The sequence below is a fragment of the Scyliorhinus canicula genome, chromosome 18 (assembly GCF_902713615.1).
Source record: "Scyliorhinus canicula chromosome 18, sScyCan1.1, whole genome shotgun sequence".
Classification (NCBI taxonomy): Eukaryota; Metazoa; Chordata; class Chondrichthyes; order Carcharhiniformes; family Scyliorhinidae; genus Scyliorhinus; species Scyliorhinus canicula.
This window is the reverse complement of record NC_052163.1, coordinates 112,122,738-112,193,324: the sequence shown is the minus strand read 5'-3', so window position 1 is coordinate 112,193,324 and position 70,587 is coordinate 112,122,738. Positions and strand designations below refer to the sequence as shown.

Genomic DNA, 70,587 nt, shown 5'->3' with positions numbered 1-70,587 from the left:
CTGTCGACAGACCCTCGAGGCTTTGTGTGGCTCCTCAGTACAGAAAATGGCGGAGGCATCTGCAGGCGTTCCGATCACATCGGACATGATGACCGGTATCTTAGCGACAGAGTTCGATAAGCAATTTGAGAAACAGTGAAAGGTGATGTTCGAAAGTCGATCGAGGAGGCTCTGGGTCCCATCCGAGCGAAGCTGGAAAAGATTGCCAAGACGGTGAAGGAGCATGGCGAGGGGTTAGAGGGCCTGGTGACGGCTGTGTCGAGACACGGTGAGCAAACTGCCTTGCTGGAGGCTGAGATCTCCCTGGCGGCTGGAGAAAACAAGAGTCTGAAGGCTAGACCTTGAGAATCGGTCAAGGAGGCAGAACCTCAGAGTCGTGGGGTTGCGGGAGGGTGTGGGGGGCCCAACTCCCACTGTGTATTTCTCGCGGATGTGGGAAGATAACGGGGGAGGGCGGACAAACACGCCACCTCCAGAGATAGGCAGGGACCATCGGAAGCCCTGACTGAACGAACCACCACGGGCATTGACACAGCTTTCAGGAGAAGGAGCGGGTCCTGAAGTGAGTCGAGGAACACCAAGATTGGAAGTGAGAAGGTAACCGTTGTCAGGATTAGCAAGATGTCGGAGCGGAGCGGGCGGCCTTCAATCAGGCAAAGGTTGCTTTACACAAGGAAGGAGGTTGGTTTGAGGTGGTATACCTGGCGAGGTGGAGGGTTACCTACGAGTCGAAGGACTATTTTGAAATGCCGGAGGAGGGTTTGTTCAGAAACATGGACTTGGCTCGAGTTAATTGAGCTCTGTGGGAGCTTTTATTGTTATGGATGAGGAAGGGTGGGGTATCTTGTACACATCTGTTGGTTTTTTTTGTTCTTGGGTGGGATGGTTTCACATGTATGTTTGTTATTGTGCTTGTTCTGAGGAGTTTGGCTTTATGTAATATTGTTGGAAATATATAGCTTCTGTTGAGGATTTGGCCTTGGTAGGGGTGCTGGTTTATTTTTACTTTTTATACCCGGTTTGGGCAGTAATATTTTCTTTTTCTTTTTTCTACCCTGGGTGGGGGCTAGCAGTAAATTTAGCTAGCGAACCAGAGCAAGGTGGGGGGAGGGGCTGCAGCTTGCTGGACCAGTTTTGCTTGGTTTAATGAGACGTGCATTTCTGTTTGTTGGGGTTAGTTAAGAGGGGGTATTGTTCATTTATGTGTGATCATTATGCACATTTGGGAGGGACGTTGTTCAGGGGTGGAGAGAGGAGAGGGGTGGGGGTGGGGGGGAGGGTTAGTTCACTGACGGTGACTATCGAATTTTCTTTGTTTCACGTTTGTGAGTGGAGTTGGCAGCCATCCTGAGTGTGCCTTGGGCCTGCACTGTCTGGCCAGGTGTCTGACAATCCCTTTCGGTGGAAATGACTGACTCGGAGCTGGGGCGGGCGATTTGGTTGGTCACCTGGAACATAAGGGGGTTGGGGAGCCGGGTGAAAAGGCCGAGAGTATTTGCTCACCTTAAAGTGTGGGCTGCTGCGGTGCTTTTGCAGGAGACTCATTTGTGAGCAAGGAATCCGATTGCTGGAGGGGTGGGTGAGCCAGGTATTTCATTTGGGCTTTGACAGTAGGCTACGGGGAGGGGCAATTTTGATTTAAAAGAAAAAAGGGTTCTTTTACTGGCTGCCAAGACTGACCCAGATCCTTATGGCAGGCAGGTCACCGGGTCGTTAGTGGGCACATTGGTCAATGTCCCTGCACCTAATTGGGATGATACCGCATTTATTCGGAAGCACTTGGTTTCCATTCCTGATCTGGACAAACATCAGGTGATTTTTGGAGGGGGGGGGATTTAAATTGTGGTCTTGATCCTAGCCTGGATCGCTCAGGCCAAAGCCACTGGCTCCATCGGGGTAGTAAGGTGCTGTTAGGGTTTATCCAACAGATGCGGGGGGGGGGGGGGTTCCTCCCCTTTACCTCGTTGATAGCCTGGAGGCCAGTTCTGCTGGGGTGGTGATCTCCTCCGCCACCTCCCACCTCGGTCTGGTTGAACGACCTCATGGAGTTTCTGCATCTGGAAAAGGTCAAGTACACCAGCGGGGGGGGCAGCAGGGTGTTGCAGTGATTCGCATTGGGGCTAAGCTGCCGAGGTCCCAGGTTCGATCCCGGCTCTGGGTCACTGTCCGTGTGGAGTTTGCACATTCTCCCCGTGTCTGCGTGGGTCTCACCCCCACAACCCAAAGATGTGCAGGGTAGGTGGATTGGCCACGCTAAATTGCCCCTTAATTGGAAAAAAATAATTGGGTACTCTAAATTTTTTTTTTTTTAAAAGGACACCAGCTGGGGGTCGATTGAAGGATTTTGCCGGAGGTGCCAGTCATTCATTTCTTTCTTTAAGGAGGTTGTTGGTGGGGAGGGGGAGGGGGGGTGGGGTTGTTTTCCTTTTATTTTTGGATGAGAATTATATGGTTGGTTATGCTTTTGTTACACTGGTTTGTGTTACCTCCGTTGTTTGTGATTTCAGTTTTGCTATAAATTTATTATTAAAAATGAGAAATCTTCAATAAAAAGGACACAATTGAGAACTCTAATCTTTTTTTGGTCTGCGCTGAGCTGCGTCTGACTGGGTCCTGCCCAAGGCTCAGATTCCTTTATAGATGTTTACGCTGTGTGTGTGCGTGTGTATCTGCGTGCATGTGGTTACCCACCCCCCTCACCACAGATCCCACAGGCAGTCTGCTAACTGGGAGCGTAGGCGCGACCTCAGAATGTTGCTCATTGCTTGCAGCTGTACACCAAGGTGCAGAGAGGAGAACTAGCGAGAGACCAGAGCCGATCTTCAAACAGGCACTTGCACATCGAGATGCATCACAGTCTCAACACGACTTCCTGGGCTGCATGTCACGGTACGTGAGCTCAATGTAAAGGCTCAACATTTGCCAGGAGTCTGACCCGTGGTTAAAGGTATCCTAATTACCTAACTGTCAACCCACACAAGTTGCGTTTCTGTCCAATGCGGGCAACACTCTCTCCCTCTTCCCCCCCCCCCCCCCCCCCACCCCCACCCCCCCCCCAACGCACATGTCAGATCCGAGTATCATAACTTTGACCTGTTTGCATTGTTACCCCATTTATCTCTCTTTCCAAAACAAAGACAGTTGATTATTAGATTGTGCGATGAAAATTGGTGGGGAATGGGACAACTGGACTATTAAATAATAACCTTTATTAGTGTTACATTAAGTTACTGTGAAAATCCCCTAGTCGCCACATTCTGGCGCCTGTTTGGGTACACGGAGGGAGAATTCAGAATGTCCAAATTACCTAACAAGCACGTCTTTCGGGACTTGTTGGAGGAAACCGGAGCACCCGGACCCTCTGACAGTACAGCACTCCCTCAGTGTCTGCACACGCAGACACTGGGAGAACGTGCAGACTCCGCACAGTGACCCAAGCCGGGAATCAAACCTGGGATCCCACCAGCACCTCCTGGTACTGACCCACTGCAATGTGAGGGGCTCTGCTGAGTGTGTGGGGGGCAGACTGACAGTTTCCAGGATCAAGCTGTACTTCACTGGACAGAAGCACACATTGGGAACTCCAGCACTGGCAGTCAGTGAGCCCCATGAAATTCCCCTTTCAGTCCAGGTGCATATTCCTTTTTTAAAAAAAAAAGAATTTTGAGTACCCAATTAAGGGGCAATTTAGCGTGGCCAATCCACTCAGCCTGCACATCTTTGGGCTGTGGGGGTGAGACCCACGAAGACACTGGGAGAATTTGCATACTCCACACGGACAGTGACCCAGAGCCGGCATTGAACCTAGGACCTCGACACCGTGAGGCAGCAGTGCTAACCACTGCGTCACTGTGCTGCCCTACCTGGTGGAAATTCCGGATGTTCATTCCCAGATGCTGCAGTACCTCGTTGGGAGAGGATTTTGTAAAATCTTCCGTTGCTCCTTCAAATTCTTTCAGAAATATCTGAACCAATCATAGAGTAATGAGGTTAATGACAAGGTGCACATTGACCAGGAATGTACAGTCATGTTGTTTCAATACTGAGAGAACTCTCCTGCTCTTCTTCAAAACAGGTGCATGGGACCTTTTACATCCATGCGAGAGGTACAGGCAGTACCTTGGTCTTATCCAAAAGATAGCAACTCCAACAGTGTAGCACTCTCTCAGTACTAACACTCCGACAGTGCAGTGTTCCCTCAGTACTGACCCTCTGACAGTGTAGCACTCCCTCAGTACTGACCCTCTGACAGTGTAGCACTCCCTCAGTACTGATCCTCTGACGGTGCGGCACTCCCTCAGTACTGACCCTCTGACAGTGCGGCACTCCCTCAGTACTGACTCTCTGACAGTGCGGCACTCCCTCAGTACTGACCCTCTGACAGTGCGGCACTCCCTCAGTACTGACCCTCTGACAGTGCAGTGTTCCCTCAGTACTGACCCTCTGACAGTGCTGTATTCCCTCAGTACTGACCCTCTGACAGTGCAGTGTTCCCTCAGTACTGACCCTCTGACAGTGCAACACTCCCTCAGTACTGACCCTCAGACAATGCAGCACTCCCTCAGTACTGACCCTCTGACAATGCGGCACTCCCTCAGTAATGACCCTCCGACAGTGCGGCACTCCCTCAGCACTGACCCTCTGACAGTGCAGCACTTCCTCAGTACTGACCCTCTGACAGTGCAGCACTCCCTCGGTACTGACCCTCTGACAGTGCAGCACTCCCTCAGTACTGACCCTCTGACAGTGCAGCACTCCCTCGGTACTGACCCTCTGACAGTGCAGCACTCCCTCAGTACTGACCCTCTGACAGTGCAGCACTCCCTCAGTACTGACCCTCCGACAGTGCAGTGTTCCCTCAGTACTGACCCTCTGACAGTGCAGCACTCCCTCGGTACTGACCCTCTGACAGTGCAGCACTCCCTCAGTACTGACCCTCTGACAGTGCGGCACTCCCTCAGTACTGACCCTCTGACAGTGCAGCACTCCCTCAGTACTGACCCTCTGACAGTGCAGCACTCCCTCAGTACTGACCCTCTGACAGTGCAGCACTCCCTCAGTACTGACCCTCTGACAGTGCAGCACTCCCTCAGTACTGACCCTCTGACAGTGCAGCACTCCCTCAGTACTGATCGTCCGACAGTACAGCTCCCCGCTCAGTGCTTTGCGTGTAGTGTCAGCCTGGAGTATTGCACAAGTGTCTGGAGTGAAGCTTCTGACACATAAATCTGTCTGGTGTGTGTGGCTGATGACGGCGGATTGTTGCTCTCTCATGGGTAAGTGGGTAGCAGAGTAGGTTACAGCCTTTCTGATCTGTCCTTTGTCTTTCCTATCACAGGCGCTCTGGCCTTCCCCGCTGGATTCTGGCAGCTTGCCTGGTACTCTCTATCTTGGTGATGTTGTGGCTCAGTTGTGCCAGTTTAGTAACTGCCCCAGAACAACACGTGAAGTCACAGGTGAGTGATCTAAAATTCATGGCACAGAAAAAGGCCATTCAGCCCTTCTGTTCTATAGTAGCATTCATGCACCGATTGAGCTTCTTCTTATCCTTCCATATCTCACCCTCTCAGCATTTCCTTCTATCCCTTCTCTCTCTCTCCCCCCCCCCCCCCCCCCATGTGTTTACCCAGCTTTCTCCTTAAACATATCTGACCACTCCCTGTGGGAGCGAGTTCCACATTCTCCGGGTAAAGAAGTTTCTCATGAAATTCCTATTGGATTTATTAGTGACGATCTAGTCTTACCCTGTGAGGGGAAACATTGGGTGAAATTCTGATGGCGCGATTCTCCAGCCTCATTACGCTCTCGCTCGAGTGGAACCAGGGCAGTGAATAGCGGGAGAGGCCAAAAATGAGAACCACGCCAGGCGCCAAACAGTTTACAATGCAACCGGCCCACCTCTTGTAGGTTAAATCGGGATCTCTGCTGTAGCATGGCAGGAAACCAATTGTCACCACTTAAACGCTATTTTCATACAATTAACGGGAGCCACTCCATATCCAACGGCCTCCTGTCATTCAGCGGCCTCCCCAGCATGAGCCTGGCGGAAGGTCTTCTGTGGGGAGCCGAGGAAGTGAGTAACCATCTTTGCTCACGGGCAAAGAGCACGGAGGTGCTGAACCTGTCACCACAGAGCTCAGCGAGAGAGTGGGGGGGGGGACCCTCTGCACAGGTGGGGAGCCATGGGAGGATGGGGAGGAGGAGCGGAGGGAGGGGGGGGGCAACCGGGGGGGACAACTGCCTGTTCAGCCTTTCCTGATGCTTATCATCTCTTAGCCTATGAATTTGTTGCACCTTCTCTATATTACTTTTATAATCTAGTTCCCCATAGGAGAGGCACGATATATCTATAGTGAGGTGGGAACACAATCACTTCCATTCTGGGAGAGACTGGATCTGCTTTTTTTAAAAATAAATTTAGATTACCCAATTATTTTTTCCAATTAAGGGGCAATTTAGTGTGGCCAATCCACCTACTCTGCACATTTTTGGGTTGTGGGGGCGAAACCCACGCAGACACGGGGAGAATGTGCAAACTCCACACAGACAGTGACTGGATCTGCTTTAACATTACTCAAAAATCTTACTTACGGTTTTATAAGCCGACGTGAATACGGATTGAAGATCTGTCAGAGTTCAGGATCTTCCTGCCTTAAACCATCAATTTATACAACAAGTCGATATCTCCAAACCTGTCCTGGGAGTGTAGAGGGAATTTACTCTGTATCTAACTCCACGCTGTACCTATCCTGGGAGTGTTTGATTGGGACAGGGTAGAGGGAGCTTTACTCTGTATCTAACCCCGTGCTGTACCTGTCCTGGGAGTGTTTGATGGGGACAGTGTAGAGGGAGCTTTACTCTGTATCTCACCCCGTGCTGTACCTGTGTTGGGAATGTTTGATGGGGACAGTGTAAGGGGAGCTTTACTCTGTATCTAACCCCGTGCTGTACCTGTCCTGGGAGTGTTTGATGGGGACAGTGTAAAGGAAACTTTACTTTATATTTAACCCTGTGTTGTACGTGCCCCAGGAGCGTTTGATAGAATTTTATCATTATTTCTCTCTGCTTATTGTCTGTCTGTCACTCTCTCTTGTTTACTTGCAGCCCCTGAGCATTAATGGTGATCAGGAGGGTGAGGAGAAGAGCCCTTCTTATGGATTGACGCCCCTCATCGCCGTGTCACTGAGGGAGCAGGAGGAGGAGGATGTGGGACCTCTGCCTGTGAAAGTGGATCTGAATAAAACCCTTATCTAGAACTTTCCTATTCCCAGATTAAAGAGACAGCCTGCCCTAACTTCCTCAAGGTTCTGAACAAGTTGAGAAATATTGACATGTTTTCCCCTCTATCTCCTTTCATATTCAGGACTGTTACCCAGTGAAATAATCTCCTGGATTCCACTTTCTGGAATCTAACAGGAGATTGAAAAACCTTTAGACACCACGTAAACAACTGACTGCCCAGGATCCCAAATTCCTGATTCTTTCTTTTGAGTCCTAAAGGAGGAGTTTGGAGAATTCTGGGAAGAGTTCAGATCCCTCTTGACCTTATTGTGCCCCGACCTGACCTGACCGCTTGTTCTCAGTGTCTTGGACCCTGTCATGGAGGCTCCTTGTTTGATCTTTGGTCATTGTGACTGAGTGAGTTTAGGGGAGGGGGATTTGAGTCCAGTCTCTCTTGGAGACTTGAAGGGATTCCTGGATTGGAGGCTATTGAGAGGGGAGAGGATCCATTCAAGCTTGAATTATGGAGAGGGAGTTTTGGATTTTGATTCATGGATTCTGAGCTACAGGGGGTGGGTTTAGAAATGTGTATTCAGATGAGTATATAATTTTGAAATAGGGCTGGGGAATAAATTGTCTTTTAAGAGGGCCCCTGTGTTGGACAATGGACAAAACCCCAGGGGAATTATCTTTACTTCATTTCAGCTCAACTAGGCAAGGGTCAAATCTTGCCTTCCTGCTAACCTGGAAATGTTGCATTTCTTCCTCCCCCACACCAGCCATTACTTTGCAGATTTTATACAGGAAGGAAAGGTTGGCTGTTGAGTTTCTGTAACTAGGAGAGGAAATAAACATGGAGAGAAATGGAATATTGTGATTGTCTGCCCATGTGAGTGGTGGAAAAGTTAATTCAGCAACAGCTGAATGTTGATGAGGAGTCTGAGGGAGCCAGTTTTGTTTGATTGAGTCTTCACCCCCCCCCCCCCCCCTCGAATGAATTGTATGTTGCCTCTGTTACTCCAATACACAAGGCTAGTGTTTGATAAGTGCAGTACATCCATCACAGTTCCTGATAATGTTGGGGGACTGTTGCTGCCTTTTTGGACTCCGCGAGATGCAGAAACTTCAGGCACATCAGCAAAGTGATTACTCATCATAAGAACTAGGAGCAGGAGTAGGCCATTTGGCCCCTCGAGCCTGCTCCGCCATTCAATGAGATCATGGCTGATCTTTTGTAGACTCAGCTCTACTTTCTGGCCCGAACACCATAACCCTTAATCCCTTTATTCTTCAAAAAACTATCTATCTTTACCTTAAAAACATTTAATGAAGGAGCCTCAACTGCTTCACTGGGCAAGGAATTCCATAGATTCACAACCCTTTGGGTGAAGAAGTTCCTCCTAAACTCAGTCCTAAATCCCCTTATTTTGAGGCTATTTCCCCTATTTCTGCTTTCACCCGCCAGTGGAAACAACCTGCCTGCATCTATCCTATCTATTCCCTTCATAATTTTAAATGTTTCTATAAGATCCCCCCTCATCCTTCTAAATTCCAACGAGTACGGTCGCAGTCTACTCAACGTCTCCTCGTAATCCAACCCCTTCAGCTCTGGGATTAACCTAGTGAATCTCCTCTGCACACCCTCCAGTGCCAGTACATCCTTTCTCAAGTAAGGAGACCAAAACTGAACACAATACTCCAGGTGTGGCCTCACTAACACCTTATTAAATTGCAACATAACCTCCCTAGTCTTAAACTCCATCCCTGTAGCAATGAAGGACAAAATTCCATTTGCCTTCTTAATCACCTGTTGCACCTGTAAACCAACTTTCTGTGACTGCATCATGTGTGGCCTGAGAGCATTGGCAAGCTATTCAACAGCGAAAGGCGTCGCTGATGAGCCAGTCTTAATGGAGATGGAGTTTAGAGGCAGCCCCAAGGGTTGAATTGCCTCCCAATGTTCTCAGGTCCTCACCTGCGGCCCCTGCATGTACACATTCAACTGTGTAATGATCAGAGTAGGAACCCTGACTGATTCTCTACCCCCTCCACTGTGAACTAACTCAAAGTGGCTAACTCAGCACAGGTCAGAGCTGGATGTTGCAGCCACCCATTGAGCCACCTTGACACCCCTGATGTACAATATTTAGAAATGAGCTACCAGATGTCCCATCGTTCACTTGGTCCCTTGGGTTTCCTCCCCATTTAACTTTTAATTTAATTTATTGTGAAGTTTTTAAACTGCCTAGAGCTTAGACAATGTCTTGCTTGCTCAGTTTATTCGTTCTCTCTCTCTCTCTCTCGTACTCTGTCCCTCTTTGGTCTGAATCATTTGCCCTCTGTAACACTATCTCACAGAAGCATTAGCAAATCAAATTTGACACCAAGTCACATCAGTAATTTGCACATTCTGAATTCTCCCTCAGTGTACCCGAACAGGGGACGGAATGTGGCGACTAGGGGATTTTCACAGTAACTTAATTGTGGTGTTAATGTAAGCCTACTTGTGACAATAAAGATTATTATTATATAAGGAGATATTAGAGTCAGTTGACCAAAATTCTGGTCAAAGACACAGATTTTAAGAAGTGTCTTAAGGAGGAAAGAGAGCTGGAGAAGTTCAGGGACACTTTGGCCCTGAGCAGCTGAAGGCATGGCCACCCAGGGTGAAGCATTAAAAATCAAGGACAAATGAGGGACCAGAATTGGAGGAGTGCAAATGTCTTGGGCTGGAGGAGATTTCAGAGATGGGCAGAGGGCTGACCATGGAGAGATTGAAAGCAAGGTTTAAAATCGAGCTGTTGCCTAATGTAAGTCAGCGAGCATTTCTTAAACTTTTTCTCTTGGTGGCCTTGTTTCTTTCTATCTCTCTTCCTTTATTTTTCTCAATTGGATGTTTCTCTGATTCTCTATCTGAGTAGTGAGGGACTGCTGCACTGTAAGAGGGTCAGTACTGAGGGAGTCCTGCACTGTCAGAGGATCAGTACTGAGGGACTGTTGCACTGTCAGATGGTCAGTACTGAGGGAGCGCTGCACTGTCAGAGGGTCAATGCTGACGGAGTGCTGCACTGCCAGCGGGTCAGTACTGAGGGAGTGCTGCACTGTCAGAGGGTCAGTACTGAGGGACTGTTGCACTGTCAGATGGTCAGTACTGAGGGAGTGCTGTACTGTCAGAGAGTCAGTACTGAGGGAGTGCTGCACTGTCAGATGGTCAGTACTGAGGGAGTGCTGCACTGCCAGCGGGTCAGTACTGAGGGAGTGCTGCACTGTCAGAGGTCAGTACTGAAGGAGTGCTGCACTGTCAGATGGTCAGTACTGAGGGAGTGCTGCACTGCCAGCGGGTCAGTACTGAGGGAGTGCTGCACTGTCAGAGGGTCAATACTGAGGGAGTGTTGCACTGTCAGATGGTCAGTACTGAGGGAGTGCTGCACTGTCAGATGGTCAGTACTGAGGGAGTGCTGCACTGCCAGCGGGTCAGTACTGAGGGAGTGCTGCACTGTCCGAGGGTCAGTACTGAGGGACTGCTGCACTGCTGGAGGGTATTTCCTGAGGGAGTGTTGCTCGGTCAGCGGGTCAGTACTGAGGGACTGCTGCACTGTCAGAGGGTCAGTACTGAGGGAGTGCTGCACTGTCAGAGGGTCAGTGCTGAGGGAGTGCTGCACTGTCAGAGGGTCAGTGCTGAGGGAGTGCTGCACTATCCAAGGGTCAGTACTGAGGGAGTGCTGTACTGTCCGAGGGTCAGTACTGAGGGAGTGCTGCACTGTCAGAGGGTCAGTACTGATGAAGTCCTGCACTGTCAGAGGGTCAGTGCTGAGGGAGTGCTGCACTATCCGAGGGTCAGTACTGAGGGAGTGCTGCACTGTCAGTACTGAGGGAGTGCTGCACTGTCAGTACTGAGGGAGTGCTGTACTGTCCGAGGGTCAGTACTGAGGGAGCGCTGCACTGTCAGAGGGTCAGTACTGAGGGAGTGCTGCACTGTCAGAGGGTCAGTACTGATGAAGTCCTGCACTGTCAGTGGGTCAGTACTGAGGGAGTGCTGCACTTTCACAGGGTCAGTACTGAGGGACTGCTGCACTGCTGGAGGGTATTTCCTGAGGGAGTGAGCACGGTCAGAGGGTCAGTACTGAGGGAGGGTTGCACTGCCAGTGGGTCAGTACTGATTGAGTGCTGCACTGTCACATGGTCAGTACTGAGGGACTGCTGCACTGTCGGAGGGGATTTCCTGAGGGAGTGGTGCACTGTCAGCGGGTCAGTACTGAGGGACTGCTGCACTGTCAGAGGGTCAGTACTGAGGGATTGCTGCACTGTCAGAGGGTCAGTACTGAGGGACTGCTGCACTGTCGGAGGGGATTTCCTGAGGGAGCGTTGCACTGTCAGAGGGTCAGTGCTGAGGGAGTGCTGCACTGTCAGAGGGTCAGTACTGAGGGAGCGCTGCACTATCCAAGGGTCAGTACTGAGGGAGTGCTGTACTGTCCGAGGGTCAGTACTGAGGGAGTGCTGTACTGTCCGAGGGTCAGTACTGAGGGAGTGCTGCACTGTCAGAGGGTCAGTACTGATGAAGTCCTGCACTGTCAGAGGGTCAGTGCTGAGGGAGTGCTGCACTATCAGAGGGTCAGTACTGAGGGAGTGCTGCACTGTCAGTACTGAGGGAGTGCTGCACTGTCAGTACAGAGGGAGTGCTGCACTGTCCGAGGGTCAGTACTGAGGGACTGCTGCACTGTCGGAGGGGATTTCCTGAGGGAGTGGTGCACTGTCAGAGGGTCAGTACTGAGGGAGTGCTGCACTGTCAGAGGGTCAGTACTGAGGGACTACTGCACTGTCAGAAGGTCAGTACTGAGGGAATGTTGCACTGTCAGAGTGTCTGTCCTCATTTTCTTTTGTTTTAATCTGTTCATGGGATCACTGGCTAGGCCAGCAGTAGGTACTATATTTTATTTTTTTTAAATTTAGAGTGCCCAATTAATTTTTTCTAATTAAGGGGCATTTTAGCATGGCCAATCCACCTACCCTGCACATCTTTTGGTTGTGGGGGCGAAACCCACGCAGACACGGGGAAAATGTGCAAACTCCACACGGACCGTGACCCAGAGCTGGGATTGAACCTGGGACCTCAGCGCCGTGAGGCAGCAGGGCCACTGTGCTACCCCCATTAGGTACTATATTAAGTCATTATCACTGACGGACTCCTGTGTGTCAGGAATGCTATCACGATGAGTGAAAATCGCTTATTGTCACCAGTTGGCTTCAATTGAAGTTACTGTGAAAAGCCCCTAGTCACCACATTCTGGCGCCAGTTCGGGGTGGTCAGTACGAGAATTGAACCTGCACTGATGACCTTGGTCTGTGTTACAAGCAAGCTATTTAGCCCACTGTGCTAAACCACATCATTACAACTAGTTTGGTGTTACACTATTGCTGTCACAGCATTAATGAGAAATGATTACTATCCTAGTCACACTGTGGTATTATACATAGGGTATTATTACTACAAAAGAAGAAAAAATGAATTGCTATTTATTAAATATCTTTCACGGCTTCAGCAAATCCCAAATTGCAACGAGTCTGGAAGAAACTTCCTGAGAAGGTGATAGGGTCTGGCTCGATTGAGGTATCCAAAAGACATGTTTTTAAATGCACCTGAGTAGACAGACCGCCTCAGTTACACATTTGATTGGCAAGGCAGCATCTCAAACAGTGCAGCTCTGCCTCAGGGTGGACCCTCCAACAGTGCAGTGCTCTATCAGTGCTGACCCTCTGACCGTGCAGCACTCCCTCAGTACTGACCTTCCGACCGTGCAGCACTCCCTCAGTACTGACCCTCTGACCGTGTAGCACTCCCTCAGTACTGACCCTCTGACCGTGCAGCACCCCCTCAGTACTGACCCTCTGACCGTGCAGCACTCCATCAGTACTGACCCTCCGACCGTGCAACACTCCCTCAGCACTGACCCTCCGACCGTGCAGCACTCCCTCAGTACTGACCCTCTGACAGTGCAGCACTCCCTCAGTACTGACCCTCTGACCGTGCAGCGCTCCCTCAGCACTGAACCTCTGACAGTGCAGCACTCCCTCAGTACTGACCCTCTAACAGTGCAGCACTCCCTCAGCACTGACCCTCTGACCGTGCAGCGCTCCCTCAGCACTGAACCTCTGACAGTGCAGCACTCCCTCAGCACTGCATTGGGAGTGTCAGCCTTGATAATGTGCTTGAGTATCTGGAATGGGGCTTGAAACCATAAATCTCCGAATGTTATATAATATCTATCTATTTATTTGTTCAATAGATGTGGGTGTCACTGGCTAGCCCAGCATTTATTGCCCATTACTAATTGCCCTTCAGAGGATGGCGTTGAGCTACATGTGGTGTAGGTGCACTTACAGTGCTGTTAGGAGTGGAGTTCCAGGATACTGAACCAGCAATAGCGAAAGAACAGTGATATATTTCCAAGTCACGATGGTGAATGACTTGGAGGGGAACCTGTAGATGTTGCTGTTCTCATGTATCTTCTGCCCTTGTTCTTCTAGGTAGCAGAGGTTGTGGGTTTGGATGGTGCTAAGGAAGAAGCCTTGGTGCGATTTTGCAGTACACATGGCTGCCATTGTGTACAGTGGTGGAAGGAGTGAATGTTTGTGGAAGGGATGCCAGTCATCCAGGCAAGTGGAGAGTATGAACACACTCGTGACCTGTGCCTAGTAAATGTTGGATAAGCTTCAGGGCGTCAGGAGGCGAGTTACTTGTCACAGAATCTCCAGCCTTTGACCTGCTGTTGTAGCCACAGTATAAGGCTAGTCCACTTCAGATCCTGATCAATAGTAAACCCCCAGGATGGTGATAGTGGGGTAATTCAGTAATGGTAATGCCATTGAATGTTATGGGGAGATGGTTAGATTCTATCTTGTTGGAGATGGTCATTGCCTGGTACTTGTGTGGCATGATTGTTACTTGTCAACTCGAGCCAGGTGTTGCTGCAATTAAACATAGCTGCAGTATCTGAGGAATCCTGAATGGTGCTGAATATTGTGCAATCACCAGTGAACATCCCCACTTCTGACCTTATGATGGAAGGAAGGTCATTGCTGAAGCAGACGATTGTCGGGAAGGTCACTACCCTGAGAAACTCCTGCAGTGATGTCCTGGAGCCGAGATGATGGACAATCACAACCATCTTCATTTGTGCCAGGTATGATTCCAATCAGCGGAGAGTTTCCGTCTGATTCATATTGACTCCAGTTTAGCTCGAGCTCCTTGAAGCCGCTCTGTCAAATGCCGCCTTGATGCCAAAGGCAGTCACTCTTGCCTCACCTCTGGAATTCAAATCTTTTCTCCATATCTGAACCAAAGTTGTAATAAGGTCAGGAGTTGGGTGGCCCTGGCGGAACCCAAACCGAGCATCAATGAGCGGGTTATTCTGACACTGCCATGCTTTATTTTAATCAGTATAGAATTTCCAGCTTGCCTGTTGGATTGAAGATGTAAATCTATCTTGCTGCCTTCAGAAGTATCGAGCAAACAAAGAAAAAGTTGGGTGTCAGGCTGGCACGGTGGTTAGCACTGCTGTCTCACAGTGCCAGGGACCCAGGTTTGGTTCCTACCTTGGGTGACTGTGTGGCGTTTGCATGTTTTCCACGTGTCTGCATGGGTTTCCTCCGGGTGCTCCGGTTTCCTCCCACAGTACAAAGATGTGTAGGTTAGGTGGATTGGCCGTGATAAATTGTCCCTTAACGTCCGACGGTTAGGTGGGCTTATGGAGATAGAGTGGGGTAGTGGATCTAGGTGAGGTGCTCTTTCAGGGATTCAGTGCAGACTCGACGGGCTGAATGGCCTTCTTCAGCATTGTTGGGATTCTGTGATGCTAAAGGTGGTGGTGACTTTGGTTGCTAAAGCTCTCTGGCACTGGGAGATTTCCTCCTGTCCTGTCAGGTTCTGTTGGCTACCCATTGATGACAATTGATCACCACCATTAATCAGCAACTCTATTATTTGTGTATTATTGTATTTTCTAACTGTCTGAATGATAGAGGTGAGTGACATCCTAGTCTCTCGAGGTGGAAAGTGATGCGTTAGATCCTGGTATTCCCTGGTCACAGCCAACATTGACCATTGTCCTGTGAGTTGATTAGGACTCTATCACACGAGGGCACACCTAAGCAGTGAGCCTCAATTCTAAATCCTATCTGTTAATCGTTGTGGTTTTGGTGTGTTAGTCCCGATGGCGAGTGCAGCATGGCAGGTATGTTACTGGACTAATCGTGCAGAGACCTTCGACTGATGGCCCAGAGACAGGAGTTCTAATCTCACCATTGCAGCTGGTTAATGAATCAATTAAATAAATAAATCTGGAATTAAACTGCTCCCATTGGTAATGGTGACCTAGAAGCTATCAGATTGTTGTGAAAATCTGTCAGCTTCACTGATGTAGGGAAGGAAGTCTGCCATCCTGACCTGGTCTGGCCTACAGACCACAGAAATGTGTCCAACTCTGAAATGATCTAGTTGGATATTCAGTTGTATTCAAGAAGGCGATTTGCCACCTCCTTCTCATGGACAGTTTGGGATGGGCAATAAATGTTGGCATGGCCAGCGATGCGCACATCCCATGACTGAATTAAACAAATCCCAGTTGCCTCATCTCTTGGGGCTCCGTTTCAGTGAGTGCGGTTACGTCACAGATTCCACGTGAAAGGGACTGACTTGGCTCCCTTCTACTGAAGCAGTTCAATCACTCTCGACAAGGTGAGGGAGTCGGAGGTTGGGAGACATGATGGGAGCCATACTTGGGAGAAGGGAAACATGATCCAAGCCTCAGATATTTGCTGGAGAATTCTGAGCTCCCTGTGACCCTTACACTAGGTTGACTCCTGACATCTCTGGGCATTGTTCATATTCTGACATTGAAGGCTTTGGGCCGCAGCCCAACCCAAGTCAATCCAAGGTTTGAGGACTCACCTGGGAGAAAACCTCTTCCTTTTTGAAACCCTCTCCCCCAGAGGCTATGACTCTCGCTGGAGTAAAGTTCAACCGCTTGGTATGTTGTTCAAAAGGCCGTTTTTCTGTGTAAGGAGGGGGTTGAAATGTTGGGGTTGGGGGCCGGGGGGGGGGGGGGGGGGGGTGCCGAGATCCCAGGTTCGATCCTGGCTCTGGGTCACTGTCTGTGTGGAGTTTGCACATTCTCCCTGTGTTTGCATGGGTTTCGCCCTTAATTGGAAAATGAATGAATTGGGAACACTAAATTTATTTTTAAAAACATTGGAGGTTCTATTTAATAGAATTGAAATTATCCATACTTAAGCTCTTTGTTGGAAAATCTTAAGGATGTAGTGAATGTATTCAGACTTTTCACCGGACATTGTTAACTTTTAACGTTGCCCTTCTCCTGTTAATATGTGGAAGGAACTGACTCGGTGTCTTAATGGAGAGAATCGTTTATCAGGCGACACGGGGGGGTTAACAGCAACAGAATTGGGTCTTTGCTGAATTCAGTAGATTTAATCTGGTCAGTGGTTACAGTCTGCACAAGGTGGCAGGAACCCTGCTGACCTGTCTGGAGGTGAGCGGTCAGTGTCCACAGCTTCCTGAGGGCTGGTTTCCTGCTGACCGTTCGTACTGACACAATTTTCAGATGTGAGTGAAACAGAACATTCTCATGATGTGCTGAGGCCTTGACTTCACAGGAGAAAGTGCTCAAGTTTGATTTGTTTTAAACGCTATCTCGAGTCCTCGTGTGGACAGATGTGTTAAGCTGTGTATAGAGAACTGCTGCCATTGAGGCATCCAGATAGTCTGCTGGATTCAGGTCCAGGGAACACGTTATAGGTCATTCTGTAAGCTCCCTGGTTCAAGCTGAGGAAATGGAAGCATTTGGTTTAAATTTGGTCAAAGGGCGGCACGGTGGCGCAGTGGTTAGCACTGCAGCCTCACGGCACACGGACCCGGGTTCGATCCCGACCATGGGTCACTGTCCATGTGGAGTTTGCACATTCTCCCCGTGTCTGCATTTGTCTCGCCTCCACGACCCAAAAAGATGTGCAGGGTAGGTGGATTGGCCACACTAAATTGCTCCTTAATTGGAATTTATTTTTAAAATATTGGGCAATACATGGAGACTTACTGACGGACATGTTTCATTCACCTTCACCCCTTGGTATCAAAGTAGAAGATTCTTTTGCTGAGTAAGGTCAGCACACTCCATCTATTTTGTTTCAAATGTTGCCTCTCTCCTGATACACGGGGGGTGGGGAAGATGAGTGGCTGCCACCGCCATAGCTCCTCATCCTCCGTATTCACTATGTGAGTCCACACAGGGAGGGCGTTGCTCAGCTATTTGACTGTGGACAGCATCGCAGTTGAGCTCAATCCTTGTGTGACATGTGGATAGTTTACAGGAGGGGTGGCAGGGGTGTGTGCGTGCTGGATTCAGGAATGGGAACCCCAGCTAATTTCTCACCTTCTGAAGATTACGCAAGTCACTCCGTTGCAAAGCCCCTACCCTGACTCAGATCAATTAACCCAACATTGACCAGGAATAGAACCCAGGGTCTTCCAGGCTTCTGATGTGAGAGCTGTGTGCGTTGTCCGATTATATAACCATTCCCTGACTCAGCATTTCCTTCCTTCTATGGAATTCCTAACTATTTTTGTTTTTGTATTACGGAAGGGAAAAGTAAAATAAAATGTTGTTGAACTTTAACATCCCGCCGTGGTTTCATGTCCTTCCTTGTCAACATCAGGCTGGATTTCGAATCGTACTAGAATATCCTGGATTCTGTCACTTCACAAGACAGCTTTCCTGAAATGCATGACCTCCTGGCTTCCAGCATCATCGTTGTAAATGTTTTCTTTTGCACCTTCTGTAAACCGAGTTAACATTTCAGATCCATGACCATTGAGGTGATCTATAACCCAGAACAGAATAGGCTGAATTGCTGCGCAATACTCATCACAATTTGAATATAATGAGTTTTGTTGACCAGTGTCAGGCCTTGTTCTGAGGGCCTGGATTGGATTGGATTGGATTTGTTTATTGTTGCGTGTACCGAGGGACAGTGAAAAGTATTTTTCTGCAAGCAGCTCAAACAGAACATTTCGTACATGAAAAATAAATACATAATAGGGCAACACAAGGTACACAATACATAGACACCGGAATCGGGTGAAGCATACAGGGGTGTTATGTTAATGAGGTCAGTCCATAAAAGGGTAGTTTAGGAGTCTGGTAACAGTGGGGAAGAAGCTGTTTTTGAGTCTGTTCATGCGTGATCTCAACTTCTGTATCTCCTGCCCGAGTGGAAGAAGTTGGAAGAATGAGTAAGCCGGGTGGGAGGTGCCTTTGATTATGCTGCCCGCTTTCCCCAGGCAGCGGGAGATGTAAATGGAGTCAATGGACGGGAGATGGGTTCGTGTGATGGACTGGGTTGTGTTCATGACTCGGAAGTTTCTTGCAGTCTTGGCCAAGCAGTTGCCATTGCCATACCAGGCTGTGATGCAGCCAGAGAGGATGCTTTCTATGGTACATCTGTAAAGGTTGGTAACAGTGAGTGTGGACATAGAACAGTACAGCACACAACAGGCCCTTCAGCCCTCGATGTCTGGCATTAACCTCCCACCCACAGCAAGCATGGGGTTTCCCAGCGAACATATTCAACCAGAATCACGTGCTCCATCGATCAACACCTCTTGCAATGCAAACATTGAAAACATGCAAGGTATGTATTAATGAATGCAGTTCTGGAGAGATGAATAAAGGCAGCACGGTAGCACAAGTGGCTAGCACTGTGGCTTCACAGCGCCAGGATACCAGGTTCGATTCCTCGCTGACTCACTGTCTGTGCGGAGTCTGCACGTTCTCCCCGTGTCTGCGTGGGTTTCCTCCGGGTACTCTGGTTTCCTCCCACAATCCAAAGACATGCAGGTTCGATGGATTGGCCATGATAAATTGCCCTTCGTGACCAAAAAGGTTAGAAGGGGTGATTGGGTTTTGGGGATAGGGTGGACGTAAGGGCTTAAATGGGTCGGTGCAGACTCGATGGGCCGAATGGCTCCTTCTGCCCTGTATGTTCTATGTTCCAATACCCTGAATTTCCTAGAATATAGATTGAACACTGGAAGAGGTATTTAGTGAACCAATTAAACCCAGTGCAGGCAATCTGACAATTATACAGGAGCCCCAACACTCATTGTTCATTCACCTCTGACCTCTGCCACAAACATCGTGGTTCAAAGTAACAAACAATCTAAAATAGCCAGAGGCTGGTTAATTTGAATGATGTGTCAGGACAGAATGAAGGCAGCTCTGGGGTTTTGAATCTCTAACCTGTCAAACAGGATGTGCAGGGGAAGCAGCCTTTTGGATCAGACTGCCCACCCTCCATTAAACCCCAAACAGTTCTTGATTCTACAAAAAAACACACCGGGCCAATTCAACTGTCTTAACATCAAAAATAAATAAGGAACAATGTTGCTCAGCCCGTACTCTGCTGAATAAACAGTGACTCTGGACAGTTACACAGTGATCGATACCCTGAATGAGGGTATAGCTCATTGGCTGGCTGTTATGTGATGCAGAGTGTGGGTTCAATTCCCATACCGGCTGAGATTGTTCTTGAAGGCCCCGGCCTTCTCAACCTTGTTCCCCGCCTGATGTGTGGTGATCCTCAGGTTAAATCACCACCAGTCAGCTCTCCCCCCTCAAAGGGGAAATCAGCTATTGATTACCTTTACTTACCCTGAATAAACCCTGACTCTGCACAGTGAGTGATTCCTCCCCCTGAATAAACAGTGACCGTACAGTGAGTGATCCTTACCCTGAATAGACAGTGACTCCGTACTTTTTGCACAATGAATGAACCTTACCCTGAATAAACAAGACTGTCCTGCTTACATGGTTAGCAAGGCTCAATTACTGTGGCAGTTGGGCAGGTAAAATCTGCATTCTCTCCCTGAATACAAAGTCACTTTGAAACACACAATAACACAAAGCCTCCAAAACCTTGAACCTTTGTGTATGACGGAAGGAGCATTTATGTTTGTTTAAGATATGAAAAACCCAATCATTTTGATAAGGTGTATCAGACCACACTGCATGACTTGTATTTTTATCAATGAATTAGAATAGAAATGTGATTTGCAAATGTAAAGTTGGATAATTTTGGTTAACCATAGCTGCATGCCAGAAGATTCGAGACCGGGATCTGTTAAGGGCGTAATTGTTTGGTTGCATAAATATTCGAGAAGGAGTGAATCTTGAAGTGGGCGAAGACCAGACGAGACTGTAGCTGGGATTGTCAGTCCATACGAATCTACCAGGGCATTGGGACCGACCTGGCCTAACGTCGAGTGAGCTTCAATAAGGCCAAGGTGGCTCTTTGGGAGCAAAGTCCAATTTGGGATCCTGTACCCGGCACAACAATGGATCACCTTCAAGTACAGTGAACACGTTGGAGGAGGTGACTGACTTTGTGAGAAAGAATGGTTTCGGGGAGAATTAATGCCGATGACGTACAGTTCTGGTGTTATTGTTATTTGAATGTTTGGAGGTTTTTCACTATGTTTGGTGTTGGGATTACTTTTGAGTTCTGCATTTTGGGAGTTTGAGGGATTGGGCCCGTCAAGGGGGGGGGGGGGGGAATATGGATTTATCCTTCCCAGTTGGCACTAGTTTGGATGGGGGAGTGGTGTTTGGGTTGTTTTTTTTTGGTCGTTTTCCAAGTGGAGGGTCACCATGCTGGCAGGAATGCGAGTAAACGGGAATGGTGTGAGAGAGAGGGTAGCTGGGAGCCTGGGGGCGGGGGGGGGGGGGGGCTGGTTAGGTTGGTGGGGGAAGGCAGCATGCCTAGATTGGTTGGGTTTTCATTGTTCGGGGAGGGATGGTGTTTTGTGGAGTTGGTTGGACGGGAATATGTTGATATGTCCGCTGGGAAACCCCATGCTGACTGTTCAAAGGGGGGAGGGGACAAGGGAAGGGGTGGTGGTTAGGAAGATGAGGGGGGCAGAGGGAGAGGAAGGTCTCACCCCCACAACCCAAAAAATGTGCTGCGTAGGTGAATTGGCCACGCTAAAATTGCCCCTCAATTGGAAAAAAAAAATTTCAGTCTTAAATAATCCACTCCATACCCTCAAAGGAAACAAAAGACACATGGGACACACGGTTTTATCAATCGGGGCATAGATTGCAAAAGCAGGGAGGTCATGTTGGAGCTGTGTAGAACTTTGGTGAGGCCACAGCTGGAGTACTGTGTGCAATTCTGATTGCCACATTATACGAAGGATGTGATTGCACTGGAGAGGATGCAGAGGAGATTCACCAGGATGTTGTCTGGGATGGAACATTTAAGTTATAAAGAGAGGTTGATTAGGCTTGGGTTGTTTTCTCTGGAGCAGAGAAGACTGAGGGGTGACCTGATTGAGGTGTACAAGATAATGAGGGTCATGGACAGGGTGGATAGGGAGCAGCTGTTCCCCTAAGTCGAAGGGCCAGTTACGAGGGTACACAGGTTCAAAGTGAAGGGTGGGAGGTTTAAGGGGAATTTGAGGAAAAACATTTTTACCCAGAGATTGGTGCCTGGCTGGAATGCACTGCCTGGGAGGGTGGTAGAGGCAAGATGCATCACATCCTTTAAAAAATACCTGGATGGGGTGGCACGGTGGTGCAGTGGTTAGCACTGCTGCCTCACGGCACTGGGTCACCGTCTGTGCGGAGTTTGCACATTCTCCCCTTGTCTGCGTGAGTTTCACCCCCACAACCTGTGGTGAATGTAATATATATATATATATATATATATGATAATTCACACTGTCTTTGTAAATGCAGTAGCGCTATCCTACCACTAAGGGGAGTAGCTCTGGGAGTACTCAGGAACTTGTACTGGGCTCCACCCTTGGCTCCGCTCATGACTCCTCCCCCTAGTGCTGCTGTATAAATACCCTTGTCCAGAGTCAGCCTGAGTTCACTAAGAGTTCATCAACGGGTAACAGGCTGGCTGTGAAGTCAATTAAAGCCTAGATTCATATCGGAAACACGTGTCTGTTGAATTGATGGTTCCATCAATTTAATCGACTTAAGAACAGTAAAGATCGATTATGGAATCGGCCCTCAAGCCTGGACACCTGGAACTCGACCCGAAGGATGCAGAGGCTAAAGAAATCTTCTCCCACTGGATGCGGTACTTCAAGGCCTACCTGGCAGACGCGAGCACAGCCGAAACGACAGAGGATCAGAAGCTAAGTCTACTGCACGCGAGGGTGAGCCACAGAATCTCTATGCAACTAAACTCGGCCAGTTCATATACTGCGGCGCTAGCAGTTCTCAATAAAATTTATGTAAGGCCTATTAATGATGTTTACGCTTGCCATGTGTTCACGACTCGCCGCCTGCGGCCTACAGAATCACTCGCCGAATTTCTAAGGGAACTCAATAATTTGTCCAATGACTGTAATTACCAAGCGGTTACCACGGCTGAACACAGGGAATTGGCGGTACGCGATGTTTTTGTAGCGGGCCTCAGGTCTAACTATGTGCGCCAACGACTGCTGGAAAAGGGGGCCCAGGACTTAGAAACGACTGTGGAAGCTGCTACCACGATGGAGGTCTCCTTCCGCAGCCTTAACTCATTCCCCGCGGACCCCGCGACCCAATCATGGGACCCCGACCAGCGACTCCCCCAGGTCTGTGCTACGCGGCCGCCCAGCCACCATGCTGCCCCAGCCAGCCACTATGCTGCTCCAGCCAGCCACTATGCTGCTCCAGCCAGCCACTATGCTGCTCCAGCCAGCCACTATGCTGCTCCAGCCAGCCACTACGCTGCTCCAGCCTGCCATTTCTGCGGCCAGAATCAGCACCCGCGGCAGCACTGCCCGGCCCGCAATGCGACCTGCAGCAGCTGCAGGCGAAAAGGGCATTACGCTAGAGTGTGCCTCACAAAAAGGGCACCGGCTTCCAGCGACTCGCAGTAATCGCTCCCCTCACTCGCAGGCCCGCAGGGCCCGAAATGCTGTGGCCTATGCCCCAACTCCGCCCCCTCCAGCCACGTGCGATCCATGGGGGCCGCCATCTTGGAAAACCTCCACCATACGGCCGGCCACGTGCGACTCATGGGAGCCGCCATCTTGGACGCCATCTTCCTCGCCGCCCGCCATGTGCGACTCATGGGGGCCGCCATCTTGGACGCCATCTTCCTCGCCGCCCACCATGTGCGATCCACAGGCCCGATCGGCATCTCCGCGCTAGGACAACTCTGCGGAAGAATTCGACTATGAACTCAGAGGGCAGTCATCACGGGGCCACTCCAGCACAGCTGATCGAGCTGCCGACTACCCGCAACTCAGCGTGGTCACCCTGGACCAATCACGACCAAAGAATCTACGAAACTCGATGGCAGAGGTCCATATCAACGGGTACAGTACGCCACGCCTCTTCGACTCCGGGAGCACGGAGAGCTTCATACATCCAGACCTGGTAAGACGCTGTTCGCTCCCCGTTTTCCCCGTGCAGCAAACTATCTCGCTTGCTTCAGGCTCCCATTCAGTCCAGATCCAGGGGCGCACTGCCGCGACACTCACAATCCGAGGCGCTAGCTACTCAAAATTCAAACTCTACGTTTTGCCCGAACTCTGCGCGCCACTCATATTAGGCCTAGACTTCCAATGTAACCTCAAGAGCCTCACCCTTGGCTTCGGAGGGCCCCTGCCCCCACTCACGATCTGCAGCCTCGCTACTCTGCGAATTCCCCCCCCCTCCTCTCTTTGCCAATCTCACTAAGGACTGTAAACCCGTAGCCACTCGTAGCAGGCGGTATAGCCTGCAGGATAGGGTATTTGTCAGAGCAGAGGTCCAAAGGCTTCTCAGTGAGGGGATTATAGAGGCCAGCAATAGTCCCTGGAGAGCTCAGGTGGTGGTCGTTAAGACCGGGGTAAAAATTCCGCATGGTTGTTGATTATAGTCAGACTATAAATAGATTTACGCTCCTCGACACGTATCCCCTCCCCAGGATTGCAGACATGGTAAACCAAATCGCCCAGTACCGGCTCTTTTCCACGGTGGATCTGAAGTCTGCATATCACCAGCTCCCAATCCGCCCGGAGGACCGCCACTACATGGCATTCGAGACCGATGGCCGCCTCTTCCATTTCCTCCGGGTCCCTTTCGGCGTCACTAACGGGGTCTCGGTGTTCCAACGAGCATTGGACCGAATGGTGGACCAGTACGGGCTGCGGGCCACGTTTCCGTACTTGGACAATGTCACCATCTGGGGCTATGACCAGCAGGACCACAACGCCAACCTCCACCGTTTTCTCCAGACGGCACAGAAACTGAATCTCATGTACAACAAGGAGAAATGCGTTTTCCGCACAACCAGACTGGCCATCCTCGGCTACGTCGTGGAGAACGGAGTCCTGGGCCCAGACCCGGACCGTATGCGCCCCCTCTTAGAACTCCCCCTCCCCCATTGCCCCAAGGCCCTCAAACGGTGCTTGGGCTTCTTTTCCTACTACGCCCAGTGGGTCCCTCAATATGCGGACAAAGCCCGCCCACTCTTTAGGGCCACAGCCGAGGCACGGCAGGCCTTCGACGGCATCAAGGAGGACATCGCCAAAGCGGTCATGCGGGCGGTGGATGAATCCACTCCATTTCAGGTAGAGAGCGACGCCTCAGAGGTAGCTCTTGCAGCCACGTTAAATCAGGCAGGGAGACCAGTCGCATTTTTCTCCCGTACCCTCTCCGCTTCAGAACTCCGACACCCTTCAGTCGAGAAAGAAGCACAAGCCATTGTGGAGGCTATCCGTCACTGGAGGCACTACCTCGCAGGTAGGAGGTTCACCCTCATCACCGACCAAAGATCGGTTGCCTTCATGTTCGACAACTCGCAAAGGGGCAAAATTAAAAACGACAAAATTCTGAGGTGGACGATCGAACTCTCCACCTACAATTACGATATTAAATATCGACCCGGGAAGCTCAACGAGCCTCTGGATGCCCTATCCCGCGGGACATGCGCCAGCGCGCAAATCGCCCGATTAAATGTCATCCACAATGACCTCTGCCACCCGGGGGTCACCCGGCTCGCCCACTACATCAGGGCCCGAAACCTGCCTTTCTCCAACGAGGAGGTAAATGCGGTCACCAGGGACTGCCCGATCTGTGCGGAGTGCAAACCGCACTTCTATAGACCAGACAGGGCCCCCCTGGTCAAGGCTTCTAGGCCCTTTGAACGCCTCGCGATGGATTTCAAAGGGCCACTCCCCTCAACTAACAAGAACGTTTACTTTTTAAACGTCGTAGACGAGTTCTCCCGTTTCCCATTCGCTATCCTGTGCCCCGACATGACCTCCCACACAGTCATTAGGGCCCTGCATAGCATCTTCACCCTGTTTGGTTTCCCCAACTACGTACACAGCGACTGGGGTTCGTCCTTCATGAGCGACGAGCTGCGTAAGTACCTGCTCGACCAGGGCATTGCCTCAAGCAGGACTACCAGCTACAACCCCAGGCGGAACGGGCAGGTGGAGAGGGAGAACGCGACGGTCTGGAAGATCGTCCTACTGACCCTCCGGTCTAGAAAGCTCCCAGTTGCAGGAAGTCCTCCCAGACGCGCTCCACGCTATTAGGTCCCTTTTGTGCACGGCGACCAATCAGACCCATCACGAGAGGCTCTTCATTTTTTCCAGGGGCACTACCACGGGGGTCTCACTTCCGGCATGGCTGAGGTCGCCGGGCCCCGTACTGCTGAGAAAACACGTCAGGGCGCACAAAACCGACCCCCTTGTTGAAAAGGTGCGCCTGCTCCACTCCAACCCCCAGTACGCATTCGTCGAGTTCCCTGACGGCCGTCAGGACACTGTATCCCTCCGGGATCTGCCACCCGCCGGATCCAGCGCCCCCTCTACCCCCACAGAAGGACCTCTCACCCTACACCCCATGCTGCCGCCCCCTCACGCTCCCGAGCCCACGAGCTCGCTCCACCAGTTCCGCGTACCCGCGCCGGCCAGCCCCCAGCACCCCCAGTCCCCGGTCGAACCAGGAGAGTATGAAGCTTGGATACAACCCTCCCTGGAGTCCGCCATCGTACCCCAGCACACAACACCCATCCAGCCACCGCAAGAGGCTGCAACCCCGGTGCTCCGCAGATCACAGCGGACAATTCAACCACCGGACAGACTGACATTGTAGACCACCACCCCCGCCGGACTTGATTTTTTTGCAGGGGGTGAATGTGGTGAATGTAATATATATATGATAATTCACACTGTCTTTGTAAGCGCAGTACCGCTATCCTACCACTAGGGGGAGTAGCTCTGGGAGTACTCAGGAACTTCCTCAGGAACTAGGGGCAGCACGGTAGCATTGTGGATAGCACAATCGCTTCACACCTCCAGGGTCCCAGGTTCGATTCCGGCTTGGGTCACTGTCTGTGTGGAGTCTGCACATCCTCCCCGTGTGTGCGTGGGTTTCCTCCGGGTGCTCCGGTTTCCTCCCACAGACCAAAGATGTGCAGGTTAAGTGGATTGGCCATGATAAATTGCCCTCAGGGTCCAAAATTGCCCTTAGTGTTGGGTGGGGTTGCTGGGTTATGGGAATGGGGTGGAGGTGTTGACCTTGGGTAGGGTGCTCTTTCCAAGAGCCGGTGTGGACTCGATGGGCCAAATAGCCTCCTTCTGCACTGTAAATTCTATGAAAAAAAAACAACTTGTACTGGGCTCCATCCTTGGCTCTGCCCATAACTCCTTCCCCTAGTGCTGCTGTATAAATACCCTTGTCTAGAGTCAGCTTGAGTTCACTAAGCGTTCATCAACGGGTAACAGGCTGGCTCTGAAGTAAGTCAATTAAAGCCTAGATTCATATTGGAAACACGTGTCTGGTGAATTAATGGTTCCATCAGAACCCAAAAATGTGTAGGTCAGGTAGATTGGCCACGCTAAATTGCCCCTTAGTTGGAAAAGAAAGCATTGGCTACTCTAAATTTATATATTTTTTAAAAGGCACCTGTATGAGTACTTGGCACGCCAAAACATTCACAGCTATGGGCCAAGTACTGCCAAGTGGGATTTGGTGGGCAGGTCAGGGCCTTTCATGCATCGGTGCAGATTTGATGGGCCAAATGGCCTCTTCTGTACTGTAGTATTCTGTGAACCAAGGCTGTAATGAGGTAAGGAGCTGACTGGCCCTTGCAGAACCCAAATTGAGTGTCAGTGAGCAGGTTATTGCTGAGTAAAGTGAATCGGGAGCGATTGGTTTAAAAGGAGAGACTACAGGAGGTTGGCCAAGAGCGACAGCATCTATCGAATGTCCCAACACAAATGGTCGGAAATGTCAGACAACAGAATGCAGAAGTCAATGTGTAAAATCCCACTGAGTTTCCTGATATACAGATTACCCTTGAAGAACCTAAAATGTACTTTATTCACAACATTTGTAAAAGTACAATCCAGAACATTTCAAATACAGAAAGTGCAACTTCATCCTTACAGCATGTTGGGCCCTCAGTTACCTCAATGCAATTGCAATGCTCTTGATATTGACAATATACATTCCATGTCGGGTATATTGCCTGACTGGCTGTAACAGTTTCCTGCCCCACGCATTATACAGACACTTCAGTCATCAGATTGTCACCACACTTTGAGGTAAACAGCTGGTTGCTATGCTGGATTGCGAAACTTTTTTTGAAGCGCTGGGGGGGGGGGGGGCTCCGGCAGTGTGTATCGGTTGTTGATTCCGGAGCCTTTAACGGCCTCAAAGCTACTTTGCACATTTATGTTATTAATATTGCACTTTGTAGCATGCGGTGAATATGGTGACACCCAAGTTTTGGCATCGAAACCTGATGTGGGTGAGAATGATAGAGCCACTGAGCCCCAGCCTGACAGGAGAAGGAGAGAATCCTGGACATGGTAGACTGACCCTGAGTAAAGCCTTCGAAAGCTGTGCCCTGGAGCCTGCCCATGCCAGAGAAACGGCTTCCCAATCTGCTTTCCACATTCTGTCCAAATGTCAGTCACTCCAGACAGATTCAGCAAACTGCAGAGTCATGCTGATATCTGTGAAAGTGCCGGAACATTCAGTTAGGCTCCAGGAACCGGCCTCCGGAGCTCCTGATTGGACAGCACACGGTCAGCCCCGCCCCCGCCTGCCAATGGACCGGCAGATCGACTGTGTGTGGCTGCACACTGAGGGCGTCTTAAAGGAGCAGCCCCCCCCCCCACACTCCCCGGGGGAATCGGCACCGTGGGCGGGAGGTGCAGGTTTGGAATCAGTGAATAAACCATTAATCAGTTCTTCCAACTTCCTGGCTCGCTCATGTCTGCGGCGGGATGTTCCCCACCAGGGTGCAAAGTTGAGGCTCTCCGCCCCAGGTAAGTTCATTCCTTTCTTAACGTGTGGAGGCTCCCACTGGACTGAGCTGGAGTCTGGGTGAATAAACCCAGTCTGGGAGCCTGGAGCCAGCCGAGGAGCTGGGGGTGAGGTTTGCTTGGCTAATGTAATCTCCTGTACCTGGCTGGGTCCCTCTTCATTGGAGTCCCGGTGGGGTGTCTGTGCCTCTCTCTGTGCTGACTGTGATGCTGCCACAGTCGAGTAAGCCCGTCAAGCACACTTGAAGAACAGACCCTCCAGGGTGGGACTTGGAAACAGGGAGTTAGCACCTTAGGGTTCTAGGTAAAGAAGACTTTCTATCGCACCTGTCACCACCTACAGACAATTAAATACTTTGCAAATGTAGTCACTGTTGATTCCAGGAAATGAAACAGACAATTTAGGCACAGCATGATCCCAAAGAAATCTGCAACCTGAGAATGACCAGATAATCTGCTTTGACTGACGTTGATTAAGGAATGGGTTTTGGCATCTGGGAGCTTTTCCCCAAACAGCCGCGATTGGATCTTCTACATCCATTGAGAGGGCAGATGGAATCTCAATTTAATATCTCATCTGAAAGAGGGCACTTCTGACAGTGCAGCGCTCCCTCAGTACTGATGCTGGGATTGTCCATACTGGAGTCAAAACCACACATTCTGACTGAGGGTAGGGGGAATTACCCTCTGACACAAAGCTGACATCTTACAAATGGCCCACTGTGGTTCAGTGGTTAGCACTACTGCCTCAGAGCGCCAGGGACCCAGGTTCGATTCCGACCCCGGTGACTGTCCTTGTGGAGTTTCATCCCCACAACCCAAAGATGTGCAGGGTAGGTGAATTGGCCACGCTAAATTGTCTCTTAATTGGGGAAAAAAAAATAATTGGGTACTCTAAAAAAAAATTTAAAAGGACAGGGCGCATGTACTGCTCTGTACTCATGTACTGCTCTGTACTCATGTACTGGACAGCATGGTAACATAGCGGTTTTCACAATTGCTTCACAGCTCCAGGGTCCCAGGTTCAATTCCCAGCTTGGGTCACTGTCTGTGTGGAGTCTGCACGTTCTCCCTGTGTCTGCGTGGGTTTCCTCCGGGTGCTCGGGTTTCCTCCCACAGTCCAACGATGTGCAGGTTAGGTGGATTGGCCATGCTAAATTGCCCTTAGTGTCCAAAATTGCCCTTGGTGCTGGGTGGGGTTATGGGGATAGGGTGGAGATGTGGGCCTGGGTAGGGTTCTCTTTCCAAGAGCCGGTGCAGACTCGATGGGCCGAATGGCCTCCTTCTGTACTGTAAGTTCTATGATTCTTACCACCAGCCAGATGTTAAAGCTGTGCTCAGTGTCACATTAGGCAGTACCTGAGAGATCAGGTGAGCCTTGTATTGATCCTGGCCCCCACAACAGTGGGAAACAGACTTCCCCAATCTGTTGTGCATATATCTAGAGTCACCTTGCTTCTCCCGCACTCCTAACTTTGGTATGAATGACATGTCTGCTCTCAGCTGCATGTAAAAGATCCCATGGCTGCTATTTCAAAGAAGAGCTGGGAGATCTCTCCCCACCCCCCAGTGTCCTGGACTAATATCTATCTGAAATGAAATGAAAATCGCTTATTGTCACGAGTAGGCTTCAAATGAAGTTACTGTGAAAAGCCCCTAGTCACCACATTCCGGCGCCTGTTCGGGGAGGCTGTTACGGGAATCAAACCGTGCTGCTGGCCTGTCTTGATCTGCTTTCAAAGCCAGCGATTTAGCCCTGTACTAAACAGCCTCTTGATAAAACTATCAGGCAACATTGCTAAAAACATGCAATCCCACTATTAGCACATTTCTATTAGTGGGATCTTGCTGTGTGCAAATTGGCTGCTACATTTCCAACATCACAACAATGATTAAATTTGGATTTATTTTATTGTATGTGTATCGCAGGCCAGTGAAAAGTATTGTTCTGCATACAGTCCAGAAAGATCATTCCATACTTGAAAAAACACACAGGGAATACATAAAACACAATGTGAATACATAAACAGAGGCATCCGGTGAAGCATACAGGAGTGGGGCAGCACAGTGGCCTAGTGGTTAGCACAGCTGCCTCATGGCGCTGAGGTCCCAGGTTCGATCCCGGCTCTGGGTCACTGTCCATGTGGAGTTTGCACATTCTCCCCGTGTCTGCGTGGGTTTCGCCCCCACAACCCAAAAATGTGCAGAGTAGGTGGATTGGCCACGCTAAATTGCTCCTTAATCGGAAAACATAATTGGGCAATCTAAATTTTTTTTAAATAAAAAAAAGCATACAGGAGTGTAGTACTACTCGGTAGAGAAGGTGTGTGAAGAGATCAGATCAGTCAATAAGAGGGCCATTCAGGAGTCTGGTAACTACGGGGAAGAAGCTGTTTTTGAATCTATTAGTGCGAGTTCTTAGACTCTTGTATCTCCTGCCCAATGGAAGAAGTTGGAAGAGTGAGTAAGCCGGGTGGGAGGGGTCTTTAATTACGCTGCCCGCTTCCCCCCGGCAGCGGGAGATGTAGACAGAGTCAATGGATGGGATTCAGGTTCGCGTGATGGACTGGGCTGTGTTCAAAACTCTCTGTAGTTTCTTACGGTCTTGGGCCGGGCAGTTGCCATACCAGGCTGTGATGCAGCCAGATAGGATGCTTTCTATAGTGCATCTGTAAAAATTGGTAAGAGTCAATGCGTATATGCTGGATTTCCTTAGTTTTCTGAGAAGGTATAGGTGCTGTTTTGATTTCTTGGTCATAGCGTCAATATGGGTGGACCAGGACAGATTGTTGGTTACGCGTACATCTAAGAATTTGAAGCTGTCAACCATCTCCACCTCAACAACATTGATGCAGACAGGGGTGTGTATGATACTTTGCTTTATGAGGTCAATTACCTCTTTAGGTTTCTAAGACATTGAGGGAGAGATTATTATCGTTACACCCCGCCTCTCGGTTCTCTATTTCTCCTGTATCCTGACTCATCGTTGTTCGAGATCCGACCCATTATGGTCATGTCATCAGCAAACTTGTAGGTGGAGTTGAGCCAAATTTTGCCACATAGTCGTGTGTGTACAGGGAGTATAGTCAGGAGTATAATAAACTAAGAAAATCCTTAATTGGCTGTAAAGCGCTGAGGTGTCTGAAGGTCGTGAAGGGTGCTACAGTAATGTAAATCCTTTATCTGTCTACCTCTCTCCCTCCCTCTTTTCCTCCTTCGCCTCTCTTTCTTTCTCTTTTTCTCTTTATATGCTGATACGAAACTCCTGAAAATTGAAATTTAAAATTAATGCATTTTAAAAACTGGGGAATTGTTCTGAACTATGATAGTTGCCACGATTACAAACTTTCTCCGCTTAAACTGATTGCTGACCAGCTGCAGCTCAGAGGGTTGTCCCCAAAACACACTACACCACTTGGCCTCATTGTCTAAAGTTACACCTAACCCCACTTTCAGTCCCTCACTAATTCGCGATGGGCCTTCATTTGGGGACAGCTCTGCTTATATATATTTTTTTTAAATTTCCAATTAAGGGGCAATTTAGCATGGCCAATCCACCTACGATGCACATCTTTGGGTTGTGGGAGCGAAATCCACGCAGACACGGGGAGAATGTGCAAACTCTACACAGACAGTGACCCAGAGCCGGGATCGAACCTGCGACCTCGGCGCCGTGAGGCAGCTGTGCTAACCACTGTGCCATGGTGCTGCCTGCTCTGCTTGTATATAGGATACTGAAGCTGTGGTTGGGTTGTTTGATCTTGAGATGCAGCGTATGTAATATATGTTCCTGTAAATAAATTGTATGAAGACTTGGCTCTGGTGTTCTATCCTGATTACCTGAATTCTACCAACCAAACCCTCACCCCCTCTGTTGCCTGAGGGGGTCACTCTCCAATCCAGCACCATGTTCCTGACAATTTTAGGAATATGAACGTTTAAATTAACACTGCTTAGCTGTGTTTGAAACTGAAGGAATTCCATCCATGGACCAACTTCATAGAACCCTGGGATTGGAGTAAATTAATCTCTGCAATGAGAACGAGAGAGAGAATGGATGTACGGGAGACAGACCTGGGAATGAGAGGAAGAGTGAGTTCAAGGAAGTAGAATAAGGATCAGAAACCCAGAGCTCTGTAATGAGAGAGAAACAGAGTCGGGAGTGAAATTGGAAGTGAGAGAATCGCTGAGAATTAGAATGAAGCAGAACCTGATTAAAAACCAGCAACTGCTGGATAAACTCAGCCGGACTGGCAACACGGTAGCATGGTGGTTAGCATAAATGCTACACAGCTCCAGGGTCCCAGGTTCGATTCCCGGCTGGGTTACTGTCTGTGTGGAGTCTGCACGTCCTCCCCGTGTGTGCGTGGGTTTCCTCCGGTTTCCTCCCACAGTCCAAAGATGTGCGGGTTAGGTGGACTGGCCATGCTAAATTGCCCGTAGTGTCCTAAAAAGTAAGGTTAAGGGGGGGGTTGTTGGGTTACGGGTATAGGGTGGATGCGTGGGTTTGAGTAGGGTGGTCATTGCTCGGCACAACATCGAGGGCCGAAGGGCCTGTTCTGTGCTGTACTGTTCTATGTTCTATCTGTGGAGAGAGAAACTGAGTTAATGTTTCAGGTCGATGACCTTTCATCAAATGTTCAACATTACAGTATTTATCTTTGTTACGAGTGTGTCGATTCCCCCCCAGTGCCGCACTAGAGGGGGTTCTACTTCTGACTGAGATGTTAAAATTTTAGGTGGTCATAAAAGATCCCACCGCGGCAGCACGGTGGCGCAATGGGTTAGCACTGCGGCCTCACGGCGCTGAAGTCCCAGCTTCGATTCTGGGTCACTGTCCGTGTGGAGTTTGCACATTCTCCCCTTGTTTGCGTGGGTTTCGCCCCCACAACCCAAAGATGTGCAGGGTAGATGGGTTGGCCACGCTAAATTGCCCCTGAATTGGCAAAAATGAATTGGGTATCTAAATTTTAAAAAATAAATGAATAAAATAAACGATCCCACCACAACTACCATTTTGAACAAAGAGAAATGGAGTTATCCTCAGTGTCCTGACCAATAATTATCTTTCACTCAACAACACTAAAGGAGATGGTCTGGTCATTGTCACATTGCAGTGTTTGAGATCCTGCTCTGGGCTAATTTTTTTTTTTAATTTAGAGTACCCAATTATTTTTTTTCCAATTAAGGGGCAATTAGGGCGACCAATCCACCTACTCTGCACATCTTTGGGTTGTGGGGGTGAAACCCATGCAGACACAGGGAGAATGTGCAAACTCCAAAGGGACAAGTGACCCAGGGCCGGGATTCAAACCCGGGTCCCCAGCGCTGTAGGCAGCAATGCTAACCATTGTGCCGCGTGCTGCCCTGCTCTGGGCAAATTGACAGCTGGGTTTCCTACATTACAACAGTGACAGCGCTTTGAAGAAAAATACTCCATTGGTCTTCAGTGCTTTGGGATGACCTGAGGTGTATCGGTGTAGATTGTGACTCAGGTGATGATTAGTTCCAAATAACTCATCCTGCAAAATCAGGAGTCCGCACTCATTCACCCGGACTGACTCATTTGACCACAACTATTTATAAATGGCAACAATTCCGAAGTGAACAATAAAAGTGTTTATTCCCACTGGGTTTACACAAAGGATTTCACTCATACTCTAACAATTGTTTATTTTCAAGGATGACCGTTCAAGGTCAGGAGTGTATTTAAAAGTTGTTTTTGTGGGAGGCGGTGGTAAAAAAATCAGTCGTTTTTTTTTTATAAATTTAGATTACCCAATTATTTTTTCCAATTAAGGGGCAATTTAGCGTGGCCAATCGACCTACTCTGCACATTTTTTTTGGGTTGTGGGGGCGAAACCCACGCAGACACAGGGAGAATGTGCTAACTCCACACAGACAGGAATAGTGCCGGAAGACTGGAGGATAGCAAATGTTGCCCCCTTGTTCAAGAAGGGGAGTAGAGACAACCCTGGTAATTATAGACCTGTGAGCCTTACTTCGGTTGTGGGTAAAATGTTGGAAAAGGTTATAAGAGATAGGGTTTATAATCATCTTGAAAAGAACAAGTTGATTAGCGATACTCAACACGGTTTGTGAAGGGTAGGTCATGTCTCACAAACCTTATTGAGTTTTTTGAGAAGGTGACCAAACAGGTGGATCAGGGTAAAGCTGTTGATGTGGTGTATATGGATTTCAGTAAGGCGTTTGATAAGGTTCCCCACGGTAGGCTATTGCAGAAAATAAGGAAGTATGGAATTGAAGGTGATTTAGCGGTTTGGATCAGTAATTGGCTAACTGAAAGAAGACAGAGGGTGGTGGTTGATGGCAAATGTTCATCCTGGAGTTCAGTTACTAGTGGTGTACCGCAAGGATCTGTTTTGGGGCCACTGCTGTTTGTCATTTTTATAAATGACCTGGAAGAGGGTGTAGAAGGATGGGTTAGTAAATTTGCAGATGACACGAAGGTCGGTGGAGTTGTGGATAGTGCTGAAGGATGTTATAGGATACAGAGGGACATAGATAAGCTGCAGAGCTGGGCTGAGAGGTGGCAGATGGAGTTTAATGTGGGAAAGTGTGAGGTGGTTCACTTTGGAAGGAGTAACAGGAATGCAGAGTACTGGGCTAATGGCAAGATTCTTGGTAGTGTAGATGAACAGAGAGATCTCGGCATCCAGGTACATAAATCCCTGAAAGTTGCAACCCAGGTTAATAGGGCTGTTAAGAAGGCATATGGTGTGCTAGCCTTTATAAGCAGGGGGATTGAGTTTCGGAACCACAAGGTCATGCTGCAGCTGTACATAACTCTGGTGCGGCCACACCTGGAGTACTGCGTGCAGTTCTGGTCACCACATTATAGGAAGGATGTGGAAGCTTTGGAAAGGGTTCAGAGGAGATTTACTAGGATGTTGCCTGGTATGGAGGGAAGGTCTTACGAGGAAAGGCTCAGGGAATTGAGGTTGTTTTCGTTAGAGAGGAGAAGGCTGAGAGGTGACTTAATAGAGACATATAAGATAGTCAGAGGGTTAGATAGGGTGGACAGTGAGAGTCTTTTTCCTCGGATGGTGATGACCAACACGAGGGGACATAGCTTTAAATTGAGGGGTGAGAGATATAGGACAGATGTCAGAGGCAGTTTCTTTACTCAGAGAGTAGTAGGGGTGTGGAACGCCCTGCCTGCAATAGTAGTAGACTCACCAACTTTAAGGGCATTTAAGTGGTCACTGGATAGACATATGGATGAAAATGGAATAGTGTAGGTCAGATAGGCTTCAGATGGTTTCACAGGTCGGCGCAACATCGAGGGCCGAAGGGCCCGTACTGCGCTGTAGTGTTCTATGTTCTATGTTCTAGACAGTGACCCAGAGCCGGGATCGAACCTGGGACCTCAGCGCCGTGAGGCGGTTGTGCTAACCACTAGGCCACCGTGCTGCCCAAATCAGTCGTTTTTGATGAATTCCTAGTTGGGGACCAAGTTGCAACAGATATGGTAAATGTAGCTCGGTCACACGGGGACATGGAAGCTGAGGGCTACTCGGAGTCTACATAGAAACATTTGCCCCAGCAACCTTTTCTAAAGACCTGGAGTGACAATCACTCCGATGGGCGACACAGTGGTTAGCACTACTGCATCACAGCACCAGGGACCCGGGTTCAACTCCAGCCTCGGGTGACTGTGTGGAGTTTGCACGTTCTCCCCGTGTCTGCGTGGGTTTCCTCCGGGTGCTCCGGTTTCCTACCACAGTCCAAAGATGTGCAGGTTAGGTGGATTGGCCTGGCCATGCTAAGAAATTGTCCCTTAGTGTCGAAAAATGTGTAGGTTAGGTGGCATTACGGGGTTAGGGTAGGGGAGTGGGATTAGGTAGGGTGCTCTTTCAGAGGGTTGGTGCAGATTCGACGGGTTGAATGGCCTCCTTCTGCACTGAAGTGATTCAATGAAGTTCAAAGTTGTGCTTCTCTTTTCAACTCTTTCATTAACTTGTTTCCAAACTTTTATCAGGTGGCTGTAATAAAGAAGACTTGAATTTACATAGCGTCTCATCACAATCTCAGACTAAACGAAAGTGCATCATATCCAATGCAGTTGTTTCGAAGTGTAGTCACTGCTGTAATGTAGGAAATGCAACAGCCAATTTGTACACAGCACGATCCCACAAATAACAATGTGGTAAATGACTAGTTGCATTTGTCTTAATGCTGGTTGTGCAATAAATATTAGCCACAGGAAATTAAGCTGAATTTCACTGCTTCAAATAGTGACCATGGGAATCTGTGACAGCAGCCTGAGGGAGCAGCCGGGATCTCATCTGAAAGATAGAGCGCCCCATACATCTTCACAGCCTCAGCATCGCAGATTATGTATTCCAGCATCTGGAGCAAGGGGACTCTAGGCCAGTGAGAGTCCGTGTGTGTGGGACCCGTCCCCCAGTGAGAGTCAGTGTGTGAGGAACCTGTACCCCAGTGAGAGTCAGTGTGTGTGGGACCTGTCCCCCAGTGAGAGTCAGTGTGTGAGGAACCCGTACCCCAGTGAGAGTCAGTGTGTGGGGAACCTGTACCCCAGTGAGAGTCAGTGTGTGTGGAACCCGTACCCCAGTGAGAGTCAGTGTGTGTGGGACCTGTCCCCCAGTGAGAGTCAGTGTGTGAGGAACCCGTACCCCAGTGAGAGTCAGTGTGTGGGGAACCCGTACCCCAGTGAGAGTCAGTGTGTGTGGAACCCGTACCCAGTGAGAGTCAGTGTGTGTGGAACCCGTACCCCAGTGAGAGTCAGTGTGTGGGACCCGGACCCCAGTGAGAGTCAGTGTGTGTGGGACCCGTACCCCAGTGAGAGTCAGTGTGTGTGGAACCCGTACCCCAGTGAGAGTCAGTGTGTGTGGAACCCGTACCCTAGTGAGAGTCAGTGTGTGTGGAACCTTCTGGAACAGTGACGGTTGCAGGGTTGAAAGGGTTAACTCCTGTGAGATCTATTGTCGCTGACAGGCGGTGACTAATCAAAAAAACACTGACTCGCTTTATTGCACGAACATGTGACCATAGAGATATGAAAGGATGAAGAGAGAGAGAGCCCTGTGGCTAAAATAGGAAGAGACGCCTGCTGAAAATATTCAACACAGAATACTCAGAGTTGAGATGTGTATGGATACATTCAAATTTTGTTGCTTCAATGCTTGTGTCCTCTTGCTGTGTATAAATGGTCCCAGTCGCCTAATTCCAGTCACCAGTTTGGCTGAAGGGCAGCACGGTGGCCTAGTGGTTAGCACAACCGCCTCACGGCGCTGAGGTCCCAGGTTCGATCCCGGCTCTGGGTCACTGTCTGTATGGAGTTTGCACATTCTCCCCTTGTCTGCGTGGGTTTCACCCCCACAACCCAAAAATGTGCAGAGTAGGTGGATTGGCCATGCTAAATTGCCCCTTAATTGGAAAAAAATAATTGGGTAACCTAAATTTAAAAAAAAAACAGTTTGGCTGAAATATATGAACAACTTTGCCTGTGTGAAAACAATCAGGGCTGATGGCTGAAGTTTCCTTGTCTGCTCACAGGCTGCCCGTGGTGCCAGCTAGGCTCAGCGCCTGGTGTATGTCGCTTCCATATTAGAAGGCCGCACATTCCCATTCCAACCCAGAAGCTGGAGCATATTATCCAGGAGGATAGTCCCAGGTCAGGTCTGAGTGAATGGTGCCATGGTCGCTTCCCCATCACGATCTCTAATCTCCTTCAGCTCCACAACCCTCTGAGATCTTTGCGCTCTTTTAAATCTGGCCACTTGCATGATCCCAGTTTCAATCATTCACCATTGACGGCCGTGTCTGGGGCTCTGAATTCTGTAATAAGTTCTCTGTCTCTCTTTCTTTCATTAAGAAACTATTTAAAACCTATCTTTAGGGCCAAACCGTTGGTCCTCAACCCTCATATCTCTTTAAGTGACACGTTGTCAAAATGTTATGTTTGTGTGTAGCACTTGGGACTTTTCACTACCATAATTTGCTTTATAAATGAAAGGTGTTGTTGTTGCACTGTCCATGTCGGGTTTCCTTTTTTAAATTCTTTCACCTGATGTGGGCGTTGCTGGCTCAGCTAATGTTTGTTGCCCATCCTTAATTGCCCTGGGGAAGGCTGTGGTGAGCCGCCTTCTTCAACCACTGCAGCCCTTCTGGTGTAGGTACACCCACTGAGCTATTAGGGAGGGAACTCCAAGATGTTGCCCCAGCAACAGTGAAGGAACGGCCAATATATTTTCAAGTCAGGGTGTTGAGTGACTTGGGGGAAATCTCCAGGTAGTGGGGCCCAGATATCTGCTGCCTTTGTCCTTCTAGACTGCGACTTGTTTTCTGAATCCCTATAATGCCCTGACTGTACTGGCAGTTTCTATGAAAACTGACCTCTGACAGCTTCTGTTTTCGGTCTCTGGTTGCTAAGCCACACCTCAGGGTTTTTAAAGCCTGTACTTGTATTTACATCAGAAACCCTGAATTACAATACAGGCGATGATTTTTTAAAACATTTTTTCCATAAATTTAAAGTATCCAATTCTTTTTTTGTTCCAATTAAGGTGCCACCCTGATGCAGATGATGATTAAAGTGAAACTATAAGCCACAGATTGGCAGGCACCTTTGTTTAACATGAAGCTAACTGAAGTTTTAACTTCTTCATAGCACACAAATACAGAAACACAAAGTAGGATTGAGCTTATACCTTTTTACTAACACGCACAATACAAATAAAAATTGCTTAAACTATCTCTATTTCCTTTTTTTTTAAATTTAGATTAGCCAATTATTTTTTCCAATTAAGGGGCAATTTAGCGTGGCCAATCCACCTACTCTGCACATTTTTGGGTTGTGGGGGCGAAACCCACGCAGACACGGGGAGAACGTGCAAACTCCACACGGACAGTGACCCAGAGCCGGGATCGAACCTGGGACCTCAGCGCCGTGAGGCGGTTGTGCTAACCACTAGGCCACCGTGCTGCCCTAACTATCTCTATTTCCTGACACCTACAACAACCACAGCTAACTTCCATCCTTCCCTCCTGCACTCTTCATTGAACCAGGGTTGATCCCCTGGCTTGGTGGTAATGGTAGAGTGGGGGATTGCTGGGCCATGAGGTTGCAGATTGTGGCTGAGTACAATTCTGCTGCTGCGGATGGCCCTCAGCGCCTCATGGATGACCAGTCTTGAGTTCCTAGATCTGTTTGAAGTCTATCCCATTTAGCGCGGTGGTTGTGCCACACATGATGGAGGGTATCCTCAACATGAAGATGGGACTTTGTCTCCACAAGGACTATGCGGTGGTCACTTCTACTAATACTGTCATGGACAGATGCACCTGCGGCAGGCAGATTTTTTTCCTCTTTTGGTTCCCTCACCATCTGTTGCAGTCCCAGTCTAGCAGCTACGTCCTTTAGGCCATGGCCAGTAGTGGTGTTCCTGAGCCACCCTTGGTGATGGGCATTGAAGTCCTCCATCCAGAGTACATTTTGTGTTTTTGCCATCCTTAGTGTTTCTTCCAAGTTGTGTTCAAAAGGGAGGAGTACTGATTCATCAGCTGATGGGAGTGCCCAGTATGTGGGAAACAGCAGGAGGTTTTCATATAACCATAACATTCCTACAATACAGAAGGAGGCCATTTGGCACATTGAGTCTGCGCCAACCCTCTGAAAGAGCACCCGACAGAGCACAGACAGTGACCCAGGACTGGGATTGAACCCGGGTCCTCAGCGCCGTAGGCAGCAGTGCTAACCACTGTGCCACCATGCCGCTCGTGTGGGTCCTTCCTGATCTGGGTCACTGTCTGTGTGGAGTTTGCACATTCTCCCCGTGTTTGCGTGGGTTTCGCCCCCACAACCCAAAAGATGTGCAGAGTAGGTGGATTGGCCCTGAATTGAAAAAATGAATTGGGTTCTCTAAATTTATAGGAAACAATAATAAAGATTATTGTAAACAACTTTTAGACCAAAATCAAGTAACAACGGGAGGAATCAACTGCACATATAGAGACTGAGGAACAGGATTTTTTTTAAAAACAAAAACATTTTATTGAAGAACTAGCTTTTTGACTGTAATCAGATATACATGAAACACTGTCCCAGCACAGACTGTGTATGTGTGTGTGTGTGTACTGACTAACGCTGTGTTGCCACTGATGCTGATTTCTTTGCCTATATTTGCAGTGCTGGGTATATTCACGTTTGGCGGTGTTGCCGGTGCTCAGTTGGGTGTGGAACAGTTCTTGGTTGGTGAATTCTCCTCCTGCCTCCAGACTGTGACCAGCAGATACGCAGCAGAGCGAAGAGGAACACGGCGGACAGTTCACTCGAGATATCTCCTCAGTCTCGTCTGCCATTCTCGCCAAACACTGCTGGAACTTTAAACGTCTGGACCATACCACGCACCGTCCTGAAGGGTTAGCGGGAGGGAACGAGACTGTCATGTAATGCTGCCCTCGAGCAGGATTGAAGGCTGGAACTGGGATTTAGTGCTTCAGAGTATCTGTCAAGGTACCAATCGTTGCGTCCTGAGGGATTGGCCCCATAATCCTGAACATATTGTCCATTTTCCACCCGCTCACAGATCGTGAGGTGGGAAAACTGTTCTGCTCGTGAAGGAAATTCTCACTCAAACAAACAGAAAGCAGAATGTTGGAAAAGCAGCTGGATTTGTGAGTTTTAGCCTGGGAGAAGGATGAGGATGGAGCAGGCGGAGGTGGTAATGGGATGGTGAGACTTCAGTCAAGTCAAGTGGCCTCTGAAATCTCCATAATTCCAAAAAAAAAGGTTCAGAAACCTCTTCACTGTCAGGGAGGGGAGAGCAGAAATCCCCGGGTATAATGTTTAGCTCAAAGAGGAGAGACACCAATCTGCCAGTTAGCGACACAGTGGTTGTTGTCCCATCACTGAAAGGCCATGGTTATTTGGATTACACCATCGAGAGCCACCCACCCCGAGCTCTGAGCGTCATGCAGGAGTTGAGACGAGACAGGCAGCTTTGCGATGTGACGTTGCGAGTAGTCCATGGCGGGAAGGAGCAGACCTTTCCTGCTCATCGGATTGTCCTGGCCGCCTGCAGCCCTGTTTTCAAGGCCATGTTCACCAGCAATCTGAAGGAGCGCCAGGCACCTGAAGTCAAGATCCACTGCATCCACCCCATGGTGATGGAGCGGCTGATTGATTTTGCCTACACCTCCCGGGTCTCGGTGAGTGCACAGTGTGTAATGCAGCTCCTGCTGGCCAGCACCATGTATCAGGTGGAGGGTGTGGTCAATGCCTGCTGTGACTTCCTGATCAAGAATCTTAACTCTGCCAATGCCATTGGCATCTGCCATTTTGCTGAACGGATTGGCTGCACTGAGCTTTGGCAGAGAGGGAAGGAATACATCAATATACATTTCACTGAGGTAAGCTGGGGGACCCATCTGGCATCATACATTCCGTGGCTCAATAGGAAACATATCAATGTGACACAAGTGGGACATTAGCCTCACCTCCCACCAACAGCTGGGGGGGGGGGGGGGGGGGGGGGGGGGGGGGGTTGGATTTGACTCCAAACACATCACACTTCTCTTTTTCTTAAATTTAGAGTACCCAATTATTTTTTCCAATTAAGGGTGATTTTTTAGCGCGGCCAATCCACCTAGCCTGCACATCTTTGGGTTATGGGTGTGAGGCCCACGCAGACACGGAGAGAATGTGCAAACTCCACGCGGCTAGTGACCCGGGGCCGGGATCGTACCTGGGTTCTCAGCACCGTAGGCAGCAGTGCTGGTCCTGACAAGAGGAGATCTTGTGCCGTGGACTCCACGGGGGTCAGTACTCCCTCCGTACCTAACTCCAGGAGGTCCTTCAGGTGAGGTGGGGGTTGGGGTAGCTTGGGTTGGGCTGGAGGGGCTCAGGTCGGGATCTTTACAGGGATGAGGGTTGTGTGGTAGGTCTTCCCTCTGTATCTTTGAAAATCATTAAACTGTCCTTCAGCATGTCAAGTTGGTTGTAGTTAAAAGTCTTCCTTCTATAGTCTTGAAAACATTTGCTGTCTCTCCCAGCATGTCAAGTAGATGATTATACATGTTTTCCCTCTGCTGTATTGGAAAACTTTAATGTCTCTCCTTTGATGTGCTAGAAAACTTTGAAGTGCTTTTTCACGGTCAATTTCATTATCCTCTAACTTTTTCAAGCCTCTGGGCACGATGAGAAGTCTAAAAGCTTTGAATTACACTGTTTACATTCAATTTCACAGTTCATTACCTTTTCCAAGCCTCTTGATTGACAGGTCCAGGCTATTTCAAAGGAGGGTTTGAATTTGTTTTTCAAATTCTCACGATGGGGCAGCACGGTGGCACAGTGGTTAGAATTGCTGCCTCATGGCGCCAAGGTCCCATGTTCGATCCCAGCTCTGGGTCACTGTTCGTGTGGAGTTTGCACATTCTCCCCGTGTTTGCATGGGATTCGCCCCCACAACCCGAAGATGTGCAGGGTAGGTGGATTGGCCACACTAAATTGCCCTTTAATTGGAAAAAAAATTAATTGGGTACTCTAAATTTATTTATTTTTTAAATTCTCACGGTCCATTAACTCTGAAGTGCTTTCTCTTTTGTGCAGGTGCTCTTTCTAGTCACAGTTTTTTTAAGAGGCTGTCTCTTTGTTCTGAAGTGCTTCCAAACTGAACACCTGGTCTTTCAAAGAAGCTGTTCAGAACAAAGAGACAGGCTCTTTTTTAAAAAACTACAGTTAGAAAGAACACCTGCCTAAAAGTGTTAATAGATAATGAAGAGCTGTAAAACAAACCAAGCTAATTCCTCCTTTGAAATAGCCTGAATCTGTCAATCAAGAGGCTTGTAAAAGGTAACGGACCGAGAAATTGAGTGTAAACAATGCAGTTCAAAGTTTTCAGGCATCTAAGCAAGCTCAGAGGTTTGAAAAAACTGGAGGGGGAAATGGCACGGTGGCACAGTGGTTAGCAATGCTGCTTCACGGTCCCGGGTTCAATCCCGGTTCTTGTGGAGTTTGCATGTTCTCCCGTGTCTGCGTGGTGAATTAATTTGGTGAATCAAAGGGAACACTTTTGCCTTCATCTGACAGAACTTTGAACTTGACATGCTGGAAGAGACTTCAGAGGGTTTCAGAGGGAAGACTTTAACGACAACTTGACACACTGGAGAACAATGTAATGATTTTCAAAACTACAGAGGGAAGATCTGTCACATGACCCCCATCCTGGGAAAGAACACTGGCCCTAGTCCCCCCCCAGCCCAGCCCAAGTGACCCCCCCCCCCCTCCCCCACTTCCACTTTCCCTCAAGGACCATATTCCGAATCCTGGAGGTTGGAGGTACGTTTAGATAGGCTACCCATCCGCCCCCCCCCCCCCCCCCGGGCGATTCCGCGGCACCAGGTTGGCACTGCCAAGGGGCAGGGCCTGAAGTAGGGGACCTGAAGGGGGGGGAAACAGAAGGTGGGCTCAAGGGGGGAGGGGCCTTAATGGGAGCATTTGGTCAGACCATAACAGGGTGTTGTTCACTCCGGCTTTGCCAGCAATTCAATGTGTGTGTGTGTGTTGGGGGGGGGGGGGGGGGGGGGGGGGGGCTCTGCCCCTTGCAAGGCCAGCACAAACCTGCCCCTCTCCAAGAAAAATTTTCCAAGTGGCATTGAATCCCACCCCACAGTGCTGCCAGTGCCAGGGGAAAAGCTCTGGTTTTCCCCCTGACGGAAGCACTTTGTTTTTATTCAGGAAAACCGCAGCCTTGATTTGATTTGATTTATTGTCACATGTACCGAAGTACAGTGAAAAGTATTTTTCTGCGGTCGAGGAACGTACACAGTACGTACATAAAAGACGCAAGAATAATCAATCGAGAACATTGACATATGGTACATTGACAAAACAGTAATTGGTTACAGTGCGGAACAAGGGGCCAAACAAAGCAAATACATGAGCAAGAGCAGCATAGGGCGTCATGAATAGTGTTCTAACAGGGAACAGATCAGTCCGGGGGGGAGTCGTTGAGGAGTCTTGTAGCTGTGGGAAAGAAGCTGTTCCTATGTCTGGATGTGCGAGTCTTCTGTACCTTCTGCCTGATGGAAGGGTCTGGAAGAAGGCAATGCCTGGGTGGGAGGTGTCTCTGATAATGCTGTCTGCCTTCCTGAGGCAGCGAGAGGTTTATACACTACACCTATACAGTCTTCGCCTTTCTGCAATCTATCCTCCTCACTCTTGTTATATTTCCAAGTTTTGTGTCACCGTCAAACTTTGAAATTCTGGATACCCGAGGTGAGGTTATTAATGGGAATCAGAAAGAACAGTGGTCCCAACACTGACCTCTGGAGTCCCCGTGTACATCGCCCTCCAGTCTGAATAAGCATCCGTCCACCATCACTTTTTCTACTTTTTTGTCCCTGAACCAATTTTGGTTTGCAGTTGCCACCAATACTTTAATCTTCGCCTTTAATTTTCCAACAGGTCTGTTACATGTTTATTGTCTTACATCTTTTATAAGTCCATATACAGTCCACTATATCAACCTCTCTAACTCTCTCACTCCATCTCTGGCCTGTCTCTCTCTTCCACTCTCTCCGTCTCTCTCTCTCTCTTCCCCTTCCTCTGATTTTCTCTCTCTCTGGTATGTGCACTCTATTTGCTGTTGTCTCATTCTCACCGCGATCCTGCTCTCTTTCTCTCCATTGTCTGCCTCTTCCCTGCTCCCCCCCCCTCGCCTCAAGTTGCTGTTCCAGACTTGGTCCTGACCTGTATTGTTTTTTTTCTCCCCACCAGGTGACAAAGGAGGAGGAATTCTTTAACCTTACTCACTGCCAGCTTCTGGACCTCATCAGTCAGGATGGACTGAATGTGATCTGCGAGTCAGAGGTTTATAAGGCCTGTATGGAGTGGGTGCGCTGGGACCTGGACGGTCGAGCTCAGTACTTCCACGCACTGCTCAATGCTCTCCACGTCTACGCTCTGCCCCTTCGGTTCCTCAAGCACCAGCTGCAGGAATGCCCGATTCTTGACAAGGCCAATCCATGTCGGGATTACCTCTCCAAGATCTTCCAGGAGATGTACCTCCACAAACCCCTGCCCCCCGTCAAACAGCGGGGAAACCAGCTGATCTACCTGGCTGGGGGGTATCTGCACCGTTCCATTCCAAACATGGAAGCCTTCAGCCCCCGGACAGGGCAGTGGCTGCGACTGGCAGATATGCCAATGCCTCGGAGTGGGATGGGCTCCTGTGTGGTGTTGGGCCTTTTTTATACAGTTGGCGGCAGGAATAACTCACAGAGCGAGAACGTGGACTCGGGCACCCTGGACTGCTACAACCCAATGACCAACCAGTGGATCCACCGGGCACCAATGAATGTGCCCAGAAACCGGGTGGGGGTCGGGGTGATTGACGGAATCATTTACGCTGTCGGGGGTTCCTGGAAGTCCTCGCACCACCAAAGCGCCGAGAAGTAAGTGGCCACAGAGGGGCTGGGAGTGACGGGAATGAACCTTTTCAGAACTGACTGGTGGGGAAAGGGCAGTGATAACAAAGTACGTGGCGGTGTCACTCCGGCTTGCATTGGGTGGCATAAGAAACGGTGTGGGTGGGAGCAGAAAGTTGGAAAGGGACGGACAAAATGTGTGTTGAACGCTGTGGCAGGGGGAGTTCAGCGTGGGGAGGTCGAGAGGTCATCCACGTTATAGCGAAGAAAGGCGAAGCAGAATATATTCCTGAATGCCGAGACTTGGGACGTGTGGAGAAGCTCAGGAATTTGGGCCCCAAATAGAAAAACCATTAAAAACTAATGGGCAGGTGCAAAGCACGGTTAAAAAGGCAAATGGAATGTTGCTTGTGATCTGCAAAGGAGACAAAGTTATTTTACAGTTGTAGAGAGCTCAATTCAGACCCCACCTGGAGCAATAGGGTTCAGTTCTGGGCTCCCTACCTCAGGAAAGAGACGTTGGTCCTGAAATGGGTGTAGTACAGATTCACCAGGGCTGAAAGGATTAAATACGAGGACAGATTGCGTAGACTAGACTTGTATTCCCTTGAGTTCAGAAGATTAAGGGTGATCTAATCAAGGAGGCTTAACATGATTAAAGGATTTGATAGGGTCGATGGAAACTATTTCCTCTGGCGGAAGGAATCCCGAACTTAACCTTAAAATGAGAGCCGGGATAATGTCGGCAAGCTGTTCTTACAAAGAGGGAAATCTGGAATTCATTCCTTCAAAAAGGAATTGAGACTGGGAATCAATTAGAAACCTCACAACTGAGATCAATAGATTTTATTGGATAAGGAGATTAAAGATTATACAACCAAGTTGAGTAGATGGAAGTTACGAGCAGCTGCCATCTGGTGGAATGTTTGACAGACTAGAGGGGCTGAATGGCTCTATGCCCAGAATTTTCCAGCCCTTCACGCCAGCGGAATCTGCTGGCCCTGCCAGTGTGAGTGGAGATTTCAATGGCTTGCCGGCCCTGCTGTGGGGATTCCCATGGCAAAGGTGTTGGAAAATTCTGGCGTGTGATCCCAGACCGGATTGTTCCTTGTTCCACCCTGGGATCTGTGGGAATTGGTCTCATCTGGGAAAGAACAGAGAGGGTGAGCCGTTCCCGCTACCTTGACTGGAATATTCGTATGAATGGATCTCGGGGGTTGGGCAAGCATCATGATGCCTCTGCAGTTGACTAGCCCTCGCTGCTCAGAGAATGAAGACACTGACAAGTGTCGCTCAGGCCTCTGCTTCCTCTCCAGAAATCAAACTCCATTAACGGGCAGGACATTCAGGAGAGGGAAGAGGATAATTAATGTGGGGGGAGGTTGGGCAGTGTGGGAAATTGAGGCTGTGGGGGACATTGGTAAAGGTTAGAGATGTGAAGCCCCTGGTAGTGTGTTTACATTCCATCGCTGTCCCGTTCATAGATATGACCCAGAAACGGACCAGTGGACAGTCATAGCACCAATGAAAGTTCCTCGTATTGGCGCTGGGGTAACGGCGTGGAATGGACTCTTGTACGTAATTGGTGGTTTCGATGGAAAGAGCCGTTTGAACAGTGTGGAGTGTTACCGCCCTGAGAAGGATGAGTGGGACTCCATCACTCACATGGGATCCCCTCGCAGTGGAGCAGGTGAGGTTTCCCGTGAGTGTTTGGAGGAATGAAGAAGCAACTTCTATCCGATGTCTTTGCACCATGCCCTCTAATTAACCCCATCCACCTTTCATGTGGAAGCTGAAATTTTGACATGTTTAAAAATCAGTCAGAAAGGTTAATGGAATATTGGCCTTCGTCAGAAGGTGACTGGAATGCAGACAGCTGGAAGTTATGCTATAGACCCCATTTGGATCAATAGGGTTCAGTTCTGGGCCCTGCACCTCAGGAAGGAGCTGTAGGTCTGGGAGGGCGTGCAGCGCAGATTCACCACAATGACACCAGAGCTAAAAGGGTTAAGTTATGAGGACGGGTTGCACAGCCAAGGCTTGTGTTGAAAAGATCTGATCGAGGGGGTTCCCTCCCCCAGCCATTTAACATTCCTACAAGCACTAGTTGACTGGAGGCGGAACTACCATCCCTCAGTCAGGAAGTCCCTCCTCAGAAAGTTTTTTTAAAATTTGGAGTACCCAATTCATTTTTGCCAATTAAGGGGCAATTTAGCGAGGCCAATCCACCCACTCTGCACATCTTGGGACCTTGGACCTTGGCGCCGTGAGGCTGCAATGTTAACCACTGCGCCACCATGCTGCCCAAGCTGCCAGTCAATCTGATTGGTTGGCAGCTCTGTAGTCCCCGCAGCACCAGACGCAGCAGTGGACAGGACTGGGATTGCAAGCAGTGCCCAGAGGCTAAATCCCGAGAGTGAGGCCAGGAGGGTGGGGGTGTTGATGTTTGCAGAGTGGGTTGGAGGGACAAACCCTAGGAGGCAGACCTCTTGGGAGGTGCGCCCAATGTTGAAAGGTTGTTGATGATAAAATCCACCCTGCCCCCCCCCCCCCCCCCCCCCCCCCCCCCCCCCCCCCCCCCCCCCATTACAGCCCCACCCACCTGGGGTCCGAGTGGGCAGGAACCCAGGAGAAAGCCCATCTAAAGAACTTTGCAACCACCACTGGCCTACAGACCGGCTGGCAGGGGAAGGTAGAACTCTGCCTAATGGCAATCTGGAACTCGCTCCCAAAAAGGCTGCCGAGACTGAGGATAAGTTGATTTTGCTTAGATACCATCTCACTCTCTCTCTCTCTCTTTCTCTCTCTCTTTCTCTGATGGCTTGGCCCATGTTGATCTCTCCTCAGGTGTTGTTGCATTGAACAATTATATCTACGTTGCTGGGGGTTACGATGGAAGGGAACAGTTTGCATCGGTTGAGCGGTACAGCATAGACGCCGATAAATGGGAAAGCGTTGCCAGTATGAAACACAGTCGGAGTGCAATGGGAGTAGCTGCCTATCGGGGCAAAGTCTATGTACTGGGTAAGGGTCACTTTAATGTGCATTGGATGGTATGTTCGTATCTCCCTGTCCCTCTATTAGAAAAGACACTGCCAAATATAGCACAGGAAGATTACACATGCAATCCTAGTCAGTTCCGAGTTGCACTTCATTCAAAAATTGATACACCCCAACTCCGATATCAACCCTTACCGCAATCATCCCGAGTTCAATATAACTCCCGACTGTAATCATCCCTCGCTCAGCATCAACCCCAATGCAGGGCAGCACAGTGGCGCAGTGGATTAGCCCTGCTGCCTCATGGTGCCGAGGTCCCAGGTTCGATCCCGCCTCTGGGTCACTGTCCATGTGGAGTTTGCACATTCTCCTCGTGTTTGCGTGGGTTTCACCCCCACAACCCAAAGATGTGCAGGGTAGGTGGACTAGCCACACTAAATTGCCCCTTAATTGGAAAAAATGAATTGGGTACTCTAAATTTTTTTAAAAAATATATCAACACCAACGCAATCATCCCTAACTCAATATCAACCCCTACCACAATCATCCCTAACTCAATATCGACCCCAACATAATCATCCTTTTTTTTTTAAATTTGGAATACCCAATTCATTTTTTCCTATTAAGGGGCAATTTAGCGTGACCAATCCACCTAACCTGCATTTTTGGGTTGTGGGGGTGAAACCCACGCAGGCACGGGGAGAATGTGCAAACTCCACTCAGACAGTGACCCAGAGCCGGGATTCGAACCCGGGTCCTCAGCCCCGCAGTCCCAGTGCTAACCACTGCGCCACAGGCCGCCCTCCGCAATCATCCCTAAATCAATATTGCCCCACCTTAATCATCCCTAGCTCAATATCAACCCCAACGCAATCATCCATAGCTCAATATCAACCCCTACCGTAATCATCACGAGCTCAATATCTCCTTTTTTCATAAATTTAGAGTACCCAATTATTTCTCCTTTTTTCCAATTAAGGGGCAGTTTAGTGTAGCCAATCCACCGAACCTGCACATCTTTGGGTTGTGGGGGTGAAACCCACGCAGACACGGGGAGAATGTGCAAACTCCACACGGACAGTGACCCAGGGCTGGGATTCGAATCCGAGCCCCCAGCGTCATAGTCAGCAATGCTAACCACTGTGCCATGTGCCGTCCCCCTAGCTCAATATCACCCCTACCATAATCATCCCTAGCTCAATATCACCCTCACCACAATCATCCCTCGCTCAATATCACCCCCGACTATAATCATCCCGAGCTCAATATCACCCCCTACCGTAATCATCCCTCGCTCAATATCACCCCCTACCACAATCATCCCTCGCTCAATATCACCCCCGACTGCAATCATCCCCAGCTCAATATCACCCCCTACCGCAATCATCCCTCACTCAATATCACCCCCTACCGCAATCAGCCCGAGCTCAATATCACCCCCTACCGCAATCATCCCTCGCTCAATATCACCCCAAACTGCAATCATCCCTCGCTCAATATCGACCCTACCGTAACCATCCATAGCTCAATATCACCCCCTACCGCAATCATCGCTAACTCAATATCACCCCCTACCGCAATCATCCCTCACTCAATATCACCCCCTACCGCAATCAGCCCGAGCTCAATATCACCCCCTACCGCAATCATCCCTCACTCAATATCACCCCCTACCGCAATCAGCCCGAGCTCAATATCACCCCCTACCGTAATCATCCCTCGCTCAATATCACCCCCTACCACAATCATCCCTCGCTCAATATCACCCCCGACTGCAATCATCCCCAGCTCAATATCACCCCCTACCGCAATCATCCCTCACTCAATATCACCCCCTACCGCAATCAGCCCGAGCTCAATATCACCCCCTACCGCAATCATCCCTCGCTCAATATCACCCCAAACTGCAATCATCCCTCGCTCAATATCGACCCTACCGTAACCATCCATAGCTCAATATCACCCCCTACCGCAATCATCGCTAACTCAATATCACCCCCTACCGCAATCATCCCTAGCTCAATATCGCCCCCTACTGTAACCATCCATAGCTCAATATCAACCCTACTGCAATCATCCCTCGCTCAATATCACCCCCTACCGTAATCACCCCTAGCTCAATATTGCCCCCTACCGTAATCACCCCTAGCTCAATATCGCCCCCTACCGTAACTATCCATAGCTCAATATCACCCCTACTGCAATCATCCCCAGCTCAATATCACCCCCTACCGTAATCATCCCTCGCTCAATATCACCCCCTACCGCAATCATCCCTCGCTCAATATCACCCCCTACCGTAATCATCCCTCGCTCAATATCACCCCTACTGCAATCATCCCTCGCTCAATATCACCCCCTACCGTAATCATCCCTAGCTCAGTATCACCCATTACCGCAATCATCCCTCGCTCAATATCACCCCCGATTGCAATCATCCCTCGCTCAATATCGCCCATATTGCAATCATCCCTCGCTCAATATCAGCCCCTACCGCAATCATCCCTAGCTCAATATCACCCCCTACCGCAATCATCCCTCGCTCAATATCACCCCCTACCGCAATCATCCCTCGCTCAATATCATCCCCTACCGCAATCATCCCTCGCTCAATATCACCCCCGATTGCAATCATCCCTCACTCAATATCGCCCATATTGCAATCATCCCTCGCTCAATATCAGCCCCTACCGCAATCATCCCTAGCTCAATATCACCCCCTACCGCAATCATCCCTCGCTCAATATCACCCCCTACCGCAATCATCCCTCGCTCAATATCACCCCCTACCGTAATCATCCCTCGCTCAATATCACCCCCGACCGCAATCATCCCTCGTTCAATATCACCCCCTACCATAATCATCTCTCGCTCAATATCACCCCCTACCGCAATCATCCCTCGCTCAATATCACCCCCTACCGCAATCATCCCTAGCTCAATATCGCCCCCTACCGTAACCATCCTTAGCTCAATATCGCCCCCTACCGTAACCATCCCTCGCTCAATATCGCCCCCAACTGCAATCATCCCTCGCTCAATATCGCCCCCAACTGCAATCATCCCTCGCTCAATATCGCCCCCAACTGCAATCATCCCTCGCTCAATATCACCCCTACCGTAACCATCCCTTGCTCAATATCGCCCCCAATTGCAATCATCCCTCGCTCAATATCACCCCCAACTGCAATCATTCCTCGCTCAATATCACCCCCTACCGTAACCATCCATAGCTCAATATCACCCCCTACCGTAACCATCCCTAGCTCAATATCGCCCCCTACCGCAATCATCCCTAGCTCAATAGCACTCCCTACTGCAATCATCCCTAGCTCAATATCACCCCCTACCGCAATCATCCCTCGCTCAATATCACCCCTACCGTAATCATCCCTCGCTCAATATCACCCCTACCGTAATCATCCCTCGCTCACTATCACCCCCTACCGTAATCATCCCTCGCTCAATATCACCCCTAACGTAATCATCCCTCGCTCAATATCACCCCTAACGTAATCATCCCTAGCTCAATATCACCCCTACCGTAATCATCCCTAGCTCAATATCACCCCCGACTGCAATCATCTCTCACTCAATATCACCCCCTACCGCAATCATCCCTCGCTCAATATCACCCCCTACCACAATCATCCCTCGCTCAATATCACCACCTACCGCAATCATCCCTCGCACAATATCACCCCCTACCGTAACCATCCCTAGCTCAATATCGACCCTACCGTAACCATCCCTCGCTCAAGATCGCCCCCTACCTTAACCATCCCTCGCTCAATATCACCCCCTACCGCAATCATCCCTCGCTCAATATCACCCCCTACCGCAATCATCCCTAGCTCAATGTCACCCCCTACCGCAATCATCCCTCGCTCAATATCACCCCAAACTGCAATCATCCCTCGCTCAATATCGACCCTACCGTAATCATCCCTAGCTCAATATCACCCCCTACCGCAATCATCCCTAACTCAATATCACCCATATTGCAATCATCCCTCGCTCAATATCACCCCTACCGCAATCATCCCTCGCTCAATATCACCCCCTACCGCAATCATCCCTCGCTCAATATCACCCCCTACCGTAATCATGCCTAGCTCAATATCGACCCTACCGTAATCATCCCCAGCTCAATATCACCCCCTACCGCAATCATCCCTAACTCAATATCACCCATATTGCAATCATCCCTCGCTCAATATCGACCCTACCGTAATCATCCCTAGCTCAATATCACCCCCTACCGCAATCATCCCTAACTCAATATCACCCATATTGCAATCATCCCTCGCTCAATATCACCCCTACCGCAATCATCCCTCGCTCAATATCACCCCCTACCGCAATCATCCCTCGCTCAATATCACCCCCTACCGCAATCATCCCTCGCTCAATATCACCCCTACCGCAATCATCCCTCGCTCAATATCACCCCCTACCGTAACCATCCCTCGCTCAATATCACCCCCTACCGCAATCATCCCTCGCTCAATATCACCCCCTACCGCAATCATCCCTAGCTCAATGTCACCCCCTACCGCAATCATCCCTCGCTCAATATCACCCCCTACCGCTAATATCCCTAGCTCAATATCACCCCCTACCGTAATCATGCCTAGCTCAATATCGACCCCTACCGCAATCATCCCTAGCTCAATGTCACCCCCTACCGCAATCATCCCTCGCTCAATATCACCCCAAACTGCAATCATCCCTCGCTCAATACCGACCCTACCGTAATCATCCCTAGCTCAATATCACTCCCTACCGCAATCATCCCTAACTCAATATCACCCATATTGCAATCATCCCTCGCTCAATATCACCCCTACCGCAATCATCCCTCGCTCAATATCACCCCCTACCGCAATCATCCCTCGCTCAATATCACCCCCTACCGCAATCATCCCTCGCTCAATATCACCCCCTACCGCAATCATCCCTCGCTCAATATCACCCCCTACCGTAACCATCCCTCGCTCAATATCACCCCCCTACCGCAATCATCCCTCGCTCAATATCACCCCTACCGCAATCATCCCTCGCTCAATATCACCCCCTACCGCTAATATCCCTAGCTCAATATCACCCCCTACCGTAATCATGCCTAGCTCAATATCGACCCCTACCGTAATCATCCCTAGCTCAATATCACCCCCTACCGCAATCATCCCTAACTCAATATCACCCATATTGCAATCATCCCTCGCTCAATATCACCCCTACCGCAATCATCCCTCGCTCAATATCACCCCCTACCGCAATCATCCCTCGCTCAATATCACCCCCTACCGCAATCATCCCTCGCTCAATATCACCCCCTACCGCAATCATCCCTCGCTCAATATCACCCCCTACCGTAACCATCCCTAGCTCAATATCGACCCTACCGTAACCATCCCTCGCTCAAGATCGCCCCCTACCGTAACCATCCCTCGCTCAATATCACCCCCTACTGCAATCATCCCTCGCTCAATATCACCCCCTACCGCAATCATCCCTAGCTCAATGTCACCCCCTACCGCAATCATCCCTCGCTCAATATCACCCCCAACTGCAATCATCCCTCGCTCAATATCGACCCTACCGTAATCATCCCTAGCTCAATATCACCCCCTACCGCAATCATCCCTAACTCAATATCACCCATATTGCAATCATCCCTCGCTCAATATCACCCCTACCGCAATCATCCCTCGCTCAATATCACCCCCTACCGCTAATATCCCTAGCTCAATATCACCCCCTACCGTAATCATGCCTAGCTCAATATCGACCCCTACTGTAACCATCCTAGCTCAATATCACCCCTACCGCAATCATCCCTCGCTCAATATCACCCCCTACCGCTAATATCCCTAGCTCAATATCACCCCCTACCGTAATCATGCCTAGCTCAATATCACCCCCTACCGTAACCATCCCGAGCTCAATATCACCCCCTACCGCAATCATCCCTAGCTCAATATCACCCCCTACCGTAACCATCCCTAACTCAATATCGACCCTACCGTAACCATCCATAGCTCAATATCACCCCCTACCACAATATCAACCCCTACCACAATATCACCCGTACGCAGTGTTATCTGTACCCCGCTATCACCCCTACCCCAAAATCACCTGAACCCCGATATCACCCTAACTGCATGAATGTATAATCATGAGATCCAGGTTGCTGACCTTTCATTGGAACGGAGGCCTCATTGGATCAGGTGATCAAAGGTGCGGGGTGAGTGGGTTGGGGGGGGTTGCACAAGAGACCGGAATCGGAGGAGAACAGAGATCTCAGAACATTGTAACAATCTAAGTTAGGCCAACATCTTTGGTATATGTAAAATCAGCAGAGACCAAGGGTGGAATCTGAGATGTGATTTAATGAAAATAAATGTGAGGAGAGTGGCGTGCTGGAACAGTGGTTAGCACTGCTACTTCACGTCGCTGGGGACCCGGGTTCAAATCCCGGCCCCAAGTCACTGTCCATGAGGAGTTTGCACATTCTCCCCGTATTTGTGTGGGTCTCACCCCACAACCCTAAAAGATGTGCTGTGCAGGAGGATTGACCAGGCTGCAGTGCCCCTTAATTGGAAAAAATGTTTAATAATGTTTTTTTTTCAAAAAAGAAAATAAATGTGAGGTTAAAAGGAAAAATAGAGATGTAGACGAGGGTCATTGATAGAATTCTCCAGGAGTGGGATCACAAGGAGGTAAATACAGAAATGGTACAACAGTAAATATTAAGAAGGACTGATAAATGTTCAAAAAGCATTCAGCACAGTTGGAGTATAAAGTATACTAATTGGTGATATAGATGTGAGGAGAGACTTCAGATACTGAGAGTGTTTTCAATGGTCAGAGAAAGATGAAAGGAGATTAATACAAAATTTCAATACCTGTCACATTTTAAAGCCTTGGCTTGGTTATAAAGAAACTTCAGTTTAAAATTGAAACTGATTTAAGTGGGATTTTAGGACAAATGTCTTTACGCAGATGCTTTGCATCATGGAGTGGTTGTTGCAGATACCATTTTATATTTAGAGTAGATGAAAGATGAGGCAGAAGAAGATCTAGAAATATTGGGAGAGTGGGGGACTGGGGGTTTCGTTTTGGGATTAATGCAGGGCTAAGGGGAGAGAGCAGAATTGTGGGTTCAGTTCGGCATTAATATAGCGCTATGGAGAGAGGCTCAGAATCAGAGAGTATCCCTACAGTGGAGAAGGAGGCCATTCGGCCCTCGAGTTTGCACCGACCCTGCGAAAGACCACCCAATCCTCTGTAACCCCACCTAACCTTTTGGACACTGAGGGGCAATTTAGCGTGGCCAATCCACCTAACCTGCACATCTTTGGACTGTAAGAGGAAACCTGAGCACCCGGCGGAAACTCACGCAGACACGAGGAGAATGTGCAAACTCCACACGGACAGTGACCCGGGGTCGGGATCGAACCCAGATCCTCGGTGGCATAAGGCAACAGTGCTAACCACTGCGCCAACGTGCTGCCCACGGGGTCAGAGGGATGAGTTTGGGACTAATACACGACTATAGGGGACAGTGGGTTTATTTTGGGATTGATATGGGGAGAGAGTTGGAGCAGTGGGATTAGTTTGGGATTGAAATGGAGAGTGTGGAGCAGAGGGATTAGTTTGGGATTGAAACAGGGAGAGAGTGGAGCAGAGGGATTAGTTTGGGATTGAAACAGGGAGAGAATGGAGCAGAGGGATTAGTTTGGGATTGAAACAGGGAGAGAGTGGAGCAGAGGGATTAGTTTGGGATTGAAACAGGGAGAGAGTGGAGCAGAGGGATTAGTTTGGGATTGAAACAGGGAGAGAGTGGAGCAGAGGGATTAGTTTGGGATTGAAACAGGGAGAGAGTGGAGCAGAGGGATTAGTTTGGGATTGAAACAGGGAGAGAGTGGAGCAGAGGGATTAGTTTGGGATTGAAACAGGGAGAGAGTGGAGCAGAGGGATTAGTTTGCGATTGGTACAGGACTTTGGGGAGAGAGTTGGGGCAGTGGCATTAGTTTGGGATTGACATAATAATCTTTATTAGTGTCACAAGTAGGCTAACATTAACACTGCAATGATGTTACTGTGAAAATTCCTTAGTCGTCACATTCCGGCGCCTGTTCAGATACACTGAGGGAGAATTCAGAATGTCCAATCACCTAACAAGCACGTCTCTCGGGACTTGTAGGAGGAAACCGGAGCACCCGGAGGAAACCCACGCGGACACAGGGTGAACGTGCAGACTCCGCACAGACAGTAACCCAAACCAAGAATTGAACCCCAGTCCATGGTGCTGTGACGCAACAGTGCTAACCACTGTGCTATGTGCCGATTGATACAAGACTATGGGGAGAGTTGGACCAGTAGGATTAGTTTGGGAGTGATACAGGGCTATGGGGAGAGAGTTGGGCCAGTGGGATTAGTTTGGGAGTGATACAGGTCTATGGGGAGAGAGTGGAGCAGTGGGATTAGTTTGGGATTGATACAGGGCTATGGGGAGAGTTGGGCCAGTGGGATTAGTTTGGGATTGAGACAGGGCTATGGGGAGAGAGTTGGGCCAGTGGGATTAGTTTGGGATTGATACAGGGATATGGGGAGAGAGTGGAGCAGTGGGATTAGTTTGGGATTGATACAGGGCTATGGGAGAGAGCGGGACAGTGGGATTAGTTTGGGATTGAGACAGGGCTATGGGGAGAGAGTTGGGCCAGTGGGATTAGTTTGGGATTGATACAGGGCTATGGGAGAGAGCGGGACAGTGGGATTAGTTTGGGATTGAGACAGGGCTATGGGGAGAGAGTTGGGCCAGTGGGATTAGTTTGGGATTGATACAGGGCTATGGGGAGAGAGTGGAGCAGTGGGATTAGTTTGGGATTGATACAGGGCTATGGGGAGAGTGTTGGGAAGTGGGATTAATTTGGGATTGATAGAGTTATGGGGAGAGAATTGGGATTAGTTTGGGAGAGTTGCACAGACCCAATAGGCTGAAGCATCACTTGTCTACTGGTAATATAACCACCACTGACTATGTGCCTCAGGATCAAACTGGTTAGTGTTTTTGCCAAGCAAGCCATTGGATCTGTGTCAAATTTAGCTTTGAAACATTAACAATGACTTCCTCCGTCCATTGTGTAGGTGGTTATAATCAGAAAGGTTTCGTCGACAGTGTGGAATGTTACGATCCAGAGAAAGATGAATGGATGGAGGTGACCTCCATGCCCACTGGATGCAGTGGAATGGGAGTTGCTGTCAATATGGAGCCATGTCCAAGGAACCTGACCCCTGTTGACGGAGATAGCTGACCACGCCACTCAATTGCAGCCGATGTAGGAATTGGCGGCACCTCTCCCCACTGCACCTACCCACGAGGAATAAATCTGGGAATCGAGGCTATCCAGCACCCATTACATTTAATACCAGTCACTACAGCGTGGAATGTGCTGGACGTTCTGCAGAGAGTGGAGAGAGAAGTGAAAAGGGGACTTCAGCCCAACCCCAACACTCCACGGTGTAATTGTAAATGGGATAGTGTAATTGACTTCAAGTGAAACGGCGATTTGTTCATATATATATATATATTTTAAAAGGAGCTGAATGATTATCTATCCAGGATTGATAGGTTATTGACTAAGAGGCAGACTGAGGCAATCTCACCTTCGAAGAGGAATGATAGTTCCTGTGCTGTTAGCTCCGGAGATCCACAGACTGTGTGAGAAGTGGGACAAGAGCCGCACGAACAGAATCAAACCCAGGAACTCTCTCTCTTCCCACATCCTGGAATCAGCACACGGACAATAATGGTTCTAGAAGACAGTCCTCCATTGACCGGAGGGGAAACTAGAGAATAGGTGATGAATGCTGGCCTACCATTGATATCCACAGCACAAAAAATATATACTTTTTAAAGCAGTCAGTTGAAGAGCAAAAGTATTAAAACATGTACCTACATCCTCCCTGTGCACACTAACTATCATTCAGGACAGTTCCCTGAGCACTGGTCGAAACCAGTAACTTACCCAAGGGATTGTTCTTCAGGTCTGGGCCTTGAGTGAAAACCTGTTAAACGGTGGGTGGCTGTGCACCAAGCTCAGTTCTCTCCTGACGAGACACTCCGAAATACACAAGAAACGAGACAGACAATCTCCACTTCCTGACAACCACATTCCCTAACAACAAAAACAAAGATAGAGGGTTCAGGGGTGAGGGTGGGGTGACAGGGGGTGACTGGTCATCATGCATTTTGTCGAGATGTGGGGGTTTGCTGAATGCTTCCTGCTGATGACCTTGGAGTGTAATTATTGTGAATATTGTACACAGTTGCAGATATAAATTATGATCAATTTTGAAAGTTCTTAATTGTAACCAAAAGAAAATAAACCTTGTCAAAAAAAAGTCTGTGAATCCTTAACATAGACACCGACTCTCACTGGGGTATGGGTTCCACACACACTGACTCTCACGGGGGTACGGGTCCCACACACACTGACTCTCACTGGGGTACGGGTCCCACACACACGCACTCTCACTGGGGTACAGGATCCCCACACACTGACTCTCACTGGGGTACATGTTCCACACACTGACTCTCACTGGGGTACGGGTTCCACACACACTGACTCTCACTGGGGTACATGTTCCACACACACTGACTCTCACTGGGGTACGGGTCCCACACACACTGACTCTCACAGGGGTACGGGTTCCACACACACTGACTCTCACTGGGGTACATGTTCCACACACACTGACTCTCACTGGGGTACGGGTTCCACACACACTGACTCTCACTGGGGTACATGTTCCACACACACTGACTCTCACTGGGGTACGGGTCCCACACACACTGACTCTCACAGGGGTACGGGTTCCACACACACTGACTCTCACTGGGGTACATGTTCCACACACACTGACTCTCACTGGGGTACAGGTCCCACACACACTTACTCTCACTGGGGTACATGTTCCACACACACTGACTCTAACTGGGGTACGGGTCCCACACACACTGACTCTCACTGGGGTACGGGTTCCTCACACACTGACTCTCACTGGGGTACGGGTCCCACACACACGCACTCTCACTGGGGTACAGGATCCCCACACACTGACTCTCACTGGGGTACATGTTCCACACACACTGACTCTCACTGGGGTACGGGTCCCACACACACTGACTCTCACAGGGGTACGGGTTCCACACACACTGACTCTCACTGGGGTACATGTTCCACACACACTGACTCTCACTGGGGTACAGGTCCCACACACACTTACTCTCACTGGGGTACATGTTCCACACACACTGACTCTAACTGGGGTACGGGTCCCACACACACTGACTCTCACTGGGGTACGGGTTCCTCACACACTGACTCTCACTGGGGTAGGGGACACACACACACTGACTCTCACTGGGGTGTGGGTTCCACACACAAAATCACTGGGGTACGGGTCCCACACACACTGACTCTCACTGGGGTACGGGTTCCACACACACTGACTCTCACTGGGGTACATGTTCCACACACACTGACTCTCACTGGGGTACGGGTTCCACACACACTTACTCTCACTGGGGTACATGTTCCACACACACTGACTCTCACTGGGGTACGGGTTCCACACACACTGACTCTCACTGGGGTATGGGTCCCACACACACTGACTCTCACTGGGGTACGGGTTCCTCACACACTGACTCTCACTGGGGTAGGGGACCCACACACACTGACTCTCACTGGGGTATGGGTTCCACACACACTGACTCTCACTGGGGTACGGGTTCCTCACACACTGATTCACTGGGGTAGGGGACCCACACACACAATCACTGGGGTACGGGTCCCACACACACTGACTCTCACTGGGGTACGGGTTCCACACACACTGACTCTCACTGGGGTACGGGTTCCACACACACCAACTCTCACTGGGGTACATGTTCCACACACACCAACTCTCACTGGGGTACGGGTTCCACACACACTGACTCTCACGGGGGTAGTAATAATAATAAGCTGTATTGTCACAAGTAGGCTTACATTAACTCTGCAATTAAGTTACTGGAGGCATGTGCCGCACTGGCGCTGAGGACCCGGGTTATGATCCCGGCCCTGGTTTACTGTCCGTGTGGGGTTTGCACATCCTCCCCATGTCTGCATGAGTTTCACCCCCACAAACCAAAGATGTGCTGGTTGGGTGCATTGGCCCCACTAAATTGCCCCTTAATTGGAAAAAGAAAAATAATTGGCTACTCTAAATTTATTTTTAAAAAGAATGAAGTTAGTGTGAAAAGCCGCTGGCCGACACTCTCCGGCGCCTGTTCGGGTAGACGGAGGGAGAATTCAGGATGTCCAAATTACCTAACAGCACGCCTTTTGGGACTTGTGGGAGGAACCCGGAGGAAACCCACGCAGACACAGGGAGAACATACAGGCTCCACACAGACAGTGACCCAAACTGGCAATTGGACCCGGGACCCTGGCGCTGTAAAGCAACAGTGCTAACCACTGTCCACCGTCTGTGGGGGGGGGGGGGGGGGGGGGGGGGTGTTGGCTCCTACATGTCAGTGGTTATCCACTGTGGTTGTGGCTGATGACTCCTATCCGAGGGAACAGACCAACGCGGAGACCCGTTATATTGACACCCATGCAGCGACCAGGGGTATGGTTGAGCGGGGCTTCAGCCTTTTGCAGGTGTGGTTTAGGTGCCTGGATCACTCTGGAGGGGTCCTCCAGTATGAAGCTGAAGCCTTCCAGAACATCGTTCACCCCCCCCCCCCCCCCCCCCCCCCCCGCCCACCCCCTGTCACCTCTAGTCCACTGGTCCATGGGATGGAGGATGGTGACAACTCACTCTGCGATGCCCTGCACCCGTGCCAACTGAACTGTGTCTAACTTTCTGCTCTTATGTGCCCAAATGCTACGCCTAGGTGGTTCCCCAGATGGTACAGCAGGAGTGGAGGTGGCCTGCTGTGAATACCGCCCTGCGACCTGGGTCCCCGTTGGCAGGTGTCTTCTGGGCGACCAGGCCTAGATGGGCCCGGCTGCTGATCGGGTGTCCCAGGTGACGTGGTGCCGCCCTGTTCTGCCCGCTGCCTGCCAGATGCACCGGGGACAGGAAGGGGGGAGTATGAGATGCTGCAGTGTACCGGCACCTCCCCTGCATGTGTTACCGATACGGCCCATCACCTCCTCCTGCCTCGGGGTGCCCGATGGCCCCCAGGCTACTCCGTGGGACGGGGGTGCGATTGGGTTATCCCCTGAGGCTCCCACACCACCTGGCGCTGCCAGTCCATGAGGCCCGCTCTGGTCTCGACCACGGGTCTGCGTGCTCACGGCGATGGAGCACAGGGGGTGGACCATCTCCGCCTGGGTCTGTGCCACATCACCAATTGACTGTGCCACCAGCCTCTGAGACTGGGTCACCTCCCTCTGCGCCTCGTCAGCCTGCGTCTGGGCAATGCAGCCAACAATCCCAGCCATGGCCAGCAGTGACTGGGCAATGCTCAGGGCCGCTGCGATTCCAGGTGGCTCTGGCACATGGTTGCCTGTGAGGCGGCAAACCTCTGGGCCTCTGCCAGCACCTGCACAGAATGCCCCAGGCCTTGGACATAGCCAAAACCGTAGCCCCCAATGACTCTCCCGCAGATGCCACACATGCCGTGTTGGCCTGGGTGGCGCGCATCGTCGGCACCACCTCCTGCTGCTGCACGCAGTTGGACTCCTCCACCTGTACCTGCAGCTGCTGGATGCTCGCCGACCACACCTCATGTGGTCCCTGGCTCTGTGATTGCAAGTCCACTATAGATGGGGCCGTCCGTTCCAGAAGCCCAAAACCCATCTGGACGACAGCTAGTCCCTGGGGTCGGCCCACACTCTGATCGTCCGCCACCTTGGGTGTTCCTACCTCCACCTGCTGTGCCGGATCAGCTGTGCGGTGCAGACCAGAGAGTGTCCCTGGAGTCTCTTCACTAAAATACCCAACCAAAGTAAGAGTCTGAAACGAAAGAGAAAGGTAAGAGTCCTTGGGATGGTGGAGTGTGTTGGAGGTAGTGGAGTGTGTTGGAGGTAGTGGAGTGTGTTGGAGGTAGTGGAGTGTGTTGGAGGTAGCGGAGTGTGTTGGAGGTAGTGGAGTGTGTTGGAGGTAGTGGAGTGTGTTGGAGGTAGTGGAGTGTGTTGGAGGTAGTGGAGTGTGTTGGAGGTAGTGGAGTGTGTTGGAGGTAGCGGAGTGTGTTGGAGGTAGCGGAGTGTGTTGGAGGGAGCGGAGTGTGTTGGAGGTAGCGGAGTGTGTTGGAGGTAGTGGAGTGTGTTGGAGATAGCAGAGTGTGTTGGAGGTAGCGGAGTGTGTTGGAGGTAGCGGAGTGTGTTGGAGGTAGAGGAGTGTGTTGGAGGTAGCGGAGTGTGTTGGAGGTAGCGGAGTGTGTTGGAGGTAGTGGAATGTGTTGGAGGTAGTGGAGTGTGTTGGAAGTAGTGGAGTGTGTTGGAGGTAGTGGAGTGTGTTGGAGGTAGTGGAGTGTGTTGGAGGTAGCGGAGTGTGTTGGAGGTAGTGGAGTGTGTTGGAGGTAGTGGAGTGTGTTGGAGGTAGTGGAGTGTGTTGGAGGTAGTGGAGTGTGTTGGAGGTAGTGGAGTGTGTTGGAAGTAGTGGAGTGTGTTGGAGGTAGTGGAGTGTGTTGGAGGTAGTGGAGTGTGTTGGAGGTAGTGGAGTGTGTTGGAGGTAAGGGAGTGTATTGGAGGTAGCGGAGTGTGTTGGAGGTAGCGGAGTGTGTTGGAGGTAACGGAGTGTGTTGGAGATAGTGGAGTGTGTTGGAGGTAGTGGAGTGTGTTGGAGGTAGTGGAGTGTGTTGGAGGTAGCGGAGTGTGTTGGAGATAGTGGAGTGTGTTGGAGGTAGTGGAGTGTGTTGGAGGTAAGGGAGTGTATTGGAGGTAGCGGAGTGTGTTGGAGGTAGCGGAGTGTGTTGGAGGTAACGGAGTGTGTTGGAGATAGCGGAGTGTGTTGGAGGTAGCGGAGTGTGTTGGAGGTAGCGGAGTGTGTTGGAGGTAGCGGAGTGTGTTGGAGGTAGCGGAGTGTGTTGGAGGTAGCGGAGTGTGTTGGAGGTAGCAGAGTGTGTTGGAGGTAGCGGAGTGTGTTGGAGGTAGCGGAGTGTGTTGGAGGTAGCGGAGTGTGTTGGAGATAGCGGAGTGTGTTGGAGGTAGCGGAGTGTGTTGGAGGTAGCGGAGTGTGTTGGAGGTAGTGGAGTGTGTTGGAGGTAGCGGAGTGTGTTGGAGATAGCGGAGTGTGTTGGAGGTAGTGGAGTGTGTTGGAGATAGCAGAGTGTGTTGGAGGTAGCAGAGTGTGTTGGAGGTAGCGGAGTGTGTTGGAGGTAGCGGAGTGTGTTGGAGGTAGCGGAGTGTGTTGGAGGTAGCGGAGTGTGTTGGAGGTAGCGGAGTGTGTTGAGGTAGCAGAGTGTGTTGGAGGTAGCGGAGTGTGTTGGAGGTAGCGGAGTGTGTTGGAGGTAGCGGAGTGTGTTGGAGGGTAGCGGAGTGTGTTGGAGTAGCGAGTGTGTTGTAGGTAGCGGAGTGTGTTGGAGGTAGCGGAGTGTGTTTGGAGGTAGCGGAGTGTGTGGAGGTAGTGGAGTGTGTTGGAGGTAGTGGAGTGTGTTGGAGGTAGTGGAGTGTGTTGGAGGTAGTGGAGTGTGGTTGGAGGTAGTTGGAGTCTGTGGAGGTAGTGGAGTGTGTTGGAGGTAGTGGAGTGTGTTGGAGGTAGTGGCGTGGTGGTCTGGACGGTAGTGGGAGTGTGTGGAGGTAGTGAGTGTGTTGGAGGTAGTTGTAGTGTTGGTTGTGGAGGTGTTGGAGGTAGTGTTGGAGTCGTGAGTGTGTTGGGTAGTGGAGTGTGTTGGAGGTAGTGGAGTGTGTTGGAGGTAGTGGAGTGTGTTGGAGGTAGTGGAGTGTGTTGGAGGTAGTGGAGTGTGTTGGAGGTAGTGGAGTGTGTTGGAGGTAGTGGAGTGTGTTGGAGGTAGCTATGATGGAACATCAGAGCCATCCACCGACACGAGCTCTGGGATGTCCCGCGTCTCGGGCGGAAGGCTGGTATCCGTTTTGCCGGCTCCTGGGGGAAACCCCATTGACCGGCCGGCGTAACGTACAATCCCGCCGGCGGGTCGGGGCAGAAATGTGGCGTGACGGGGTGGAGAATCCAGCCCCTGTGCTCAGGGAGAGTCAGTGGGCGGGATTCTCCAACCCTCCTTGCTGGAATCGCGCACGGTGCGGGGGCGGAGAATAGCCGGTCACACCGGAAAACCCGGCGTGACAACACTACCGCGATTCTCCGCGGACCCGCCAGTCCCGCGCGCGTAGTCGACACGGCGCCGGCGATTCTCCGCGGTCGACCGGCCAAACTCCTGCCGCCGTGGTTTACATGTGGTAACACCCGGCGGTAGCTGGGACCCGCGGCCGCAGTGGTGGTCCTGGTGGGGGTGAGGTTACCTGACTCCGGGGGGGGGCCTCAGCGGTGGTCAGGCCCGTGCTCGGGGGCCACCGAACGGCGGGCCATCGCGATCTGGGAGGGACCTACCTTCCTCCGCACCGGGCCGCTGTGTGGCTCCGCCATATCGGCAGAGCCCGCACCCAGGTGGGCCGCCGTGTGCATGGTCTGTACAGCAAAGCCCCGCCAGCAGCCAGAACCTCGGATAAAGACCGGAGTGATTCTCACCTGTTTTCCGACAGCCGTGGACTTAGTCCCCAGAAAGGAGAATCCGCCCAGTGTGTGTGGGACCCGTACCCAGTGAGAGTCAGTGTGTGTGGGACCCGTACCCCAGTGAGAGTCAGTGTGTGTGGGACCCGTACCCCAGTGAGAGTCAGTGTGTGTGGGACCCGTACCCCAGTGAGAGTCAGTGTGTGTGGACCCGTACCCCAGTGAGAGTCAGTGTGTGTGGGACCCGTACCCCAGTGAGAGTCAGTGTGTGTGGGACCCGTACCCCAGTGAGAGTCAGTGTGTGTGGGAACCCGTACCCCAGTGAGAGTCAGTGTGTGTGGAACCCGTACCCCAGTGAGAGTCAGTGTGTGTGGGACCCGTACCCCAGTGAGAGTCAGTGTGTGTGGACCCGTACCCCAGTGAGAGTCAGTGTGTGTGGGACCCGTACCCCAGTGAGAGTCAGTGTGTGTGGGACCCGTACCCCAGTGAGAGTCAGTGTGTGTGGGACCCGTACCCCAGTGAGAGTCAGTGTGTGGGAACCATACCCCAGTGAGAGTCAGTGTGTGTGGAACCCGTACCCCAGTGAGAGTCAGTGTGTGTGGGACCCGTACCCCAGTGAGAGTCAGTGTGTGTGGGACCCGTACCCCAGTGAGAGTCAGTGTGTGTGGGACCCGTACCCCAGTGAGAGTCAGTGTGTGTGGGACCCGTACCCCAGTGAGAGTCAGTGTGTGTGGACCCGTACCCCAGTGAGAGTCAGTGTGTGTGGGACCCATACCCCAGTGAGAGTCAGTGTGTGTGGACACCATACCCCAGTGAGAGTCAGTGTGTGTGGGACCCATACCCCAGTGAGAGTCAGTGTGTGTGGGACCCGTACCCCAGTGAGAGTCAGTGTGTGTGGGAACCCGTACCCCAGTGAGACTCAGTGTGTGTGGGACCTGTACCCCAGTGAGAGTCAGTGTGTGTGGGACCCGTACCCCAGTGAGAGTCAGTGTGTGTGGGACCCGTACCCCAGTGAGAGTCAGTGTGTGTGGGACCCGTACCCCAGTGAGAGTCAGTGTGTGTGGAACCCGTACCCCAGTGAGAGTCAGTGTGTGTGGAACCCGTACCCCAGTGAGAGTCAGTGTGTGTGGGACCCGTACCCCAGTGAGAGTCAGTGTGTGTGGGACCCGTACCCCAGTGAGAGTCAGTGTGTGTGGGACCCGTACCCCAGTGAGAGTCAGTGTGTGTGGGACCCGTACCCCAGTGAGAGTCAGTGTGTGTGGAACCCATACCCCAGTGAGAGTCAGTGTGTGTGGGACCCATACCCCAGTGAGAGTCAGTGTGTGTGGAACCCATACCCCAGTGAGAGTCAGTGTGTGTGGGACCCATACCCCACTGAGAGTCAGTGTGTGTGAGAACCCGTACCCCAGTGAGAGTCAGTGTGTGTGGAACCCGTACCCCAGTGAGAGTCAGTGTGTGTGGGACCCGTACCCCAGTGAGAGTCAGTGTGTGTGGGACCCACACCCCAGTGAGAGTCAGTGTGTGTGGGACCCACACCCCAGTGAGAGTCAGTGTGTGTGGGACCCATACCCCAGTGAGAGTCGGTGTGTGTGTGGAAACCCTACCCATGTGAGAGTCAGTGTGTGTGGGACCCGTACCCCAGTGAGAGTCAGTGTGTGTGGGACCCGTACCCCAGTGAGAGTCAGTGTGTGTGGAACCCGTACCCCAGTGAGAGTCAGTGTGTGTGGGACCCGTACCCCAGTGAGAGTCAGTGTGTGTGGAACCCGTACCCCAGTGAGAGTCAGTGTGTGTGGGAACCCGTACCCCAGTGAGAGTCAGTGTGTGTGGATCCTGTACCCCAGTGAGAGTCAGTGTGTGTGGGATCCTGTACCCCAGTGAGAGTCAGTGTGTGTGGGACCCCTACCCCAGTGAGAGTCAGTGTGTGTGGATCCTCTATCCCAGTCAGAAGATACTGTGCATCATAAATATAGATTCTGCGGGCAAATACAGATGGGGTGTTAACCTGGGAGAGAAAATAACAATGGCCATTTAAAATGTGTTAGCTCTTTAAGAATGATGTGATAAGCAGCCCAGCCTGGTGCTGTTGCCACATTAAACAATAAGGGTGCCTGGTGATTGCCAAGAGACTGATCCTGGCAGTAGCTATGTGAGGGTCAGTTTCAAGGATCCCCACACAATGTTACAGCTCCTGCTGCCTGAGATTGGGGACAATTAAAGTGGCCACAGACAGCCAGGGGTCACGAGCAACGCTGTGATACTTGCCAATCTGACTGTGTACATGCTTATGGAGTGTCTACCCTCCCCTCTGAGAGAGACATATGCTGCAGCGTGGCCTCTGATTCTTAACCTTTTAAAATCGTTTGCTTAAAGTGAGAAGTTTCTATAGGAGTCCCTGATTGGAGGGGGGTAATTTACTTTTCCGATTTGATTAGGGTTCTGAAACATAGTCTGCGCCAGTGCCGGACAATTGAAATAATCTTTTCTATGAGAGACCAGCCTCCCCGAACAGGCGCCGGAATGTGGCGACTAGGGGCTTTTCACAGTAACTTTATTTGAAGCCTACTTGTGACAATAAGCCATTTTCATTTCATGAACACTGCAGGTATTGAAATACCTTGTCCCAGACTGTGCAGGGAGTTCCCATGATTGGTTTACCCTGTCCCCTAAAACCCTACTGCTTGTGTCCTGACTCTCGGCCTTTCTGCCTGCGCTCACTGACATACACTGACTCCCAGACTGACAATGCCTGAATAAAAGTTCCCATCCTTGTTTTCAAATCGCTCCGAGGCTTTGCCCCTCTTTACCTCTGGAATCACCTCCAGCCTTACAACCTGGCGGCACAGTGGTTAGCACTGCTGCCTCACCCGCGCCAGGGCCCCGGGTTCAATTCCGGCCTTGGGTGACTGTCAGTGTGGAGTTTGCGCCTCCTCTCCGTGACTGCGTGGGTTTCCTCCGGGTGCTCCGGTTTCCTCCCACAGTCCAAAGATGTGCAGGTTAGATTATGGGGTTACGAGGATAGGGCGGAGCGGACGTGGGTAGAGTGCTCACCTTGAAGGGTGGGTGCTGGCCCGATGGGCCGAACGGCCTACTTCCCTTCAAGATATCGGAGCTCCTCCAGTTCCGGCCTCTTGAACACTCGGGATTTTAATCACCCAATCCTTGGCAGTCACGGCTCCTTCGAACGCTCCACCGCTTCCCCCTGTCTCCTCCTTCAATACCTCCTTTGACCAAACACCTCCTTCTGTGACTCAGTAACAAACCTTGTCAGATAATGTTCCTGTGAAGCATTATGGGAGGCTTCACTACATTAAACCCGAACACATCAGCGATGCCGCTGAAATAATAGGCCTGCTCTGGGATCGCATCCTCCCTCACTGTGGGAACATTGCTCTCGGGAGGGAGGCTGATCTGATGAGCAGAGTGTGAAGAACGTCAGGGGGATACTGCGAATGGACCCATTAACAGGCTATGATTATAGCTCATTTGCATGTGTAAAAACAGCGCTGTAAAAATATAACAGATGAAAGGAGCAGAGGGAGGCCAGGGAAGCGAGGCGTGTGTGTGTGCGTGCGTGCGTGTGTGAGGAGCATGTGTGTACTGTGTACAGTTTCACACACAACACAGCACCAAACTGTTCAGTACTCAGGATTGCAGAGCACGGTCTGTACGCGAGTGTTCGTTTCTGTCAGTGGGCAGCAATCCCCTCTCCAAATCAGAATAGTTCGGCTTTCAGTCCAACACCAGAGACTTAACCACCAGTCACAGCTGGGAGTGTGAGGGGGTGTGGGGGGTGTGAGGGGGTGTGGGGAGTGTGAGGGGGTGTGGGGGGTGTGAGGGGGTGTGGGGAGTGTGAGGGGGTGGGGGGGGTGTGAGGGGTGTGGGGGGTGTGAGGGGGTGTGGGAGTGTGAGGGGGCGTGGGAGTGTGAGCGGGTGAGGGGGTGTGAGGAGTGTGAGGGGGTGTGGGGGGTGTGAGGGGGTGTGGGGAGTGTGAGGGGGTGTGGGGAGGGTGAGGAGGGTGTGAGGAGGGTGAGGGGTGTGGGGAGTGTGCAGGGGTGACGGGAGTGTGAGGGGTGTGGGGAGTGTGAGGGGGTGTGAGGAGTGTGAGGGTGTGGGGAGTGTGAGGGGGCGTGGGGAGTGTGAGGGGGTGTGGGGAGTGTGAGGGGGTGTGGGGAGTGTGAAGGGGTGTGAGGAGTGTGAGAGGGTGTGGGGAGTGTGAGGGGGTGTGGGGAGGGTGAGGGGGGTGTGGGGAGTGTGAGGGGGTGTGGGGAGTGTGAGGGGGTGTGGGGAGTGTGAGGGGGTGTGGGGAGTGTGAGGGGGTGTGGGGAGTGTGAGGGGGTGTGGGGAGTGTGAGGGGGCGTGGGGAGTGTGAGGGGGTGTGGGGAGTGTGAGGGGGTGTGGGGAGTGTGAGGGGGTGTGGGGAGGGTGAGGGGGTGTGGGGAGTGTGAAGGGGTGTGGGGAGTGTGAGGGGGTGTGGGGAGTGTGAAGGGGTGTGAGGAGTGTGAGAGGGTGTGGGAAGTGTGAGGGGGTGTGGGGAGTGTGAGGGGGTGTGGGGGAGTGTGAGAGGGGTGTGGGGAGTGTGAGGGGGTGTGGGGAGTGTGAGAGGGATGTGGGGAGTGTGAGAGGGTGTGGGGAGTGTGAGAGGGTGTGGGGAGTGTGAGGGGGTGTGGGGAGTGTGAGAGGGTGTGGGGAGTGTGAGGGGTGTGGGGTGTGAGGGGGTGTGGGGTGTGAGGGTGTGGGGAGGGTGAGGGGGTGTGGGGAGGGTGAGAGGGTGTGGGGAGGGTGAGGGGGTGTGGGAGGGTGAGGGTGTGGGAGGGTGAGAGGGGTGGGGAGGGTGAGGGGGTGGGGAGGGTGAGATGTGGGGGGGGTGAGGGGTGTGGGGAGGTGAGGGTGTGGGGTTGTGAGGGGGTGGGTGGGGG

The 70,587-nt window shown here is 50.6% G+C and overlaps 2 protein-coding genes across 3 annotated transcripts in view; both read left to right on the top strand.

Moving 5' to 3' along the window:
• Window positions 1-8,090, top strand: part of tmem59l (transmembrane protein 59-like) — a 24,636-nt gene extending 16,546 nt beyond the window's left edge. The window contains exons 5-7 of the mRNA XM_038776584.1: window positions 2,555-2,889; window positions 5,339-5,456; window positions 7,105-8,090. Coding sequence (XP_038632512.1) covers window positions 2,555-2,889; window positions 5,339-5,456; window positions 7,105-7,254 — 603 coding nt within the window. The 3' untranslated portion in view covers window positions 7,255-8,090. The remainder of the gene's footprint in view (window positions 1-2,554; window positions 2,890-5,338; window positions 5,457-7,104) is intronic.
• Window positions 8,091-28,324: 20,234 nt separating this feature from the next.
• On the top strand, window positions 28,325-59,389 carry keap1a (kelch-like ECH-associated protein 1a). 2 transcript variants are annotated; one of them, XM_038777804.1, is made up of 6 exons: window positions 28,325-28,567; window positions 40,737-41,758; window positions 45,327-46,003; window positions 47,461-47,666; window positions 48,824-49,000; window positions 58,133-59,389. In XM_038777804.1, the coding sequence occupies exons 2-6, from the start codon at window positions 41,393-41,395 to the stop codon at window positions 58,297-58,299; spliced, it is 1,593 nt and encodes a 530-aa protein (XP_038633732.1). In that variant the 5' UTR covers window positions 28,325-28,567; window positions 40,737-41,392; the 3' UTR covers window positions 58,300-59,389. The 2 variants fall into 2 exon arrangements, with proteins under 2 accessions (XP_038633732.1, XP_038633731.1); XM_038777803.1 differs by having other exon boundaries at window positions 40,737-41,959.
• Window positions 59,390-70,587: the final 11,198 nt, after the last annotated feature.

What these genes read in the sequence shown, in the direction of transcription:
- keap1a (XM_038777803.1), top strand. Translation starts at nt 41,393, where the DNA reads ATGTTTAGCTCAAAGAGGAGAGACACCAATCTGCCAGTTAGCGACACA. An exon ending in TCAATATACATTTCACTGAG is followed by an intron (nt 41,960 to 45,326) that starts GTAAGCTGGGGG and finishes TCTCCCCACCAG; the next exon opens with GTGACAAAGGAGGAGGAATT. An exon ending in CACCACCAAAGCGCCGAGAA is followed by an intron (nt 46,004 to 47,460) that starts GTAAGTGGCCAC and finishes TCCCGTTCATAG; the next exon opens with ATATGACCCAGAAACGGACC.